This window comes from Phacochoerus africanus, chromosome 2, assembly GCF_016906955.1.
Source record: "Phacochoerus africanus isolate WHEZ1 chromosome 2, ROS_Pafr_v1, whole genome shotgun sequence".
NCBI lineage: Eukaryota > Metazoa > Chordata > Mammalia > Artiodactyla > Suidae > Phacochoerus > Phacochoerus africanus.
Window position 1 is genome coordinate 144,085,788 of NC_062545.1, and position 72,089 is coordinate 144,157,876.

General features: G+C 38.6%; 2 protein-coding genes across 2 annotated transcripts; both read right to left on the reverse strand.

Annotated features, from left to right (window-relative positions):
* Positions 1-1,488: 1,488 nt before the first annotated feature.
* On the reverse strand, positions 1,489-8,420 carry SNRPN (small nuclear ribonucleoprotein polypeptide N). Its single transcript, XM_047766862.1, has 7 exons — positions 8,282-8,420; positions 6,704-6,855; positions 3,704-3,815; positions 2,874-3,026; positions 2,329-2,467; positions 1,793-1,918; positions 1,489-1,672 (listed from the first exon to the last, which is right to left on the reverse strand). Exons 1-7 carry the CDS (start codon positions 8,282-8,284, stop codon positions 1,635-1,637), a joined length of 723 nt encoding a protein of 240 aa, XP_047622818.1. The 5' UTR covers positions 8,285-8,420; the 3' UTR covers positions 1,489-1,634.
* Positions 8,421-14,983: 6,563 nt separating this feature from the next.
* SNURF (SNRPN upstream open reading frame) lies at positions 14,984-35,007 on the reverse strand. The gene is made up of 3 exons (XM_047766863.1): positions 34,866-35,007; positions 19,718-19,813; positions 14,984-15,122 (listed from the first exon to the last, which is right to left on the reverse strand). Exons 1-3 carry the CDS (start codon positions 34,877-34,879, stop codon positions 15,017-15,019), a joined length of 216 nt encoding a protein of 71 aa, XP_047622819.1. The 5' UTR covers positions 34,880-35,007; the 3' UTR covers positions 14,984-15,016.
* Positions 35,008-72,089: the final 37,082 nt, after the last annotated feature.

Below are 72,089 nucleotides of genomic sequence, written 5' to 3' on the forward strand. Positions count from 1 at the left end.
GAAGACTATTAATGGAAAGGCTATGGTTTAAAAGCTTAAAAGGCAATATAGACAAAACCTCTGCTGATAAAAATCAAAGAAGAAAGAGTTCTCGTTGTGGCTCTGTGGGTTAAGAACACGACTAATATCCATGAGGATGCAGGTTGATCCCTGGAGTTGCTCAGTGGGTTAGGGATCTGGCATTGCCACGAGCTATGGCACAGGCTGCAGTTGCAGCTCAGATCTGGTGATGCTGTGGTTGTGTTGTAGGCCAGCAGCTGCAGCTCCAACTTGACCCCTAGTTGAGGAACTTCCATATGCCGCAGGTGTGACCCTAAAAAGATAAAAAGAACAATTGAAGGAGAAGACATGAAATTATGAAGGAGTTATTACCAATCTCTGTGGGATTTTACAACCAACTCCTACGATCAATAAGTCCTCACTGACTGTCTAGTTGAAACCTTAGCATAAAGCCTGGAAACCTTCAACCTCTTCCCTTTAAAAGTTATTTCATTATTACATAACTCAAACTGGACCTAGATATTTGGGGATGGCTTAAGTATTTAACCAAAAGAGACTGTTACTCCCCTGAACACTTCCCAGGGGATAAGTGATGCAGTTGGATATAATCATAATTTGTTTTTAAGAGTGTCAGCTACATTTTTTGCCTTTTTTTAGGGTGGCAAACACAGCATAAAGAAGTTGCCAAGGTAGGGGTCAAATCAGAGCTGTAGCCGCCAGCCTACGCCACAGCCACAGCAACTCAGAATCCAAGCCCTGTCAACCAACTATAAGGAGGCCAGGGATCAAACCCGAATCCTCAGGGATACCAGTTGGGTTCATTCCTGCTGGGCCACAATGGAAACTCCCAAATGTTAACTATATTTAAAGTATAAATTACCTTAAAGTAATACAACTTGTCTCAAATATGCAGCCCCTGCACCTCCCAGGACCCAGAGTCTGCCATTCATTTAAAATTTTCTAAGTAAATACTTACTCACTGGCAGTAAATGATTATTCCAGGGTCACAGCATCTAATCTGGTCACAGACACAAGGCGCTGTAAAAAGCTGATCAAGTGAGGTAAATTTACCAAGAAAAGATGTACCTTCCTATGCCAAATGCTTTGATTTAATTAACAAAGTCTGATTTAGTACCACAGTTTCTTTCTAAAGTTGGCCTTCCAAGACCTTGCATCACATCCCTATTTTCCTTCAAGTAGGTATGGCAAAATACAGTAGAAGGGGCTATGTGTGAGTCCTAGACCAACCATTTAACCCCCAGTCACGTTTCCTTATGTGTAAAGACTATTACCTGATACCAGTAAGTGCACAAAGTCAAAGTTAGGAAGCTGAAATAAGTATCACAACTATTTTATCTTAAGAACTAAGAAGAAAATTATTTAAATGTGTTGCCTAATAGGATTTACTTCATCCATAATAACTCCAAGACCAGAATAATCCCAGTCTTCAACTCTTATCTCAAAAAAAAAGTCAATAGGCAAAAAATGTCAACAGTACCTCACAGTTTAATTGCTCTATGCATTTATTCGCTAATATTAATGCAGCAAATAGGGGACAAAAGCTCACAAACACTCCACACATTTCACAAGACACATTGCAGGGAAAAAAGTGACTAAGAAGGATCAACAGTATCCTAGGGTCTTGGTGGACGCATTCCTGGGGGAGGTGGACCTAAAAAAGGACAAGCAAAATTCCATTTAAGAAAATAAGAAGAAAAAAAAACACAGAAAAAGAACATATAAATATTCAGGGATATGGCTAGTACAACTGAGAACATGTGTACCCACTTACCTCTAATTCCTGGTGGAGGGGGTCTCATTCCTGGAGGGGGCATGCCTATTGGCGTCCCTCGAGTAGGAGGAAGTCCGATCGGTGGGCCCATTGGTGGTCTCATACCAGGTGGAGGAGCCATAATTCCTAGAAAGAAAAATGGCAGAAATAAAAGCCACATAAATCATCTCAGCCAAAATAGTAGCATTAAATACAAAATAATATTTAAAGAAATAGGCCAAGATACTAAGTAGACAGTTTAACAATTTGTCCTTGACCATTGCCATGTTGGCCATTCCCAAAAAAGTCCACAGCCTTTCATTAAAAATCAGTATCCAAAAGTGGAAAACCCATCCAAAGTTCCTAGTTAGGCTGAATCTTAATTCAGTATCATCTTAAGAATATTTTCAGTCATCACTTCTCGTGATGATATGATTTCTTAACAGACCCACAACTATATCTAAGAATCAAATTCTTTTTGATTCTTGTGATGATATGATTTCTTAACAGACCCACAACTATATCTAAGAATCAAATTCTTTTTGACAACCCCTTACCTGGAGGTGGGGTTGCTCGACCAACAGGTGTGGGTGGAGTCCCCCGGCCTGGTGGATACTGAGTTGGGGCTCCAGCAATGCTGGCAGTAGCAGCAACTGCAGCAGCAGCTACAGTGCCTCTTCCCTGTGGGGTCATTACCTAAGAAGGAATGGTCCAAAAGAAAGTAAATGTAAGGCACATCCTCACATCACTCAAATATAGAAAATAAAAGGTGGGTCACGGCCTATCAAACACAAAATGATTACAGCAAATCTGTACTTCTGTGATTGTCATTTAAAACAATTTTGGCACACCATCACAATCTCCTTTAAGCTGAGAATGCCCCTATCAACCTAATAAGGCTCTTTGAATTTTCTCAGCTCCAGTTTATCCATCCATTTCTCTTTACTCACCAACAGTGGTGAGCAATGTATATTTGTCCCTCACTTGCCTTTACAGCTATGCTGCTTACATAGTATGGGATGTACACTGAGATTTTTAAATGTCCTCAGCCTCAGGATCTACGCACTTTTTCCTAATAATATAAAATCTTCTGGTTCCTCACCTGTTGGGATGGCCCCCCAACCCCTCGGACAGGACCTGCTAATCCAGCAGGTGCCTGGGGAATTGGAACACCAGCTGGTACACCTCTGCCAGCTGCCCTGCCAACCCCAGGGCCTCCTGCAGCTCCAGCAAGTGGTACACGAGCAATTCCAGTCTGAAACAAAAGAAAACTACAGCTTGAAATCAAACGATTTACCAAAGTTATCAATAAACTTATCCCTAAAAGATTACCCCTTCCTACTGTTTTCCCATACCACCTATATCATATTAGTTCTGTCTTCAAAACAAGAAATGGGTTTTCCCTTTGTGGCTCAGCATGTTAAGAACCTACTCACTGGGTTAAGGATCCAGCATTGCTGTCAGCTGCAGTGTACATAGCAGAAGAGGCTCAATATGGCATTGCTATAACTGTGGTGTATGCCAGAAGCTATAAGCTCTGATTTGAACTCTAGCCTGGGAACCTCCATATGCCAGGGGTACAGCCCTTAAAAGACAAAATAAAAAAACAACAAATGGTCAAGTGCACCAGAGAGGCATCCTATAGCTTAAGTGTTCATCTGTCAAATTGTGAGTTCCTGTATTTTCATGACCCTACCAAGAGAAAATAAATCAGCAACTCCTACCCTTATCTAGGCAGTTGTGGTCAGCACATAGATTAACCCATCAGGAAACTCTTAATCTCTAAGTACAGACAAGCAAGAATTGACATTAAACACCAGGCACATTTTACTTGACAAAAGCATGCCTCTGGTGTGCCTTGATTTAGCAAATATTTCAAATGATGTCATGTCTTTCCATATTAATGTTTTATTATGCCCTACATCTTCTTACATCTTTGGGGGGTGGTCCCTCCACCGTCATGGAAACCAAATTTTCCCCACGCAGCAACACCAGACCCAAAACCCGCTTTTCTTCACGCTCTGGCTGCTTTGCGTTCTTTGGCCTATAAATCAGAACAAAATTTTAGTATGTTAAGTCATGGATCACTCACTCACTAAAATATTTACAGATCATTAATATCAATTAAGGCAATAATTGATGCTAAGATGCTCATGTTAATGATTTGTGACAAAAACAAAACTAGACTCAACTAATACAAAGGTAAATGATAAAGCCCTTTTCCTATCATACCTCAATCCTGCAGAATATTCCCTCAATTTTATATTATGGGAAAATATTTCTTCTTTGTGAAACATAGCTAACATGGCCAAAACCTTTTATTTTTGCTTTTTTGCTTTTTAGGGCTGTACCCATGGCATATGGAAGTTCCCAGGCTAGGGGGAGAATCAGAGCCACAGCTGCCAGCCAAGCCACAGCCACAGTGACGTGGGATCTGAACCTACACCACAGCTCACAGCAACACCATATCCCCAACCCACTGAGCAAGGCCAGGGATCAAACCCACATCCCCATGTATACTTGTGGGATTCATTTCCACTGCACTATAACGGGAACTCTGAAACCTTTTTTTTTTTTTTAATAGTACTGATTACAAACCTGAGAATCCCTTTTTTTCTTCCAGTTTTTAGATACAATGACATATAGCACTGTATAAGTTTAAGGTGTACAACATAATGATCTTACTTACATTCTTCATACAATTGTTACAAGAAAGTTTAAATGGACATTCAACATGTCTATTTTATACAAATGTTTCCCTTGTAATGAAAACTCTTAGCATTTACACTTAGCAAATGTCTCATATAATATATAGTAGTGTCATCCATAGCCGTCATGTCGTACACTACATCTCTAGTGTCTTTTTATAACAGAAAGTTTGCACCTTTTGACCACTTTTACTTACCCTGCCCCACATCTTGCCTCTGGTAGGCAAAAATCTGATCTCTCTTACTCTAAGTTTGCTTTTGAAGTATAACTGATCTACAACACTATGTTATAGTCTGGCAGCCAACATGGTGATTTGATATTTCTATACGTTATAAAATGATCACCCCGCACTAAGACTGTGAAGACAAACTAATATTTCAAGTTTTCATGGTAAGATGAGATTTAAATCATTTTAACTAAATAAATTAATGCTGATAACAGATAACTGAAATAAGGAATGGGAACAATAGGCGATAAAAGCTTAAGGTTTTGCATAAGACACTTGCATATTCCTGGCCTTACCACATATAACACAAACATGAGAAACTCTCAAAAAAACTTTATTCTAACCCCCATGATTCTTGTTTCTTAACTGTAAGCAGCAAAAATAAAACATGTGGGAGGTTTATACCACATAATATGGGTAAAAGCACTTGACACGATGACATTAAACAAATAACACTATGTACTATCACAGAGAACAATGCATAACTTAAGCATTATTTAGGTGAAATTATCTCCATAACTTAGTTAAGAGGGAAACAGACATTAAGAATATGCCTAATGTGCTCATCAAATGTCTTTAGGATTTAACATCATAAGTTTTTTTTTTTTTAATTCTTTTCAGTAAAAAGGTAGATTATTTACACAAAAAATTAGCATTGAAGCATTTACCATCTTAGAATTTTTGGGGAGTTCCCGTAGTGGCGCAGTGGTTAACGAATCCGACTAGGAACCATGAGGTTGCGGGTTCGGTCCCCGCCCTTGCTCAGTGGGTTAATGATCCAGCGTTGCCATGAGCTGTGGTGTAGGTTGCAGACGCGGCTTGGATCCCGCGTTGCTGTGGCTCTGGCATAGGTCGGTGGCTACAGCTCTGATTAGACCCCTAGCCTGGGAACCTCCATATGCCGTGGGAGCGGCCCAAGAAATAGCAAAAAGACAAAAAAAAAAAAAAAAAGAATTTTTGGAATGACCCAACTTGGTGTGTAGGAAGAAGATGAGGAATAAATGAAAAGGGAAGGACAAGGAATAGGTTATGAGTTCTATTCAGATTTAAGAACAGACTTAAGACTATAGCAGGCAGGTAAAACTCATCATCACTTTTCTTTTCGTATCGGAAATCCCTAAGATATGAGGTCAAATTAAACCTCTGGAGAGTATATCATTAACTATAGAAACAGAAGAAATCAAGCCAAGGGTCAAAGATGATGCCTTGTAAATTCTGTCCCAAGGGCCCGAAACAAATTTATCTTTCATATCCAAAGATATTGCTAGTATAGACCCAAATACTCTGAAAAGTAGAAGTAGAATGTTGCTAGGATCTACCAAGTAGTATTCTTTTGTTGCAGGCAGCCACCAGTGCAATTAAAGGAAGACCCCCCAATCACGGGTACAAAGAGGGAAGCATCTTATCCTGAGGCACAGGCACCCAGAGGTTATTCTTGAAGAAATGGCATGGACATATCATAAAGACAGAGAAGCGAAAAGAGGATGGGTTAGGAATTGACACCAAATCCTTACTTATCATGATTTGGACAAAACAAGGGGAATGCAAAGAGACTGGCTAAACAAATGTGAGACCTAGCCTAGGGTATTCTATTCATACCCCAACTCATCAACCATGAAGAATAATTATTATTCCTAAGATTCCTTCCATATGAAGAATAATTATTATTCCTAAGATTCCTTCCATATGAAGGTTCCATAAAGAACCTAACCTAATAATATTTCTCAATTTTTTGGGTAAATTTAATAAATTGGACATTTTGATCATACTACACAGTTTTATTCTCAGGTTAGCCCATAACTGTATTTCTAAATAGTAGTGAGGATACAGTGGCTTTAAGACTGGGAGATTCACCTAATGCAGAGATGAGCCCAGGACATTAGATAGACAACAGTCCTGCTACATTTTCCCTACCTGCTTCAGTTACCTGTGTAAGCCCTTACTATTGTACTGCCTCTCCCTCAATGTGCCATTACCCAAACCCAAAGTGGTCTTACTTGATCTTCCTGAATTCATCACAATCACAGAGGATCAAGTTCATATGCTTGTCAAAAGCCTTAAAGGTACCAATGAAGATCCGGCCATCTTGCAGGATACATCTCATTCTATAGTCAATGTGCTGCAGCATCTTGCTGCTCTTTCCCACGGTCTGGAAGGAGTAAGAAATCAGTCATCAGCTTGTCTGCAGCTACTTTCTCTTGAATTCCTATTTCCTCCCCACGCCTAAGCAATCCAAACTTGACTTCCCTAACAAAAATATCATGCCTCCCACACCTTTAAGATACTAGACCAAATTTGTACCCAGGGCCACTTATACTCCCCATGAATCCTCTACTTCTAAGAATCCCTATGTAGTTTCCCATTGCCCTAAATATATTTCCTCCCTAATAGGGATCCCTAAATTCAGTTCTCCCTTTTAGTATTCCAACGTCCTTTCCCAATTCTAATCCCAAATCCTACCCTCCTACAGAACATGGAACCCTGTGGAAAAAATTCCCCCTGGACACATAGCTAAATAGTGGAAAATTCCTACCTCTATCAAAAGCTTTGCAACCCTGATTAGCCAAATTCAAACTTGATATGTCATTTTCAGTTTCCCACAGGCCTCTGACCTAGTGCCACCACACCCACACTCATCACTGGGAACTTGCATTCATGTTTCACAAACATTTCTTTCACTTTTATCGAACTGAGACTCTTTTTTAATGTTCATCCTAGCCCACTGCACTGAAATTTTAATATGTAGAAATACTATCTCTACATACTGTGGCCCTCTAAAAGATCACAAACCAGTGTAAAATCTTTTCATTTCTCAAGAACTACTTTTGCTCTCTTGGGATTTCCTTCCCATTAAAAATGTTCTTGATTAGCTAAAATTAAACAGAGCCACAAAGCTGAGTAGCATATTCTCTCTCTCCAGACTGCTTTCCTTTGTACTAATGAAGACTCTAAACCCCCACCTCCCCCCACCCGCGTTTTATTTGCTTTTTAGGGCAACACCTGGAACATATGGAAGTTCCCAGGTTAGAGGTCAAATCAGAGCTGCCTCTGCTGGCCTATGCCACAGCCAGAGCAACTTGGGACCTGAGCCCCATCTTCAACCTATGCTGCAGCTTATGGCAACGCAGGATCCTTAATGAATGAGGCTCGGGTTCAAACCTGCATCCTCATGGACATTAGTTGGATTTATTTCCACTGAGCTACAACAGGAACTCCCGAAACCCCTCCATTTTTTATTATTATTAAAGTATAGCCCAAATCCCTCCTTCTTTTTAAAGCAGATTTTTGTCAATTTTAAACCAACCTCAGAGTCCCTTATTTGCAGAATGGTCCCTTACAATTACAACTAAAAGCTCTTCTATATTTCCTTACAAGATCCCTTAAAATATTTTCTAAACCATTTTATCCCTCTAACAACAGACACAGCTCTTCCCCAGTTCTTATTCCATGCAATGCAGTATCATCCTTATAGGTTAATTCCTTATTAGGACCCACAAACACCCACACTCTGGCAATCCTTTCTATTAGGCCCTTAATGTGGCTTCTCAGCCCCTCTGCCTTAATAAATATCTTACCATGATTGCTTTTCCACCAAATCCAATGTCCACAGGAAAATTTCAGGATCCTTAAGACCTAAGGGAAGGCTACAGATAAAGGTAGGATGCAGGTTCTCCTACAAACAATGCAAGCTGGGGCAGAAGCTTCAAATAGTAGATGGAGCCTGTAGAGGAAAGCATGATCTAGCTGCACTGCAATCTACCATGGTTTAAAACAAGCAGACAATACTTCATGAAAATCACTGTAAGAGACATTCAAAAACACCTCCTCATGCTATCACACCCATAAGTAAACACCAAATTTCACTACTCCCTCACATTAAGTTATTTTTTACATACCTAGGTTTAACAATTTGTTGAATTTATTTTTATACAGATACAAAAATTAAGCTTCATTTTCCAATCATAAAATGTAATATTTTTTTCTAGACTTATTTAAAGTGGCATTTTATTCTCTGATCCCAAATTAATACCAAATCATTTCAACTTCAACATTTTGGTACACTTAAAAGTTTCTCCATATGAATTACTCCTAAATTAGTCCAAAATTTTGCTCCTTAGCTGAACTACTTAGTTGTTTTGAATTTCAGTGTTCCCTTCCCCTAAGCCTAAGTCCATTCAAAATAATGCTAGGAAATCTTTCTTCACTAGGAATCAAATATATTACCATGTATGTCCTTTGCTATGATGCCCTTAGCTAAAAGGAAACATACAACTACTGAATGCTTATATGGATATATAGTCAACTTTCTTAGTAATCAAAGGAGCATGCATTAAACAATATAATCATTTTCCCCAATATGCTTTTTAAAATGCTTCTATCATTATGAGAACCCAAACTGGCCACAATTGGTAAAGAGTCTAAAAGTGCTAATTAGGAAACACACAAATTATGTTCCTTTTGGAGTTCCCATTGTGGCTCAGCAGTCACGAATTAGTATCCCTGAAGACCAGGTTTGATCCCTGGCCCTACAGAGTGTGTTAAGGATTCGGCATTGCTGTGAGCTGCAGTGTAGGCTGCAGACCTGGCTCAGATTTGGCATTTTTGTGACCACGGTGTAGGCCAGCAGCTGCAGCTTCAATTCCACCCCTAACCTCAGAACTTCCATATGTCATGGGTGGGGCCCTAAAAAAGAAAGAAAAATTATGTTCCTTTTGAATGGGAATTTGGATTTACTCATGAAAGTAACTCGGTATCATAAACAAAATCTGGTATAATTGTCCCTTTGACAATGCAAATGTTTCCAATAATATTCTTCTCCACTGTTTTCAATAGAGAAAATTTGTCAACAGGTTAGGTTTAAAATCATCTAATTTAGGATGTGAAAACATAAACATTTAAATGGTCATTATGAACAATAGCAATATCAAATAAGGTGAAAGAATATTCTGAGGATACCATTTTCCATGTGGAAGTATAACGTTAGATCTGACCGGAAGAGAACATAAGGGTATAAAAGAAATAATTCAGTAAGAATGGTAAAATGTAGAGGGGATGTTTCCCTATAATTAGCAAAAAATTGATGGCAGTTAAATACATTTTTATGAGAACCTGGAGGAGTATTAGATTGTCTAAAAAATAAAACTCTTAATCATTGCTCAGACTATCTCCCAAGCTTTGTTCTCCACAAGCCAACTGCCTCACATCCTTTGTTCAGCTTTTACTGGAAGACAATCAATCCTCCCCCTGTAAATGTAATTTCTGACCTAAACGCAAATGAGAAGTTTAAAATCTATAATTTAGATCTTCTGAATTCTGACAGGATTCTATTATAAAGCATAGTATAAATTCAGGAATACCTGTTATATGTTTGAATCAGTATCAATTTCCATTTTCACCAATATATTTCAGATTTAGGATGCTGAGCAATCCATGGAGACAGAAAGTAAATTAAGTGGTTGTCTGAACTAGGGGGTGGAAAAAGGTAATTATAGACATGAGGGTATCTTACTTGGGTAATGGAAAAATTCTAAGTACTGGGGGCAAAGGCTACAGAATTCTATAAATTTACTAAAAATCATCTTTTTTTTTTGCTTGCTTTTTAGAACTGTACCTACAGCATATGGAAGTTCCTAGGCTCGGGGTCAAATCAAAGCTACAGCTGCTGGCCTACACCACAACCAAGCAATTCAGGACCCAAGCCACATCTGTGACCTATACCACAGTTCACAGCAATGCTGGACACTTGACCCACTGAGCAAGGCCAGGGATTGAACCCACATTATCACGGATACTAGTCAGATTTGTTTCCCACTGCACCAAGGAAACTCCCCAAATCACCTGTTTTTAAATAGTTAAACTCTATGGTATATAAACCATACACCAATAAAGCAGTATTTAAAACGTAAACTGTTAAGAATCTTCAAATAATGTTCAGGGTCTATAGATTCTGCTGTGCTACAATGGGAACTCCCAAGATTACTTTTTATATTGCCATTGGTGCCCCCTAAAAATAAAACCAAACTAAATATTCAACAAGACACCATTACTAGAGCATACCCCCTTACCAATAATGGAGACTGGCCAGGAGTGAATGAGCCACAAGGTTAGTAGGGAGGAAAAAAAAGGGGGGAAGTTCCTGTATGGCACATCAGGAAGGATCTAGCATTGCTGCAGCTGTGGCACAGGTCATAACTGTAGTACAGCTTCGATCCCTGGACCAGGTAACCTTCAACATGCAGCATGCCACCACTAACCAAAAAAAGCAGAGCTAAATGCAGATTTTCAAATTTCCATTTAAGGAAAATACATCATCACAAAAAGCTTTTTGATAAAACATTAACATAGTGATAACCAGTATCAAAGGTACTGGTGGGAATTTGTAATCGGTCACCTCTTCATAAAAGTTTTAATTTCAGAGACAAAACTTTTTCGTTCAAGTACAAAACAGATTTTAGAGTACAGCTTTCTCAATCTGGTCTTTTTTTCAAATGTTTTATCCCATTTGGCATTTCAGTGAACACATACCTCATCAGCCTAGTTCACAGAATTTAGCTATTAAAAAAAAAAACGGAGTTCCTATCATGGCACAGCAGAAACGAATCCGACTAGGAACCATGCAGGTGTGATCCCTGGCCTCACTCTGTGGGTTAAGGATCTGTCACTGCCGTTGAGCTGAGGTGTGTAGGTCGCAGACAGGGCTTGGATCCTGAGTTGCTTTAGCTGTGATGTAGGCCAGCAGCTACAGCTCCAATTCAACCCCTAGCCTGGGAACCTTCATATGCCATGAGTGAGGCTCTAAAAAAGAAAAAAAAAAAAGAAAAAGTAAAAAGAAAAAAAAAAGAAAAAGTAAAAAGAAAAAAAATTCAAATGAGCTTTCCGGTTCAGTAGATCAGAACAAAAAAGGAGGGCCAGTAAGGCCTATGTTTGTCCATACAACTTGTTTGAGTTTCCAAAGACTTCCCACATTCACTATCCTTACCAAGTATAAAAATGCATCTGAGGATTTAAATGATGGACTAAACAACTGGAGACCTATTGAACTGGGGATACAAACATGTAATAGGTATAAATAGGAGAAATACATTTCACTCAGAACTCAGAATAGGGGTTGACTGACTGAAGAGATTAAGAAAGGCTTCCCTTAATGAGATGGACTTGAAATTTCATCTCTAAATTTATCACAACACAATCATGAACCCCTGTAAGGGAAGAGAAATACATACATCACTTGGTGAAATGATCAACTGTATCTCCACAGCAAAGGGAAACAAAATGCTTTATGAGGAAAAGACAATAAAATAAGCAATATCACACTGTACTAAGAAACTAGCAGCCACGGTAAATCTCATCAAAGTACACATAAGCAAATAAATGGCCCAAAGACCCTATCTCAAACATCCTGGGATCCTTGACAGGAGGAAAAGCTCTCGAACTTTTGGAAAATCTGTACTTTCAAATTATTAAACTACATGAACATCTAAAGCTTCTTTAAATCAAAAGATACAATGGTCAGGCTTGGCTAAGGTGCATATAAGAAATGAGAAGTCACAGAATAACGTAATCTGTTGTGCTTGTTAATCTCATAAAATGATAGCTCCATAACAGGAAAAAATATGCCAAAGTCCAACAGGTGAAAATATAAATAAGTGTAAAGTATTAATCCACAATGAAATAACAGTTAAAACCTGAGGAAAACAATTTTTCCCTTTTGGAACTGTTTATCAAAGGAAAAAAGAAAAAAAGATACCAAAGGTGGTACTAAGGAACTACATCACTCTAGTAATTATTCTTTGTGGCAATCAACACTGTTTATGATGCTGTTAGAAAAGCAATGAAGTAAAACATTTATGAGTCATACTAATATTTATATCATGCAACTTAAAATTGGATACTTATCCTCATAAATGTAAAACACTAACCATATCTTAAAAATACAGAGTATTCATAACAGCATAGCAAACTAGGGGAAAAAAAGCACAAGTACAAAAGAAAAGTAAATAATGAATGTACCGTCATTTATTCACTATCAATGATACCTATGAGCACTATGTAATAAAATGATGGAACATTAATGATACACATTTAAGTGGAATAAAAAATAAATTAAAAGCATGATTACAACTGACTACTTTCTTAAAAGAAAAGCAAAAAAAAAAAAAAAGAGTAAAACAGAACCTCATGCTATGGCTGACACACGAGTATTTAAAGTTGTTGGTTTACCTTCCCAATTTTCTTGGCTATCATTCACATGCTTTAGATTTTTATCATGAAAAAAAGAATATTATCAATTGTTAAAATGTCTTTAAAAGCTGGCCATCTACATACTTTAACATAAGTCTTAGACCTGACCTTCGTCCCAGAAACTCATCTGTTTCTCCTTATGATATTTCCTTCATACATTCTTCTTCTACAACTCTTTTCCCTTAACCACTCTTTATAGTATTAACACTCTTCCACTGGCTCCACTTTGGAGTTTTTCAAAGTGGTCCTCTAAGAGATGAAGGATCAGCCAACTTTTTCTTTTAAGGGGGGAGGTAATAAATATTGGAGGCTTTGTCTGTAGTTCAATTTGTTGCAACTACTCCCACGTGCCACTGTATTGCCAAAAACAGTCACAGGCCAGACATAAGAAAATGGATATGGATGTGTGCCAATGACGTTATATTTACAAAAACAGGCAGTAAATACGTCAGATACTTCACCCTCTCCTGCCCCAAAACAGTCCTAGCAACTAGTACTGTTCAGATGAAACTAGCACTTGAAAATAGAATAAAACACAGTATGAAAAAAATTAGATGGCCCTCCCTACAGATCATAATGTATAATACTATACCTAGGAACTTTTAAGAATATGTGAACTGCCTTGAAGAGTCAAAAAATTCTTGGTTTAAAAAAAAAAAAAAAATCAAGGATTCCCATCATGGCACAGCAGAAATGAATCTGACTAGGAACCATGAGGTTATAGGTTTAATCCCTGGCCTCACTCAGTGGGTTAGGGATCTGGCATTGCTGTGAGCTGTGGTGTAGGTCACAGACACGGCTTGGATCCTGCGCTGCTGTGGCTATGGCTGGCACCTCCAGCTCTGATTGGACCCCTAGACTGGGAACCTCCATATGCCAGGGTGCAGCCATGAAAAGCAAAATAACTAAATAAATAAAATAAAATATATTATGCACACTGACTCATTTAAAACCGCCCTTGCTGTGGGAAAGATCTAGGGGTCATCGATCAGATTCCACTGTATGAAATCAATTCCATTGTCTTGCAATCAAGTGCAGGAAACTACTGGCAAATCAAAATAGAAATATAATCTAAAGAAAACTCATCTATAAGCCCCTTTCTCCTCGTACTTTCTGAAAAGTGTATTATATAACCTTTGAGTAGAGGTCATTCAAATCTTAAAGTAAAAAAGGTCAGAAAAAAGTATTAAACCAAAATTAACTTCATAACTTTTTCCTAAACATTTAAGCAACCAAAATACAGACTATAAATAAATCTGTATCACTTGAAAAATCATGGATAATAGCTATATTACATTTTCTGCTGATTCATATACATTAAAAAATTGAGGAAAAAGACCAAAAAACAATAATTAGTAAATAAGCATGGGAAAATATTTAGCTTCTCATTTGCTTGCTAATAGATGTGATATGTATTTACACTTCAACAGACACACATAATATGTAATTAAAATAACCAATGCAGGTGAAAGTAACTGGTGTTATATCTTGTTATGGCGACAGACATAATTTGTGATACAATTTAGAAAATGTACCTTAATTTTATATTCCTTGATTCAAGTTATTTAACTTCTGCATATCCAAGAAAATCATCCTAGCTAATGTTTCATGGAAAGCAATTCACTGATGCTTTGTTCAAACTACCAGCTGAACAAATTAAGTCTCTCACAAAAGGGAATCATAAAACATACTAGCAGGATGTTCTGCAGCCATTTATAATGAAATATTTTTCATAAGTTAAATTGAAAATCACTAAAAGTTAAACATGAATAAAACTACCTAAAAAGTAAGGACTATAATGTCAGGAAAGTAATATGTGACCAAAGCATCAGGCTAAGAGCATTAATGCCCTGCTGCTATTTTTTAAACTTTCTACAGTGTTTGTTTGTATGACGCCTTTAAGGAAAAAAAAAATCCTTTGAACATATCCCATATAATTAAATGACCTTCAAACACCCCACTCTTTAATTAGTTCTTTATTCTTGATCATTACCTCATCAGATCTAACCTGTTTTTTTGATTTTTTTTTCCTCTTGGAATCAGCTCCTTGAGTGTTTTGCAATACTGCTTTAACCACCCCTTGGTGTCTCAGCTAAGAATGCCTGTCTCAATTCTGCTTGGAAATCCACCACAGGGAGTTGCTGCTGCTGAGATCGCCTCAGATACAGCTGACACCTATGACAAAAGCACAATACATATAAATAAAAAGGCATTTGCCTATACAGATAACAATATGAAAGAAAACATACAGACCTTTAAAGGGGATCCTAATTTTGGGTCAGAGCATGTTATCATCATCTTATGAAGAAAACTATAATCAGGGGGCTCTCTCCACACAGAGATATACAAGGAACTGAAGGATACTTATGCCATTTTGGGGGTACTACCAAGGAACTTAAAAGAAAAATGCTCTGTGTTAAGTATCATCAGTATAATATCCATTACTATGTTATAATCAGGAAACAATTATTTAACCCCTAGGGAAAGAGATGGGCATTTGTTAAGGCATTTCCAGTGAGACATTAAGGCTGTCATCCATGCTGATCCTTTCCAAGTCACTCCCTGAAACAAAGAATTTCCAGTCTATTAAGGCTTTCAAATTATGTCTATTGACCATTTATTAGTTAGTATAAAGTTCTATAGAAAAGCACTCATCATACTCCTACCTATCAGTCATCTGTCTGTGTATCTGATCCTGAGGATAAGGAAGAAATGGAGGAAGTTACACAGGTTGCTGGCTAACAAGACAAGCAGGGAGAAGAAAAAAAATCAATCACCAGCAATTCTGCCCTTGTTGATTAAGTTCTAAAGTAAGATAATGTTCAAGAGCACTCAGATATGAAAATGGGACTGGGATAAAAGATTTTCCACTATTTTCTGTAGTTTTTAAATACCTTTTTATTGATCTTTTTTTTTTTGGTCTTTTTGCCTTTTCTAGGGCCATTCCCTTGGCATATGGAGGTTCCCAGGCTAGGGGTCTAATCGGAGCTGTAGATGCTGGCCTATACCAGAGCTACAGCAACGCCAAATCTGAGCTGTGTCTGTGACCTACACCACAGCTGATGGCAACACCAGATCCTTAACCCACTGAGCAACGCCAGGGATCGAACCTGCAACCTCATGGTTCCTAGTGGGATTAGTTAACCACTGTGCCACAACGGGAACTCCTAAATAACTTTTTAAATACTATCTAATAAAGAATTATGCCAGACTTTTTGTCCATGGTTCCTAGGAGGAACCACAGAGATTTAACAAGTGATAGGAGTGTCTTTGTCAGTCACATTGGGTCCCTTAGATCATTAATCAGAGTTAATGCAAATAAGATGGCTTATTACAGGGGCTGGGCTTAAGAAAATATCAATATTGCTTATCTGTTCCTATAATCCACTTACTCTTGAAGTACAGAAAGATGGCTGGAGAAATTACACTATTTCCCTAACTCAAAACTCCTCTCATATTCTTCCCCTAGTACAGTACCCTGTGATATTTATATGTTATATATAAAACAGAGATCAGGAAAATGAAATTATTTCTTTTCCAAAAGCAACAAAATGTTTCCATAGATATGGACAAATTAATCACCCCTAAAACAGGCTTTTACAAGATTAGGATGTAATCGCCTGTTATACAGGTCCACATTGATGCTGCATAGGATAAACTATCCAATAAAATACAAAAAATGATACAGCATTTACCCACTAACAGAGATCCTCCCATAAGAAATCCCCTCTACCCATACCCTCTACCACAAACTTCAAACTACTTCAAGAAATTTCTAGAGATTTGGGGGGTGGATTATGGCACTTTCAAAAACTCTGAGGTTACAAAAGACTTACAGGGAAAAAAAGACTTTACCATGTAAACATTAATAAGCAAATACCTATTACAAAACACAGAATATATAATATCCATAAACTACTCCGTTTTGGAGTCCCTTTGTGGCACAGCAGGTTAAGGACTCAACATTGTCACTGCAGTGGCCCAGGCTGCTGCTGTGGTGAGTTCAACTCCTTGCCTAAGAACTTCCATATGCAATAGGTGCAGCCAGAAAAGGAAAAAATAAGATAAAAACCTAAAAGTAAAAAACAAAATAAAATAAAAATACTCTCTCTGCAAAAAAGCAAAAATGTAAAAGGCAATAATGAACTCTGAAAAATAAGTAAGATAAATATAGGGGAGTTCCCGTCGTGGCGCAGTGGTTAACGAATCCGACTAGGAACCATGAGGTTGCGGGTTCGATCCCTGGCCTTGCTCAGTGGGTTAACGATCCGGCGTTGCCGTGAGCTGTGGTGTAGGTTGCAGACGCAGCTCGGATCCCGCATTGCTGTGGCTCTGGCATAGGCCGGTGGCTACAGCTCTGATTAGACCCCTAGCCTGGGAACCTCCATATGCCGCAGGAGCGGCCCAAGAAATAGCAAAAAAAAAAAGACAAAAAAAAAGATAAATATAGGAAAATAGAGAAATCTTTAGCCTCATCCAAAGTTTAAAATGTACTAATATACTGAAAGTTATCCACATATGAAAATGAGCAAATTGGAGTTTCTTTTGTGGTGCTGTGGGTTGGGGATCAAGTATCACTTCAGAGGCAGAGGCTGTTGCTACAGCCTAGGTTTGATCCCTGGTCCAGAAACTTTCACATCCCATGGGTAGGGCCAAAAAAACAAAAAGGCAAACAAAAAAAATAAAGACACAAAATACTACACTCATTTTTTTTTTACAACAAATTCTTTCAAAAGCTTTAGATTTGAAATAGTGTAAAAAAATGCAAACAAATATTACCTATAGTTGAACACGGGTGTGAAATGAGTAGCTATATTGGAAAAATGTTTGGAGGTTTGTTACAATTTGAAAAAACTTGCAGATAAACTGCAGAGCCTAGAAATACTAAAAAAAATAAATATGTCATGAATGCATTGAAATATATAGACACATGTAATATAATGTGTTAATCAACTGTTTACATTATCAGTAAGGCTGTTAGTCTACAATAGGGTATTAGTAGTTAAAGTTGGGGACACTCAAAAATATACATGGGGATTTTTACCTTTGTGTGTGTGTGGGGGGTCAGACCCCCAATCTCCTTCATTGTTCAAGGGGCAAATGTAATATTGAGATAAACTGCTCTTATAGTCACCGTAACAACTAAGAAATACAAGCAACCTTAATATCCATCTGGAACCTAATGATTAATATATTATTACAAAGACCATACTCTGCAAATTTGTAAAATAAGATAGATTTATACTCACTGACATGGAAAGAACCCCAAGGCATACTGTAACAGAATAAATCTAATAATGTATGCAAACAAATCACAAATATGCTTCCTCCCATCCCATGTGTGTGCACACATGAATGCACAAGAAAAGGTCTGAAATGACAGAGATCACAGTACCTGAAGATTATCTCTGGGAAAGTTAGTGGAATGGACTAGTAGGTTCTTGAAGCATATACTCCCTTTTATGTGAAAACTATGTGTGTTATGGAATTTCCCATTGTGGCTCAGTGGTAACTATTCCAAGTAGTATGAGGATGCAGGTTCAATACCTGGTCTCACTCAATGGGTCAAGGATTTAGAATTGCCATGATCTTTGGTGTAGGTGGCAGATGCAGCTTGGATCCCGCATTGCTATGGCTGTGATGTAGGCCAGCAGCTGTAGCTCCAATTCGACTCCTAGCCAGGGAATTTCCAAATCCACAGGTGCAGCCCTAAAAAGCAAAAAGTGTTTTAAAAACAGGTTGTATTCAAACAATATTAAGACCTATAATTTTGAAGAGTAACTTAACAGCTTTAGGTAAAAAAAGAATGCTACTCACTGACACTATCAATATTCATCTTAAGGATAAAATTCTTAAGATTGAAGTATACTTGGTGTGTATCAGGTCTTTAGAGATGTTCATAGATTTTTATTGAAAAGTCCCTTCTGGAAACCAAAATTTTAAACACTAGTTCATGTGTGTGGGGGTGTGTTCATATTCCCAAATAAAGGAAGGGAAAATGTATATATTTTAAATTTTTAACTGGATATATGTTAAAATAAAAACTAAATATTACAAAGCAAGCATGAACATATAAATTAACATCTTGGAGTTCCCGTCGTGGCTCAGTGGTTAACGAATCCGACTAGGAACCATGAGGTTGCAGGTTCGATCCCTGGCCTTGCTCAGTGGGTTAAGGATCTGGCGTTGCCATGAGCTGTGGTGTAGGTTGCAGACGCGGCTTGGATCCCGAGTTGCTGTGGCTCTGGCGTAGGCTAGTGGCTACAGCTCCGATTCGACTCCTAGCCTGGGAACCTCCATATGCCTTGGGAGCAGCCCAAGAAATAGCAGAAAAGACAAAAAAAAAATTAACATCTCTTCAATGTATGGAATATTTTTCAAGTACAGAAAAAGTGATCTACTAATAACATAAATAACAAAGCAGGAGTAATTTTAGTATGAGTTCCCACTGTGACTCAGTGGTAATGACCTGGTTATTTCCATATGCCGGGGGTGCAGCCCTAAAAACACCAAAAAAAAAAAAAAGAGAGAGAAAAAGCATGGAATAATTTTAATGTAAGTATGTTGAAAGTTGAATTTTTTTTGAAGATAACACCCACCTACACATGTCTGGAAAAATAGGAAATTTGTATATATTATATATACACATATATATAATATGTTCATGCTTCTTTGATTACATTCATTTCTATCCCGATTTTAAGAAATTATGTTGTGTATCTGAAAATGGATTCTGCCCTAAATTGGTTCTCAACCCTGATTGTACTCACTCCTGGTTGCTCAGTGAAGCTGTCCTTCTACGTTTGACTTGGACTTCCACTTCTGGTACGTGCTGTTCTGTGGTCCGTCTCAGGTGTAAGCGGTCCCTGAATCAGAAAGAGGATTTGTTTCATAAACTTCATTAATTTAGGAAATAACCATTTATTTAAAGGTCATTTTTAGAACTATATTTTATATGATGGAATTTTTCTAAGTGCCCATAATCTAACTTAAAGAAGGTACAGCAATGTATGTCAATTATATCAATAAAACTGAAAAAAAAGGTGAAATAGAAATATTAGAAGGTCTTTATCCTCAAAGAGTTGGAAACTATCCTAAAACTGCTTTTTTCCTTTCATATCATCTGTATATCAGAAAATTTGAAGGGGGGGAAATATCAAAAAATTAAGCAAAAATACATATTCACAGGAATACATATTGTATTCACATATGCAGATATTAAACTATACACTTACAAAGATGTATTTATATAGAGATATACTTCCTATACCTACAGACCCCTGAAAAACAGCAATACTTATTCTAAGAATGGTTTGCAAAATATTTTATGATAGATCATTTCGTATAATGGAATAAAATTTGAATTAAAAAAATGTCTATTTAACCAATCTCTGTGCAAACGCTTCTTGGGATTTCCAAAAGAAGAAACAAAAAGAATGCTTAAGAGAAAAAAAAAAAAAAGAAAGCATCACCACTGCCATATTATAATCTGCAGAACAGCTCACAAAATGGCTGCTCAAGGGGCCTGAATATTAAATCCCCTACTTGGCTTGTCCGGCTTAGAAACAACAGGAACCACTCCTAAAATTAAATTTTTAAATGTCAAATCAGAAAGGAAAGAAGGAAAGTCATTTTACAAAAGTCATACAATGTAATATTTCAAAGGTAGAATTCAAAGGACACAGACACAACCTGAAAGATAATTCCCTGAACACTTGCTATTTTAGAATTCATGTTTCTTTTGATTATGCATAGTAAATCAAAAGAGCTTAATAACCTCAAATTGTTTTACTGCTTCATAAACTTTTATGTTGTAATCAAACAGGAGCAAAGACCTTTTTTTTTTTTTATCTTGTCTTTTTAGGGCCACGCCCAAGGTATATGGAGGTTCCCCCAGACTAGGGGTCAAATCAGAGTTACAGCTGGTGGCCTACACAACAGCTCATGGCAATGCCAGATCCTTAACCCAGCGAGTGAAGCCCAGGAACGAAACTGTGACCCCATGGACACTAGTCACGATGGGAATTCCAAAGACCATTTTTTTAAAAATCATACATTAGAGTTTTAAATGGGCTAATCTCCTTGACCTCAGATTAGGCAATGGTTTCTTAGATAGGACACCTAAAGTCCCTAAGGGAGGGATTCATAAACAGTATTTCTTCAAAAATTAAATAGCTTTTGCTTCGAAAGAAACTATTAAGAAAGTGAAAAACAACTAGCTAATGGGAGAAAACATATGCAAATCATAGAGCTGATAAGTCTTGTATTCAGAATATGTAAAGAACTCTTATAACTCAATAATAGAATGTCAAAACTTTTAAATGGATAAAGGATTTGAGAAGACTGCTTTGGTTAGCACATGAAAAGATGCCAATTAGCATCACTAAAAATGCAAATCAAAACCACAAACATGAGGCTCCATACATCACACCAGCAGTAGGATATGGAGAAACTGCTAGTAAAAATGCAAAGTGCTACAACCTCTGCACGTCTTAAGAATATTAAGTATGCTGTGAACTCCTAGCTGAAATGAAATAAAACCACATAGAAGTTCCAGTCGTGGCTCAGAGGCTAGCGAAGCGGACTAGCATCCATGAGGACGCAGGCTCGCTCAGTTAAGGATCCAGAGTTAAGGTGAGCTATGGTGTAGGCCGGCTACAGTTCTGAGTGGGCCTGTAGCCTGGGAACCTCCAGGTGGCCCTGGAGTGCTGCAGGTGTGGCCCTAGAAAGACCAAAGAACTCCCCCCCCCAAAAAAAAGAAATAAAACCACACAAACTTGACCATAAATGTTCCTACCAGCAAACCAGAAACAATGAAACCACCACTCATTTATTGATTAACCTAATAGTATAATTAAGAATGCCTCATTATCCTCCCACAAGAAATAATTTTCAGTTCTTTGTAGCTACTCAGTCCTGAGTTCATTTGAGGAAAAAAAAAAAACAAAACTGCATACAAAGATATTTTATTCAATTTTCTAAGTCTTAAAAGTTACTTGCAATTTTGAAAATACTGAAGTTTGTTCCAAACACACACTAAGTGCATTTCACAACTCAGAAGCCAACATTTCATAGTTATGTATTTAAGGGAAAAAAATGTCATTATATGTACACAATGTTACTTTTGTGCTCAAAAATCACTTTCATTAAAAAATAATACTCATCTGGAAATATACTTAAAGGCAAAATATGAGATCACACCATATTTATCCTTACTGCCTAATATTCTATCAAATATTTAAGACACCTTATTCCTCCCCCCCCAAAAAAAAAACTTAATAAAAACTCAGTTAAAAAAGCTCAAGAGGAGTTCCCTCGTGGCTTGGCAGAAATGAACTTGACTAGCATCCATGAGACCACAGTTTCAATCCCTAGCCTCACTCAGTCGGTTAAGAATCTGGCATTGCCATGAGCTATGGTATAGGTTGCAGATGCAGCTTGGATCTGGCATTGCTGTGGCTTTGGTGTAAGCCAGCAGCTACAGCTCCAATTTGACCCTTAGTCTGGGAACTTCCATATGCCATAGGTGTGGCCCTAAAAAGCAAAACTGTAAAAAGCATAAAGAATTAAAAATAAAAATAAACACAATTTGAGTCCCAGCCTGTGATCTTCCCACAAACATAAGAAAGTCAGTGTTCCAAAAACAAACCCTGTGGAATCAGAATTCTGAACCATCCAGCATTCAGGAACAGCAAATAAAAAGAAATAACCTTCCCTGCCCAACCTTTATTAGTGAAGGATGCCGCCCCAAACCTCAACAATTATCACTCAAACTTCCTGTCTATGGGGCCACAAAACTGGAGGGGAGAGACAGCACCAGCAATAAAGTCCTAATGTACACTAAAGAAGGATCATGTCATGATGAGGCAGCACTCATATCCTGCTGGCTTTGTTGCCAAAATTCATCCTCTCTGTTGGTGCACAATTGAAATGCAGAGACAGACTTTTGGGTAAATAAGAAAAGAACAGCTTTATTGCTTTGCTAGGCAAAGAGGGTCCTAGCAGGCTAATGCCCTAAAGACTGTGCCCCTCACTGGAAAGGACTGCAAAGAGTTTTAAAGTAAAAAGGAGAAAAGCGGATTTTCAGATAGGAATCAGGATTGGGACAAACATGCATTCTTCTTTCTTCGGGGGAATCTTAGTCATCATAGCTGGACTCAGGAGATCTCTGTATGATCATTATTGTGGCCTTCTGGGTTATTGCCTAGAATAAAAGTACTTGTGAAAAGGGCATATTGAAAAGGGATCAACAATCTAGGAAAGTTCCTGAAAAACATCATGTGCTAATGATAATGTTTAACCCACAGGCAGTCATGCTCAGGATTAGGCAGTCATGCCTAATCTTTTTTTTTTTTTTTTTGCTTTTCAGGGCTGCACCCGTGGTATATGGAAGTTCCCAGGCTAGGGGTCAAATCAGAGTTATAGCTGCCAGTCTACACCACAGCTACAGTAACACCAGATCTGCTCCACATCTGCAACCTACACCACAGCTCACAGACATGTCAGATCCCTAACCCACTAAGCAAGCCCAGGTATGGAACCTGCAGCCTCAGGGATACTAGTGGGATTGTTTCTACTGTGCCACAAGGGGAACTCCCTCAGGGTGCCTAATCTTTAGTTTATGGGTAATAAACTAGGGTGCAATTAAGCCAGATAGAAGGACAAGGAAGGATTCTAAGCTGTTCATTTTTTTTTGTTGTTGGTGGTGGTGTTTTTTTTTTTTTTTTTTTTTGTCTTTTTAGGGCTGTACCTGTGATATATGGAGGTTCCCAGGCTAGGGATTGAATCCAAGCTGTAGCCGCTGGCCTACACCAGACACAGCAAGGCAATTTTTGAGCCATATCTGCTACCTACACCACAGCTCAAGGCAACGCCAGATCCTTAACCCACTGAGTGAGGCCAGGGATCGAACCAGTGTCCTCATGGATGCTAGTCAGATTCATTTCCACTGAGCCCCGATGGGAACTCCCTATGCTGTTCAGTTTTAAAGCATTCAAAGGAATAAAACTTTTAAGTATATAAGATGCCTATATTTTTATGTGTCCCCTGGGAGGGAACCAGGATCCTGCACCAAGTCCTGATTATTGTTTCTTGACTGTTCCTCCCTACTCTTTGCATCCCCTTCCTTCACTGATCACCAACTCTCTGAACCTTCCCCTTGGAACTCAAGGAAAGTCATGGTGGCTGAATGAGGCCCATTTCCAAAGAGCAAGAAATGGGGGACACCAAAAAGGCTTTTTGTGCCCAGGAGCCCTAGAGGGTCCTGCTCGGTTACATTCACCCCTTTTCTTGAGAACAGGTGTTGAGCAATAAAGGAAATAATTATTTTGCACAGAGATGTTAATCACAAACTTGGCAAAAGTATTCAGTCTTAGTGGGACTTAAGTTTTAGCTTTTCCCAAGTCTTCCAGGGAATGCGACAAGCGCTCTGGCTACTTCCTACTAAAATGGGGCTTAGTCCTGCCTCAATTTGGGGAAAGGACATCAAATTAGAAAAATTCCTGAGTTCCAAGTCCTGGATCTGAGTTTCATATAATTATGATCTCAATTCCTTGACCATTCAGGTGCCAAAAGGCCCAGTAAGAAGTAGGAGTGACGACAACTGGAGCTTTAACAGACAAAATAGACCTCACTGCCTGAGAATTCAGAAGCATTAGCCCAAAACCCAGTCTAGAACTGTCACTTTGGGGAACCTTGTAGCCAGGTAGCCAGTTGTCTACTTCTAAGTAGATTTTTATCTTTCAATGTGGCACTGACATATATATAACATGAACTATTGGCCACTGGCTATTTCCTTTTTCCCTGCTAATGTCTCATCTAAAGCAATTTCATTGACTACAAATTTAATAGTTAGAAGAAGATTCCTTGAAGCCATAAGGTTGCAGCGACCAGCTGCCAGCAAACATTGCTTTAAGAATGGCTGGTGGCATTCCAAGACTGACACAGCTCAGAGAGTTCTCAGTAATACAAGGCATTGTCTCAAACACTATCCTAATGCCCTCAGCATTACTCTGGATGTCTGAACCACAGCTACTCCATTTTTAATAGTATTTTCCTTGATGGCCAAGGCAGATATCACTGTTAATGATTTTAGTGCTTTTCTAGATACAAGGAGATACAAGAATTGGGCTCTCAAAATATTCCCCTGAAAATATCTAAAAGTCTAAAGACCTGTTCTGCCAGTTCCCCCAGAGCACAGAGTGCCTCACTGCTGATTTCCACCCTGAGCACTTTGAGGGGGTGTTTAAAGTCAGAAGCTACAGTGGTTCATGGCTCGATCCATGTAGAGGCAGATGGCAAGTGCCAATCTCCAGTTCACAAGGCTTCCTCATGGTCATGAATTCCACCATAGTTTTGGGAGCTGTTTCATGACCATTTTGTCCCACAATGCTAAGAATGCTCATTCCCAGGTCTGGCAAAGATTTTGCTATTAGGCCACCCAATGTGCTATTACTGGAATAGGCCTTATTACAGTAGTAAAATCTCTGGACCACCTATCTTACTAGTCTGTTATGGTCCAGAAAAATATTCCCTCTTGTTGCATCTTCCCATACCTAGAGTTACATTATTATAATCATAGATCTAGTAAAAAAAAAAAAAGGATATATTTAACTGCTTCAAGTAACCTAGTCAATTACTTTTCTTGGAGGCTCAGTCACACATTTGGTAATATAGCAACAATAATCTCATAAGACAGGCAAAATACAAGCAATATAGCTAATAGAGTTATAAGTAAATATTTAAGCCAATAGCTTCCTACTCCAAACAAGTTTTAGAATATGTTGTCAAGATTAGGGAAAATGTCCCTTCAGGCAACATAGAACCTCAGAATTCAGTAAATTAATAGCCTGGTTCCTACCATTTAAAATATGTTGAGTGAAGTTCCTTAAGATTTTGGTGTGGCTGATTACAGGCTCCAATTCCACTGACAATACAAAAATAGCTGCTAAGTTGTCATACTAGCAGAATACAGATTTCTTGACCCATTGCACTTATAGATTTGGTCAGGGTCATTTTTTAAGTTGTTATGTATAGGACCTTGAGTCCAAGGGGGTCCTAGAGTACTTTTTCCTATCCAGCCTGGTGGTAGTGAAGGCCATAAATTAGTACTACAAATTCACTGAGTTCCATTAGGTACAACCAAGTGAATCTCTGGTCCTCTGACCCAGTCTGTTCCATACCAGTCACTATCTCTAAGGTTAATAATATGTAGGTATTGTTCATAAGGCACCTGGCCTATTTTCTTAATGTTACTAGGCTAGGCTGATTATTCTTAGTATGATTTAATTGTTCCCAACATACAGGAGCCTTTAAACTTAAATGGCCATAGCCTGGTGTTAACCACATAAATCCATCCCACAACTGTGGGAGGTTCCCTTCTAATCAACAGGAGGTTACAGTTGTTGATTGAGACTTAGCTCAGTGTTCTGAGTTTGAGTGACCCTAAAAGAAAATCTGTATTTATGGTCAGGGTCAGAACAATTAATTTGCCAGGTGAGAAAATCCCACCCGGTAATAAATTTCCTAAGGGTTATTCAATCAGAGCCTTGGAGAGGAGAAATCCACCAAGGTAACCCAGAAATACTAGACACAAGTAATTGGCCACCAACCCAACAACTGGGTTGTTTTTTTAAAATTAACATAGGATCATGCTCCTGATGGAAAAAAATTTTGATTCATATGCAAACATTTAAGAAAACATTATAAATCATCATACAGGTCAGGTCCAGCATCTTGAGCCAGCTGTCTACTTTTGATGTCGTCATCTTCTCATCCTGGTAGTTTTTCCTCCATGTGAGCATGATTTTGTCAGCAGTCCTCTCTATAGACCAGTCCAGTGCAGAGGCCTAGTTCAGAATTATGGTCTGAAAATCAGGAACTTGTATTTTTCAAAAAGTCCTTTCTATAGACCTCCTTGAAGAGGAAGCATTTTTGCAAAGGCATCAGAGTAAAAACATTAACTGCCTTAATGACAAAAGAATTATAAAGGCACATTCAAGATCTGATTACAATCCAATTGACAAAGAAACTTGGTTACTACTGACACATCATACTGTATAATCTGAGGAGGCTAATTACTCATTTGATAATGCTCTCCATGTATTTTCCTAGTTAATTTAACTCTCCCCCTCTCTGACTTCTGGGATGCCTCAGGGGCTCTCTTAACTATCCCAAAGTTATCTGAAGTCAAGAAAATCTTTAGTTAGTATTTGATAGGAAATTCATTAAAAACATTTCAACAGACAGAATTATAGGTCACTGTGGATAATACAAAGTTATAAGAGATCTCAAAAACAAATACATATCACTTAAAGGCAAAGAATATCACATAATCTGTTGTCAGAAGTGGCATTCCAAGAAGACGTTGTTCTCTTAGCAGACAGAGAAAAAAGCCAAATTCAAGTTTTGCACCAGCTTACTTTTAAAATAACTTTAGTCAATTAGGAGTTCCTGTCGTGGTACAGCAGAAACAAATCCGACTAGGAACCATGAGGTTGCAGGTTCAATCCCTGGCCTTGATCAGTGGGTTAAGGATCCAGTGTTGCCGTGAGCTGTGGTGTGGATTGCAGACATGGCTCAGATCTGGCATTGCTGTGGCTCTGGTATAGTCCGGCAGCAACAGCTCCAATTAGACCCCTATCCTGGGAACCTGCATATGCCGAGGGTACAGCCCTAAAAAGACCAAAGACAATAAAATAAAATAAATTTAGTCAATTAAATTTATTCTAAACTTAGTCCCTATTATGCACAAATTCTTTTCTCAATGTCCACTTCCCACACATCTTGCATCACTTTCTGTATCCATACTAGTCTGTCCCTTATTTTTCCATCCAGAGCAAAAAGCTACAAGACAGACTATCTTTCTTTTTTCTTAATGAAATGCAATTCCATTCCTCATTCCTTCTTTAGTGAAGGCACACATACCCTACTTTTCTAAAGTAACATGGACTGTCTTTTCTAATTTCTAAAGACATGTTTCTCTATAGAGAACATCTCAGGGTGGCACTGAACATACGACTAGTCCTAAATACCCTCACAGTTTCTCTTTTTGGTAACTGATGTCTCAGTGTCTCATTTGACTTCTATTAAACCTAGATATAGTAAGGTATTATACTTAATGTTGATAACTCTAAAAACATGTCTATATTAATTGGATCAACAAACTTTAATTCTAACACAAGATTTTAATTCAATACTGAATATTTACTAGTTCACACAAAACTAAAATTAATTCTGGTTAATTCCCTTTCGTATTATGAGAATTTATATATGCGTTTAATTTACTTTAAGCCAATTAAATAGATCTCATTTACATTTAATTTTTAATAAAACCATACCAAAGTTAGGACATATGATGCACATAAAAACATACAGATTTCATGGCTTAATTTTCTAAAGCTTGGTCATGAGTCAGATATTACAAATACAACTCAGTAGTTTATAAATAAGTTTTGAGGAGTTCCCATCATGGTGCAGAGGTTAACGATTCTGACTAGGAACGGTGAGGTTGCAGGTTCAATCCCTGGCCTTGCTCAGTGGGTTAAGGATCGAGTCTTACCATGAGCTGTGGTGTAGGTCACAGACATGGCTTGGATCCCGAGTTGCTGCAGCTCTGGCGTAGCTAGTGGCTACAGCTCGGATTAGACCCCTAGCCTGGGAACCTCCATATGCCACAGGTGCATCCATAAAAAGACAAAAAAAAAAAAGACAACACAGAACATAAAGTACAATTCACACAGGCATGGTCGTCTTTAATCAGACATTTTCTTAAATTCAATGTCGTAGTTTCTCAGAGAACATACAGGGACACAGAAGCTTCAGATACAAGTACTAATCAACAGAGTAATCAGAAATATCTTGGGCCTTCAAAGGTTTCAAAGGGAGGAAAAGAGGCTAGCTTGAGAGAAGAGAAGGGGAAAAGGTTGACAAAGTCTCTTGTTGCTCAGGGCACTCTGGCCAGCCGTCTGTGTCAGGAGGAGACCAGGGACCAAAGGGTCCTGGCTGTGACCACTGGGTCTGGTCCATCAGTGGGTGAGCTAGTCCTCGAGTACCCCAAGTGTTTGGGATGTCAGACACAGCAAAGAAGGGATATCCCACCAGAGTTATGAATTGTGAAAAGATTTTTTTCCCTAAGTTAGCTTTCTCTAATAACTGCATATACAATAGAAGAGCCCATTTTGAGTATTCTTAGAGGAATTTTCTTCCTTTAATACTCAATTAATGTGAGTGTCGTGGCGCATCGGAAGTGGATCCAACTAGGAACCAAGAGGTTGCGGGTTCGATCCCTGGCCTTGCTCAGTGGGTTAAGGATCCGGCGTTGCCATGAGCTGTGGTGTAGGTTGCAGACACGGCTTGGATCTGGCATTGCTATGGCTCTGGCATAGGCTGGCAGCCATAGCTCTGATTAGGACCCTAGCCTGGGAACCTCCATATCCCTCAGGTGCAGCCCTAAAAAGACAAAGACCAAAAAAAAAAAAAAAAACAAGAAAAACAAAACACTCAACTAAGTAGCTACCTGCACACATATAAATCTGGCTGAGGTGCTAGAAGCTGGATTTCTGGTGCTCTTCATTTTTCTGTTTGAGACTATTTCCCATTTTAAAATTGAATTTCTCAGGGATAAAGTTCACTAATGACATTGTGCGGTGGGCCATTGTGCTGCTTGAGAGCTTAATTCCTCTAGGTTTTATCCTAGAGTTGCTTCAGCTCTCTCTTACGTGTCTCTGATCTCCCATTGGCATATAGAACCCCACAGATGCTCAGATCCCTGAATGGCCAGTTCTTATTTGAGTCCCCAGTTGAGCAGGTTTTAATTAATAGGTGGATTTCCCTATGGGACTATTGCCTGGTGTGAGGACTTATCCTCCACCACCCCAATTAAATTTCTGTCACCTGAGAAAACTAACTGGCCAGGAGTCTTGCCCCTTTTCTTTGAAGCAAATGCTCTCATGTAATACTTTCACCTTTATCCCAACAAATTCCATTAAGGCAGTTGAAATGAGGAAAAGCATTAGATCATCCTCTTAACTAAACACTCAACCCAGATGCCTCAGTTCCTTCCAACTAAACAAGCCATAGTAACTCAGTCATTAGTTTATAGCTCTAAGACGACTAGCTGCTTGTGATCTTCCCCAGGGGACTGCATGATGGAATTTCAGAGATGTTCCCCATATTGGCTTTGTTTTTCCTTAGCTTGCAAAACTGAGGCCTAGGCTAGAACTCTGTCAAAATCCTTTTTTCTAGGGTACCATCAGAAGGAAATAAATACTTGCGCACAAATCTGAAAGCAAAACTGGAATCCTCACCAGCCAAGTGGAAGTCACAAAATTACAAATGGAATCTCCTAAAAGGAAAATCCCCAAATAGGGGCCAAATGGACAAGGTCCAAGGGGCCTTGGAGTGCAAGCAGGGGGATTTACCAAGATGCTGGCAGAGGCATCTCGACGTCCCCAATACTACTGGGTCAAAGGTTTCTTAAAATGGGAAGTTTGGGTCTCCAAGAGCAGAGGGAAAGGAAGGAGTTCCCCTAAGGCCAATGGAGTTTAGGCAGCAAAGGGGTGGTCCTTTCCTTCCAAACATTTTTCTGCCCCAGAGTTCCAACTCCCCAGACAGCCAGTCAGGTCTGCTCAGGGCTGGCCCCAAAAGTGTCCTTCAACCCCTCCACTCATCCAAAGGGAGACAGGAATAGAAAGAAAACTCAGAGCATCCGATCAAGCCGAGAGGCTTTTGGGGCTGCCCACAGGCAGAACCCAGATGAGCCCCCAAAATTTGTTGCTGAAATTTGGCTTCTGTCTGCTGGTACAGAATTGAAATGCAGAGTATAGGGGTAAAGGAGGAAAAAATAGCTTTATTGCTTTTCCAGGCAAAGGAGGGTCACAGTAGGCTAATGCCCGAAAGAGTGCCCCCGCCCCCAGGGAAAAACAGCAACGAGTTTTATGGTAAAAGGAGAAAAACAGGTTTTCAGATAGGAATCGAGATTGGGACAAAGATACATTCTTCTTTCTTGAGGGGAATCTTAGTCATCAAAACTGGAGTCAGGAGACCTCAGTGTGATGATGGGGGTCTTCTTGATTATTGCCTAGAATAACAGTACTTGTAAAAAGGGCACAGTGATCAGAGTTCAGAACAAACTAACAAAGTTCCTTAAAAACATCATGTGCTAGTAATCTTTAACCCACAGACAATTATACTCAGGGTGCCTAATCTTTAGCTTGGGGTGATTGTTTTTAGGATGCAATTAAGCCAGGGAGAAGGACAAGGAGGGACTCTAAGCTGTTCAGTTTTAAAGCAATCATTTCTAAAAGACGCATAAGGAATATAATATTTCTCTTAGATGTATAAGGTGCCTATATTGTTATGTGTATCCCTTGGGAGGGAACCAGAATCCTGCCCCAAGACTGGACTACTGTTTCCTGACTGTTCCTCCTTTTTCTTTGCATCCCCTCCCCTTCCCTACAAGCAACTGTCTGAACCTGCCCCTTGTAACTCAGGGAAGGTCAGAGAGGCTGCGTAAGACCCATTTCCTAAGAACAAGAAATGGAGGACACAGAAAAGGTTTGCTGCCCAGGAGCCCCATAGGGCCCTGCTCAGTTACAGCTTCAAAGATTCTTCCTAAAAGCTAAATAGAAGAGTGCAGGGTTAGAGATTAACTTATAGGCTTTAGCATCTTAAATACAAAATTTGTCAAAAACAAATCTTCGTATATTAAAAGGAAGAGGGAAACGTAGAAATAAAGATGTAATGTATATGGAGAAAATATCTCAAAGATAAAACACTGGTCAGATTAGGGAAACCAATGTAACATAAAACAAACCAAAACCTGTCAGTAACCGTGCCTTAACAACACAGCAGCTTGTCAACTAATTGTCCTTTCTCTAAAGAGGGGTTCACGTGCCCTCCCCATTCTCAAAAAGCTGTGGTACTAAGCCAATTATTCACTGGGAAGGACAGGGACCTTCAAACCTCTTTCCACACGTCCACCATATTGGGCCCTGCGCCTGAGGCAAAGACTACAAAATGGCAGACCAGGATGATGCACACTCATCTTGTAAAGTGCCAAGTGATCAGAGGTTCACATTTGAAGCAGTATTTTCCTACAAGCAGGAAAAAAAGATGCAAATCATTAAGGATTGCAAAGTACCAGACTCCTATTTTTCAAACTACTTGAAAACAAAACAATTCTAGAACAATGCCTCCCAAGCTTCTGAATTAACATTTTCCTTAATTACATTCTAACTCAGCACACAACCAGGCGTTCAGCTTATGATGGGTGGGGAAAAAACAAAGGCAAGTACATCAAAAACATGCAAAGAATGTCCTTTAAAATGCCCCCCCCAAAATCAAATTAGTGAAATACAGAATATAGGAATAGTTATTGCATTAACTATCCTTTCTCACCATATATTCATAGCAGCTCCAAGTTCAAAAATGATGGATCAAAAGTATTAACTTAAAAACCTGATTAGGGTTCTGGTGGATCAATGGAAACGGATCTGACTAGTCCCCATGAAGACGCAGGTTTGACCCCTGGCCTTGTTAAGTGGGTTAAGGATCTGGCATGGCTGTGAGCTATGGCATAGGTTGCAGACACCTCTGGGATCGGCGTTGCAATGGCTGTGGCTTAGGCTACAGCTCCAATTCGACACCTAGCCTGGGAACTTCCATATGTTGCAGGTGTGGCCCTAAAAAGACAAAAAAAAAAAATCTAATTAAAGTCAAGCATCCATTAATCACATGTACAGCCCTGTGGTATTCTACTTTCTCTCCTCTTTTCTCCTTAAGCAAACACAATCAATTTATAGCTCTTAGTTTCTGGAGCCCTAGAGAAGCCCCAATCCATCCTTAAGCAAATTATCTACAAAGGTGTCATCATCAATAGAATATCCAAAGATCAAAGCATATGATATTGAGAAACAAAAAATTAATTAAAAAAACATGATAGACACAACTGTATAATTATGGTAGACGGAACTGTTGAGTTATATAATCTGAAAAGCTGACATCAAAAGTTTGTAGGGAGGGGAGCTGTCTAAAAGGTTATTTGATAATGTATCATCGACTTGATATGGTGAACGATTAAGATTTCTCACAATTCAACCTAGGAACAATCTATAAAAATGGAAAAAGATGCAGGTTTGACGCAACCTCCTGTGATGGAGGTTGTCCTATATGGATCCTGGAATGCCCTCATCTTTCTTGGTTTCCAGGCCCCCGCCTCTCCATTCTGCATCCCAGAAAACCAGGGTTGCAGTGCAAGTGCTCTGACACTGAAGCCAGGCACATAATGTACAACTCACCCCCTATACGAATCTCTGGCCTCACCGCCTTACCCTCTCCACTGTCACGAAGCAGGCGGGGAGTGGGGTCAACACAAGGCAGAGGGTCGGCAAAACTGTCCTTCCTCCTTCCTCTACAACCCCACTGCAGTACAGCAGAGAAGGAATTGGGCACACAAGTGATGGGTGAGGCAGCGCAAAACTCCTCCCCTGCTGCATGCCCACCGCACAGCGTAGGTGGTGTCATGTTTGCTGAGCCTGCGCACCCAAAACCCACACCTTTCCTACTGCAGCATCAGGGCTGCGGCAGCCACCCACCCAGGACTGTCTCCTCCCCCCACCACTGCGCACTGGGGAGGGTACAGCTGACACTTCTGCCAGGCAGAAGTGCCACAGCCGCCCCTAACCACTGAGTCAGGGATGTGGGGGAGGGGGGAGGAATGGGGGCAGGGGAAAGAGGTGAGGGGAGAAGGGAGGTGGGAAAAAGGGGGAAAGGGGGGGGGGCAAAGGGCGGCCCCCACCCCCACCCTGCTGCGCCTGCGCCTGCGCAGATCTTCACATCTGCAGTAGCAGCCATCTTGACCCTGCAGCACAATGGCCCGTGACATGGAACAGACCCCCGGGGTGTTCCCAAGCTGGGCTTTGAAAATCCGATTCCAAACACACATAAAATCAATGCAAACAGGAGATGCCCCTGGGTGTTACATCCCAGAACCTGGCAGTTCTCTCACAAGATCCAGTAAGAGGGCTCTAAATCACATCCCTCATCGTAACACCAAAGCCAGACAGGAGGGATCAGGAGTTGAACACTAAGGGCCGAACATTTCCGCAGCCACCTCCTCAGATTACCGGTAGAGTAAGACCTTTGCCTCAATGTGCAAACTCGACTTAATATTCTCTCTTTTCTTCAAAAGAACGGCCACTTCCACCCGCCCAACGCCCCCGCCACCCCCCTCCACCTCTGCCTCCTTTTTAGGTGCTGGTGGTACCACTGTCTGGGCAGACAATCCTCAAGACCGCCACCCCTTCCCGACTCCACTGCCACCATGTCGCCCTTCTCATCACCGTCATCGCAGTCATCCCGCCGCCCCCACACCACTGCAACACAAGCCACCCTGCCATAATCTCTGCCATCATCTCCAGGCACCCACCACAGCCTCCACATCACCCTGCTACCCGCTCCATTTCACTGCCACCTTGGCGATCCCCACACCCGTTCCTGCCGCTGCCACATGCACCCGCGTCATGGATGCCCCACCTGCCACCCCCTAACCACCACTGTGGATACCAATTACTCCCAGCTGTGTACCCTCCCCCGCGTTTTGCACCACAGCCACTGAATGTATGCCCTCTGGACCCCCAAGGACAAAGGGTCACCCTAGAAAGGATCTCATAAGACAGGACGGGATGGTGCAAATGGGCCAAACAAGACGTCACAAGACACGGTCGGGATCCCACCTGAGGACGGTCAGCCAAGAGCCTAGCCTCCAAAATGTGTCCTATCCCATCGTCCAGACAAAGAATCAGAGGGCCCAGATCCCCAGTAAATACCGTAATAGTCCAAGTTCCGCAATCTTGGGATATCGTACAAACAAAAATTTTCCCCACGTTGTCTCTGACAAAAGACACCCGCATGGCTGACCTGGCCCGCTCCATTGCGCCGCTGGCCACTCCTCAAAAAGTAACCTCAGGCATCTCCAGCGGTCACTCCACTCTGCGCTGCTCTTGCCGCGGCGGCACCACAGATCTGCAAGCGCAGGCGCGGCAACCGCACCAAACCTCCCCCTACCTCCTTTCTGTTTGGCCGCGCATGCGCGCGTATTTGCCGCAGTGGCGAGGTGCTGCGGCAGTGCAGGCGCCACGGGCACTACCCAACTGGAAAAACTGGGGGTGAGGGGGGAGGTGGGGGGATGGTACTTACCGTAAGATCCTGAGGAGTCAAAGCACAGGGTCCTTCACAGTGGGGGCTCTAGGGACCACCACCAGCCTACTGTTAATGGCTCTTAGAATTGCACTAAGTATTGGAGTAGTACTTCTACCCAAGGGGGTGGTACTTTTCAAGGGAGTGGGAATTGGGTATTTATTTTTTGTGAACTTTGTAAAGTCCATACGTTATTCAAAGGAAAATTCCCCCCACCCCATGTCCTTTCCTGTTGCAACATAACATAAGTATCATGTTCAGTAGTCATGTCTCTCAACTCCTTTTGTCTGTGAGAAATTAGATTTTTGTTTAGTTTCAACTTTTACCATGTTTGGATTTTTACTGTAATCATTACTTTCAGAATGAAAAAATAAATTAGGATAAAACAAAGTTTGAAAAAAGGAAAAAAACCGCAAAAAAATATAATTAATTCAAAGCACTAATGTACTTGACTCTCAGTTTTAGCACCCATATTCCACCCTTTTCTAGCCTGCTCTTTTTGTTAGCTCTGACTATACTCCTCCTAATTTCCTGGCTACTCTGCATATTAAGAAGCTGGATTTGGGAGTAGGGAAGGGAAGCAGTGGGAGTTCAAGATTAGCAGGTGCAAAATCTTATATAGGATGGCTAAACAAGGTCCTACTGTATAGCACAGGGAAATATATTCAATATCCAGTGATAAACCACAGTGGAAATGACTAGGTAAAAATAAATGTGTTACTGAGTCACATTTCTGTACAGAAGAAATTAACACAAGGTTGTAAATTTTTTTTGTCTTTTTTTTTTTTTATCTTTTAGGGCTTCTCCACAGCATATGGAGGTTCCTAGGCTAGGGGTCCATTCGGAGCCATAGCCACCAGCCTACACCAGAGCCACAGCAATGCAGGATCCGAGCCGAGTCTGCCACCTACACCACAGCTCACAGCAACGCCAGATCCTTAACCCACTGAGCAAGGCCAGGGATTGAACCTGCAATCTCATGGTTCCTAGTCAGATTCGTTAACCACTGCGCCATGATGTGAACTCCGAGATTGTAAATTTAACTGAAATTTCAATGTGTTTTATCATAGAAAATTCACAAAAAAAAAGAAAAAAAAAAGGTAGTATCTGGCTTTGGATGCCAGGAAAGGCATGATATGCTCCCTGACCCTTACAGAGGATTCAGAGAGTGATCATTTTGCCCACTTGTCTACTTACAGAAGGTATTTTAAATCAATTTATAAGCCTGATTGAGTGTATCCTGCAATTAGGAAGTGAATTTACAGAAAAGGAGACTTTCCAGTAAACTATGCTTTCAGGATTTTGATGCTAGATCCTATTATCTCCCAACCATTCCTTTTTTTTTTTAATTTTTCCCCAAAAAACAAAGTCTACAGTTATTTCCAAGTCAGACATTCAAGGATATGAGCTTAAAGGACATCAAACCTAGACTAAACTATTCTCTATATTAAAATAAAGCTAGAGGATCTGTGATCACTGATCAGAACTTCTCTGTCACACCATACATAAAAAATTAACTCAGGGGAGATTGAAGACCTAAATATAAGAGTTTAAAATGTAAATCTCTTGGGAAAAAATATAGATCTTAAGTTTGTGTTACTTTGACTTAAGCAATGTTTTTTTAGATATGACACTGAATGTAAAAGAAACCAAAAAAGAAAAGATAAATTTGACTTCATCACAAGTACATACATTTTTTTTCCAAATATCACTATTAAGAAAATGAAAATATAACAAGAGTGCCCATCGTGGAACAGTGGAAATGAATCCGACTAGGAACCATGAGGTTGCAGGTTCAATCCCTAGCCTTGCTCAATGGGTTAAGGATCCTGCATTGCATGAGCTGTGATGTAGGTCACAGATGCTGCTCAGATCTGGTATAGCTATGGCTGTGGTGTATGCCAGCAGATGTAGTTTTGACTCGACCCCTAGCCTGGGAACCTCCATATGCCTCGGGTGCAGCCCTAAAAAAGGAAAAAAAATAAAATTAAAAAATTAAAAATTAAAAATAACTCAACCAATGAAATAGTAAAAGTATATTTGCAAGTCATATGCAAGCTGATAAAGAAAGTCTCACAACTCAACACCAAAAAGATGAAAAAAGTTTAATGGGTAAAGGATTTGAACAGATAGTTCACCAAAAACTGGCAAACAAATGGCCAATCAGCACATGAAAAGATGCTCAGCATCTTTAGTCATTATGGAGTCGCAAATGAATAGCTCAATGAAATGCCACTTCACACTCACTGGGAGGGCCAAAATCAAAAAGACAATAAGTATTATGAAGAATGTGGAGATTTTGGAACCCTCTTACTTTGCTGATAGGAATGTAAAACAGTGTAGTTATTTAGGAAAAGAATTTGGGGGTACTTAAATCACCATAAATTTACCTTATGACTCTGCACATTTCCTCGCCTAAATATATAATCCAAAATAAATGAAAACATGCATCTGTGCAAAAAAAGTGGCACATGAATTTTCACAGCAACCTTGTTATTACAATCAAAAAAAAAAAAAAATGGAAACAACCCAAATGTCTATCACCTGATGAATGCATAAACAAAACATGTGGCATAGCATATCTGTACAATGGAATAGCATTTGATCATACCAAGGAATGAAGTCTTATTCAACTACATAATGGATAAACCCTGAAAATATTATGCTAAATGAAAGCCACATTTTGAATAAGTCCACTTACATGAATTTTTCAAAATAGGCAAGTCCATAGTCAGAAAGCTGATTAGGAATTGTCAGGGAATTGGAGAAAGGCAAATGGAAAGCAACTTCTAATGGTTATGGTGTTTCTTTATAGAATGACGAAATGTTCTGAAATTAGATAGTGGGGATAGTTGTAAAACATCATAAATATACTAAAAAGCACTGGATTATGCAATTTTTAAAAGGTAGTTTTTTCTGGTATGTGCATTGTAAATCATTTTTTAGAAATCCCAATTCAGGGACACTCTACAAAGTACCTAAGTAGTAATCCCCAAAATTGTCAAGGGCATTAAAATTCAAAATCTGAGAAACTTTCTGAATCTTGTCACAACCAAGAAGAGCCTTGAGACAAGAGTACTAAGGGTAACTTATTATCCTGAAAAAGATACTGGACATTATGGAGAAACTGAGGACGTCAGAATAAAGTATAAACTACTGTCAATAATAATATACCAATATTGTAACAAATATACCATACCTTGATTTTAAGACCTGATACTAGGGGAATATGTGTATGAGGTATTAAGGGAACTCCTTCTACTACCTTCAGAATAATTATTTAAATACAAAAGTGTTCTGAACTAAAAATTAAGGGAACACAATTGATCATAAAAAAATAGGCAAAAATGTCCTAACATGGTCATCTATAAAGAAGAAGGCTGATAGACAAGGGTAGAAGGAAGACACTCCACTGAAAAAATCTCTGTAATTCCATTAAATTTTTTTCTGTAATTTTAATTTATGAACTGTACAAAATAAAAACCAAAGGGTGAAGAAAAAGTTGTTCAAGGAAACTTGTCTGGCAAAAGAAACAGTGAAAAGAAAAAAAGAGGAGTTTCTGTTGTGACGCAGTGGAAACAAATTCCACTAGGAACCATGAGGTTTCAGGTTTAATCCCAGGCCTCGCTCAGTGGGTTAAGGATCTGGCATTGCCGTGAACTGTGGTGTAGTTTGCAGATGCAGCTCGGATCTGGCGTTGCCGTGGCTCTGGTATAGTTGGCAGCTGAAACTCTGATTAGATCCCTAGCCTGGGAACCTCCATATGCCAAGGGTGCAGCCCTAAAAAGCCAAAAAAAGAAAAGAGAAAGGAAAGAAAAAAGGATTTGTTTGTAATTATACTTAGATAATGAATTAATATCTGTTCATCACATTAAGAATTTATAGAAATCAATAAGGAAAGGGAACCTCGAAAGAATGTACTGCAAGGATGCCCAGTCATTATGAAGTATTTTCCAGGTACTTTAACACCAGTCTAAGTAACAACCGTATAATTATTTCCACTCTCCAATCCTTTTATAGATTAGGAAACTGAGGCCCAGAGCAGTGAAGAACCATACTCAAAGTCCCAGGTGGCTCACAGGCAGTTGAACCCAGGTTCAAGTCCAGCACTCTCTTCCCTGTGCCCTAGTTCTTAACCACTAACATATGCCATTATGACTGTCCAGTATGGGTAATGACTCTCTCTGTTACAGCTATAATACCACAAAGCATGTGTACAAATCCATATATATGAACCTCAAGCATAAAGCTGGGTAAAGAGACAAAACAATGTAAAAGTCCCCAAATTGCCCCTATAAGCTCTTTACTTAAGGCACTGGGTGGCAGTCTTTCACTACATGCACAATTGTTTTAAGAGAAGACTGAACAGGAGAGCAAAATCGTTGCTGCAGATTCCCTCCCCCACCCTGAGAAAAGGCAGGAGGGAGATTCTTCTGTTAGCCTTCTTGGAAAATCCCAGGACCAACTCTAGAAGAGGCTGAGCAGGGGAAGAATGTACCTACTCCTTGAGAGGGTTGAAAAGGATGCAAGCAACAACAACAAAAAAAGACATCCTTCTACCCACAATTTTTGCACACATTATCACTATGTCTCCAGGCTTTAGGGCAAGAATACTCTTAGACTGTCATATAACTATAACAAATCCCACCTACAGCCTGTGCATTTTTTAAATGGTGGGAGGGAATGAAAAGAAAGACTATCTTGTGAGACATGAGAATTACATGAAATTCAAATTTCAGTTTCTGGAAATAAAGTGTACTTAGAACACAGCTGAAGAGAAAAACCTGATCTTTCCCAGAGAAGGAAAAAAATCTGTGTCCGTAACTCCTGTTTGTTTTTCCTTTAGCCTCACATAGCACACTTGCAAACAATACTTCACTTCTGACACTTCTGTTACTAAATGTGTGTGGGGTTTTCCCTACAACAAGCAATTATCCATGACACCAGCTGGGTGTCCTACGATTTTAACTCAATTCTAATGCCATCTACCTGAATATAGTGTTAGATCCCACAGGTCCAGGGCTCAGTCCTCAAGACAGATCCCACCCACATCAGATGCCAAATACAAATAGTATGTTCCCAGGTTACCATACTTGAGAGAAAGAAGAATGTTGCCTGCCAAATCAATAAACAAAGGGGGTTGCCCATCAAGACCTCGGCCACTGCAGTGCCTAGACTGGGCACCCTGAGGGGATTCAGGATGGGGGAAAAACAGGATGCTAGCCCTAAATAGTTAAGGTGCATAACAAAGGAATGATTTCAATGAGCCCAGACTTTTCCACCTTTCCATACACAGAAAAGAACTAAATTCGCTGAGAGTTTTTTCTTTAATTAAAAGTAATCTTTCGATGTTCACATTACCTGCTTGTTTAAACTCCTGTATATCCTGACTCCTCACATCTGTGGAACAGAGAGGCTGTATGCAGGGCTCAGAAAATCTTCCAAATAAAACATAACTATCTTCTTTTAGGTTGTGCATTCAGGTGAAAAAATGAAGGTTCCTATGATCTCCTACTTTTGAGTTCAATTAATTTGCTAGAGCGACTCACAGAACTCAGGGAAATAATTTACTTCTATCAGTGTACTAAAGGATATGATGCAGGATGCAGATGGATAACCTGATGAAGAGATACTTAGGGTGAGGTCTGGGAGGGTCCAAAGCACAGGAGGTTTTGTCCCGTTAACTGGGGGGTATTCCCCTCCCCAGTACCTGGATATATTCACCAACCTAGAAGCTCTCCAAATACTATACTTTCAGAATTTTTATTGTGGCTTCCTCTCATGGGCAAAATCAACTATTAACTCCATTTCTAGCCCCTCTCTCCTCTCTAGAGAAGTGAGGGGCAGGTCTGAAAAATTCCAAGCTTCTGATAGCGACGGAGTAGGATAGTTACACAGGTAGTTGTAGAAGTCCCAGTAAGGGACCATGGATAGAGAGGGAAACGTAGGGAACTTTGAGAAATCACTACAAGTTAATAATTGCTCAAGAAAGCTGTCAGAACCTGGCAGGATTGCTTGACTAATGGAGGCATGAGATATGCCTCAGGTCATTGGGTGGGGGATGAAGTGACGCCTGCATTCAGGTTCACACCAAGGGCAGGAGTTTAAGGACTACACTTCTGCTGAGGAAAATAAGCAACGTGACAGTCCTAGTTTGACCTTATAGGGTCAAATACTCTCTTACAGGATACGAAGAAAGAGTTACTACTCAAAGAAAGAGAAGAGGCAGTCTTTTTCCCACCTCCATACCCCTTGGGTTATAAAACTGAAGCCCAACCTAATCCTCAGGGTAGAGCCTCCGTGCCTGCCTGCTTGCTTCTCTCACATGTGTCCTATCTTAATAAAACTATTTCTTGCCTATCATTTTATCTCTCGTTTGGTTCCTTCTGTGCCAAGGCACAAAGAACCTGAACCTAAGTCCAGACACTGGGCGAGTGAAAAACCATGGGTACAAGTCCCAAATGCTGTCAGTTTCACTTCTAAGCATGGCTTGATCTTTCTGACCAATCCCACCCAGGACCCCACCCAGAATTGCCTCCTTAGAACAAAAGACACCCCTATTTCTCTTACCATTTAGGAACTTACAAGGGGTTTAGAAACCCTTTTCAAGGATGAGGTCAAAGACCAAATAAATATTAGATCAAGAAATACTCCTAGTGTTCTAATTGCTTAGGGAATTAAAAATGTTTTTCAGAGCCCTATACCAAGAACTGGGGGTAGAAACTATATTTACGTATATATATTTTATATATGTATACATATTATATATGTATGTGTATATATATTATATATGTGTTTTATATATATATATATACACGCACATATACATATTTATTTTCTATCATCTCACAATAGCCTTGCACATTGCTTATATACTATCTATGACTACAATGGCACAGTTGATTAGTTACATATGATGGGGTTAAGGGAATACTACCCCATCATATACCACCTTGACATATTGAATATTTTTAGCTGGAAGAGTTTGAGAAAAACATAAGCAGCAGCAAATTCACTTTGATCTTCTCCCAACCCTCCTCTTTTGAAATAAGTCACAAAAGACTCATATGAGACGTGCCCTTGTAACCAAGAAGGAACCTGTGAGGCTCTGGGGCACAAAAACCTTTGTGTCCCCCATTTCTTATTAGGGAATAAGCTTTAGCCTCTATGACTTTCCTGAATTCTGTAGGATAGGTTCAAACAATAAGGAAGAAAGGGGATGCAGAGAAAAGGGAAGGACAGTCAAGAAACGAGAGTGCAACCTTGGGGCAGGGTCCTGTTTCCTCTTCAAGAAATATACATAACAATATCTTTGATTACTTCTACAGAACTAAACCCCCCAACAAAAGAAAGCAGGAAAGGATCTTTACCATAACAAATCTTGGGGCCACTAAACATCAACTTTGAAGAAGAATAAAAGCCTGCATCTACCCTGATCCTCTACTCTGGAACTAGAAAACTCCTTCCTATTCTCTTCCAAAAGAAGGGCACATTTTTTTGTTTGTTTGTTTTGTTTTTGTTTTTGGCTTTTTTAGAGCTACACCTACTGCAGCACTACATATGGAGGTTCCCAGGCTAAGGGTCCAAGCAGAGCTGTAGCTGCCAGCCTACACCACAGCCATAGCAGCAACAGGTCTGAGCCATGTCTGTGACCTCCACCACAGCTCAGGGCAATGCTGGATCCTTAACCCACTGAGAGAGACCAGGGATCAAACCCGCATCCTCATGGATCATTGTCAGGTTCATTAACTGCTAAGCTGCTAAGCTATGACTGGAACTCCAAGAAGGGCACAATCTTTAGGGCATCAGCCTGCTGTGGTCTCCTTTGCCTCCTATTTTTTTTTTTCTCCTTCACCCAATACTCTGTCTCTGTATTTCTATCTAGCACCAGTGGACAGAGGCCAAGGCTGGGGAAGGACTCACCTTACGTCCAAAGACAAATGCCAAGTTTTCAAAAACAGATGCCAAGAAGAATCAGAACAGAAGGTTTTGATAAATTTTCCCCAGTTTGCTATACTAATCTCATCTTCTCTGACCTATTTCTACACAAGTTCCCATTCCTCATCAAACCTAACCACAACAACTAAAAAAAAACCCTTTTCTACAGGCCTTAATTTTCTTGGAAATGAAGGCTCCTTTGTCACATAAAACTCACATTAAATAAACTGACATGCCTTTGTCAGCTTATTTTCCAAACCCAGTCAGGGGGAGGGTTAAAGAAAGCTTTTTCCTTCCCTACACAGAAGAAACCATTTGGTCCAGAAAGACAAAAATATTTACTATTTGGCTGTGATGGTAATTTTATGTATCAAATTGACTAGGCCATAGTACTTAGATATTTGGTCAAACACCACCAGCATGTTTCTGTGAAGATATTCTTTAGATGGGATTAACATCTAAATCAGTAAAGCAGATTAGCGTCATTCAATCAGTTGAAGGTCTTAAGCAAAAACAGACTGAGGTCCTATAAGAAAAAGATGGAATTTTGCTGGACTGCCTTCAGACTCAAGCTGTATTATCAACCCCTTCCCTGGATCTCCAACTTGCCAGCTTTCCATGCAAATTTTGGATTTCCCAGCCTCTATAATCACAAGAGTTGATTTCTTAAAATAAATCTTTGACTCTCTAATAAATTGCCTCTTTATAAAAACTTTGCTTATCTCTACTGTAATTGCTTGACTTACATCACAAAATTGTCAGGGCTTCCTAGCTAGAATAGTGTGATTAATACACTTCTTTTCACTGTGTATATGTTTATAAATGAAGGCATCATGCTATACCATCTTAATCTTATAAAGTGATGCATGACAATTATTTCCCAATAAAAGTGAAAAAAATCTTTCTCACCGTATTTACCCCTACGTACTGTACTAGGAATGCTGATTGTATAATGTAAAGCTTAAAAAAAATATTTTTAAAGGAGAATGCAAACCATATAGACCAATGGAATAGAGAGCTCAGAAATAAACTTTTGCATACAGGTCAAATTATTTCAGCAAGGGTGCAACGACCACTCATTGGGGAAAAGGGCAGTCTTTTTAACACAGTGCTGGGAAAATTGGAAATCCACATGCAAGAAGAACAAAATGAAGCTTGTCACTTACCTTACATAATACACAAAAATTAACTCACAATGGAACAAAGACCTAAACATCAAAGATAAAACTAAATATCCCTTAGAAAATATTGGGAAATGCTTCATAATATTAGGTTTAGTGATTTTTTTATCTTGTCTTTTCAGGGCTGCACCCTAGGCATATGCAACTTCCCAGGCTAGGGGTCTAATTGGAGCTGGAGCCGCTGGCCTATACCACAGCCACAGCTGATCCCAGCCGTGTCTGTGACCTACACCACAGCTCATGGCAACGCTGGATCCTTAACCCACTGAGCAAGGCCAGGGATTGAACCTGCAACATCATGGTTCCTAGTCATTCGTTTCCACTGTGCCATGGCAAGAACTCGCTAAAGCTAAAGCAAAATGTCCGGTTCATTGAATAAGTATGGACTGCTGTATTTGTGTATACTGCAGTACAATTTTTAAAATACTGTTAATAATAATTTCATATCTTCAGAATTTGAATAGGTACCAGTGTTCTCTTATTTTTTTCTTATGGGAAAAGAAGATCCTTTCAAAATCACTTGAAGCTTGGGCAAAAATTCCATAACTATGTTCTTAGTATCCCTCTATAGAGTCTTCATGAATCGGATGATACAATGGAAGCTTCAATTCACCCTATTAGAGAAGACATTCTAGCTCTCATGATCTCATCAATCAGGATAATGTTGGTGGAAATCACAGTACAGGAGTGGAGAAGCTGTTTCTTTACACAGTAACTACTCCATATACCTACTTCTGCTACCATTGACTCACCTGTGTTCAAGTTCACACCCACAAGTTGACCTGACTCTGAATGTTCTGCTTGAAATTTAACCACTGTTTCCTGCAGGTCAGAACCAGAGTTCTGAGCATTATTCTTGGAAATAATGAGCAATACATCAGCAAATGCTTGAACTCCAATTTGGAGCCCTACCCTTTCCACTGGGTTTGTATTCAATCAGGGCTTCTGCCATTGCCATTTCTACCACACCAGCACCAGCATCAATCATCACTAGCATTTTTAACAGCCCTCAAATGGAAAGTCCTTTCTTATAATAGAATGTCAACAACAAAATACTAAAGGAATGATGCAGATATAAAACATTGTTTTGGACTATGGTATTAAAAAATAATGTTGTGGCAAACAAAAAGTATCACTTTTATAGTCTTGAGGACATTTCAGGCAGACCTGTGTAGAGTGCATTCTATAAAATAACTGGCTTCAAAAATTACAACCACATGAAAGGCAAAGAAAGCTAACAAACAATTCCAGATTAAAGATGATCTTAAAAATGCATGGCAGGATCTATAGTCCTGAACTATATATTTAATGGAAAAAAAAATGCTATAAAGAATACTGTATAGGAGTTCCAGTCACGGCACAGTGGAAACAAATCCAACTAGAAACCATGAGGTTTCAGATTTGATCCCTGTCCTCAACTCAGTGGGTTAAGGATCCAGTGTTGCTGTGACCTGTGGTGTAGGTCACAGACTCAGCTCTGATCCTGTGTTGCTGTGGCTCCAATTAGACCTCTAGCCTGGGAATCTCCATATGCCATGGGTGCAGCCCTAAAAAGTGAGAGGAAAAAAAAAAAAGATATAGTTGAAAAAATAGGAATATAGACTTTAGATTAGATTAAATGTTAAATTTCCTGAATTAATAAGTATAGTGTGGGGAGTTCCCGTCGTGGCGCAGTGGTTAACGAATCCGACTGGGAACCTTGAGGTTTCGGGTTCGATCCCTGGCCTCGCTCAGTGGGTTAAGGATCTGGTGTTTCTGTGAGCTGTCGTGTAGCTCACCGACATGGCTCGGATCCCACATTGCTGTGGCTCTGGCATAGGTCAGTGGCTACAGTTCCAATTCGACCCCTGGCCTAGGAACCTCCATATGCTGTGGGAGCGGCCCTAGAAAAGGAAAAAAGACAAAAAACCAAAAACAAAAAAATAAGTATACTGTGGTTATCTAAATGAATATCCCTCTTCTTAGCTAGTACATGCGGCATGGTATTTGCAACTTTCTCTCAAATTGGTCAGAATAAATAAAGATGCTTATACATAGTGGAAAAGGGGGACATGACAAACCAAATGTGGCTAATATTTAAAATTAGTGAATCTGGGGGTTCCTGTCATGGCGCAGTGCTTAACGAATCCTACTAGGAACCATGAGATTGTGGGTTCAATCCCTGCCTTTGCTCAGTGGGTTAATGATCCGTCATTAACTGCTCCGATTGGACCCCTAGCCTGGGAACCTCCATATGCTGCGGGAGCGGCCCAAGAAATGGCAAAAAGACAAAAAAAAAAATAGTGAATCTGAGTAGAGGGTAAATTAGATGGTATTTTTTTCATTTTTTTTTTTTGCCACAGATGCACCATATGGAAGTTCCCAGGCCCCAGGCTAGAGGTCTAGTCAGAGCTGCAACTGCTGGCCAATGCCACAGCCAAAGCAACATAGGATCCAAGCTGAGTCTGCCACCTACCAACACAGCTCACAGCAACACTGGATGCTTAACCCACTTAGCAAGGGCAGGGATCAAACTCAAGTGCTCATGGGTACTAGCTGAGTTCATTACTGCTGAGCCACAACAGGAAATCCTAGAGCTCTTTGCAATTTTCTTTTTTTTTTTTTTTTGGTCTTTTTAGGGCCACACCCGTGGCATATGGAAGTTCCCAGGCTAGGGGGTCAAATCAGAGCTGTGGTCACTGGCCTGCACCACAGCCACACCAGATTCTAGCCATATCTGTGACCTACACCACTGCTCACAGCAAGGCCGGATCCTTAATCCACTGAGTGAGGCTAGGGATCGTACCTGCCACCTCATGGTTCCTAGTCAGATTCGTTTCCTCTGTGCCATGATGGGAACTCCCTCTTTTCAATATTCTTATAATTTCTATAATTTTAAGTTTTTTTTTCCAAAATAAAAATTAAATGAAAACAGTATGGTTACAGTATATCCATTTATTTAGTACATGTGTTGCCAAAACAAGTACTACACCCATCTGTTTAAAAAATATTACAGAATATGTATTGTTATACATGTATAAAAGTATTTTTATTGTGTAAAAAGATTTTTTACTGAGAAAAAGATGGGTTCTGAAACAAGTATAGATATTTACATTTATGCTTTTGGTACTAATAGAACATGTCTACCTAATTCTCTGAATAGCTATTTTATATTCCAATGTAGGGATATTCCAATAATTCATCCTGTTCCCAATGTTTACTATATTTATGAATATTTAAGTGGTTCCTTATTATGTTTACTTTTATTTTGTTTTGTTTTTGTCTGTGCCTGCGGCATGTGGAAATTCCCAGGTCAGGGACTGAACCCATGCCACAGAAGCGACCCAAACCACAGAGGTGACAACTGCCAGATCCTTAATCTGCAGAGCTACATGGGAAACCATTATTTTTTATCTGCCTAGCTAATTGTGTTCACCTAGTTTAAAAAAAAAAAAAACATAATGCATGAAATGATATACAATGAAAAGTCTGCCTTCAACCCATGATGACAATATATTTACCTGGTAACTCAGTTTACAACCATTATCCTGGAATAATTATGAATACCCCCTCTTTCTCTTAGAAATATCTTAGTTTAGATGATACACTCCATCTCAATCCCAATCCCTGTTTTTTTAATCAGACTGCCACCCCCAAAATTACACAGGCATTTATGTTATCTGCATACAGTCCTAGAGGAATTTTATGCATATATGTTTACATAAATTTTATTTTGTAAATATTTTTAAACAAATGGGTAGATCCATGTTATTATTTAACTTTTATTAGAAACACTCTTAAACATACAGAATTTTCAAGGATATTAAAAAAGAATTTTCATTTGCTTATTATCCACATCCACTAATTTAACATATTTTGCCACATTTGATTTATTATGTTACAGAGGCACCAACCATCACTTTCATGTAGATTGCAGTTTCTAGCAGCCTTCCTCTCCCAACCCTCCTTCTAAATGATTCGCAAATATTAGTACACAAAAGGAAGATTCCAAGAGGACAATATTGAAAACTTCATAGAGTACATTTTCAGAAATGGTAGCAAAGGAAAGGGGGTGTGGAGACAGTGGAGTGTGGAGCAAAACAGGAGATAGCAATCCTAATTTCAAGAATCAGAATTAAAAAATCTATAGAGATGATACTTTTTCTGTGATTTACATAAAACACTAGAAACCTCCTCCTAGAAGCCCTTAAATAACTAATACGTGTACCAGACACGTGGCAGCATAGGCAAAAAGAAGAAAAAAAAAAGGCAGAAATTTTAGCTTTTCCTGCTTCGATCCTGAATAACCTCAGTATAAACTTGCATACACAATTCTATTTAAGCCAACCAAGAGAATAATCATATGGATTTTGCCCTTATTGCATTCAGTCTAAAAAAGAGATAGAAGTAACTAATGGAATTTCTATTTTAGTCAGCAAATCATCTCAGTAAAATCAGAAGCCTCAACTTCTCAATCTGCACCAGAATCCCCTGCTTTAACAATTATCATTTGTCAGTTTTCACATTACTATGTGTAAATGTCTGTTCAAATTTTACATTTCAGTGTTAGGTCTAAGGATACACATACTTGGATGTTCACGGTAGCAGTGTTGGTAAAAATTGTAGACTACATATAATCTAAACTAATGCCAGGTATACAGAAGGGGCACATCCACTGTGGGATATAGATATGATAGTACCATTCATACATATATATTTATCATTACTATATATCCAAAAATATCCATGTATATGTGTATGTATACACATCTATATATTTAGTTGTATTAGATATAGATGGAGTAGTGATATAGAAGAATGATGATAGAATACTATCTGGAGATGAAAATGAACAATGTAGCTATGTATAAATGGATAAATACTGGAAACATTAAATGAAAAAAAAAGTACACAAATAAAAGCAGGCAAAATTTTAACTGTATTCCTATAGCTTAAATATAAAAATCACAAGGAATAAAGGTGTAAAGAGCAGCATGGAGGATTCATCTCTTTGCAAGAAAAGACAAGATTGGAAGGGGATACTCAGTAGTTTTGGAAGAGACATGGATCTGCAGTTTCTTCATTTGGGTGTAAGCCTGAATAAGGCACTTAGCCTTTTTGTATGGTGTTTTTTTATCATCTGTAAAATGGAACATTCCATGGAAAGTGAGAAAAACAGTGGCCAAAACAGAATGAGTACTCAATAGGTGCTGGCTGATACAGTAACCAAGCAGGGCCCTGTAGGGCTCCTGGGCACAAAAGCCTGTCTGTATCCCCCATTTCTTTTTCTTAGGAAATGTGTCTCATTCAGCCTCAGTGACCCACAGCCTCAGTGACCTTACTAGGAAGAGGTTCAGACAGTTGCTGATCAGGAAAGGGGATGTAAAGAAGGAAGGGAGGAAAAGTCAAGAAAAAATAGTACAGAGAATTCCCCTTGTCGCACAGTGGAAAGGAATTCAACTAGTATTTATTAGGATGTGGGTTTTATCCCTGGTCTTTCTCAGTGGGCCAGGGATCCAGTGTTGCCATGAGCTGTGGTGTAGGTTGTGAGCTGTAGTTCCGATTTTACCCCTAGCCGGGGAACTTCCATATGCTGTAGGTGTGGCCCTAAAAAGCAAAAACAAAAATGTCAACCAATAACAACAACAACAAAAAACAACAAACAAACAGTAGTACAGCATTTGGAGCAGTATCCTGGTTTCCTTTCAAGGAATACACATAATAATATAGGCATCTTATACACCTAAGAGAAAACATTATATTCCTTATGATTCTTTTAGAAATAAATACTTTAAAATAAAACTGAACAGTTTAGAGTCCTTCCTTGTCCTTCTCCCTGACTTAACAGCACCCTAAACACACATCACCTGTAAGCTGAAAATTAGGCACCTTGAGCACTATTTCCTGTGGGCTAAATATTATTAGCACAAAATGTTTTTCAGGAACTTTCTTGGTTTGCTCTAATCTCTGATCAACATGCCCTTCTTGCAAGTACTGTTAGTTTAGGCAATAACCCAGAAAACCACCATCGTGATCATGCCTAGATCTCTTGACTCCAGTTTGTCAACTAAAATCCCCCTCCCCAAGAAAGAAGAATGCATGTTTATCCCAATCCTGATTCCTACCTGAAAACTTGTCTTTCTCCATTTTAATATAAAACTCAAAATTTTTTCCATTGAGGGGGGCACAGTCTTTAAGGCATTACCCCGCTATGAGCCCTCTTTGCCTGGCAAAGCAATAAATCTATCTTTTTCTCCTCTACCCAAAACTCTCTGAGTTTCAATTCAGACACCTGCAGACAGAGGGCAAATTTCAGCAACAAATTTTGGAGGCTCATCTAGGATCTGTCTGTGAGCAGATGGCCCCAAAGCCCTCTCAGTTTGATTGGATGCTCTGAGGCTGCTCTCCAAGCCAGTCTCCCTTTGGGTGAGTGGAGGGGTTGGAGAACACAGTTGCTTTTACCTGAATAATCAGTTGGGCACTCCTTAGACTAGTAGAAAGAAGAGTCTTCTTGACTGCAAATAGAGATGACTCCCAGCTTACTCTGCCGCAATGTTTTCTGGGAGAGTCCTCCAGGGCCTGAGTTTTTCAAGCTTAGAAAAGCATGCACCTGCTTCCTAACTGATTACTGAGTAAGCCTCAGGGCAAACTCTGTTCACCTGCTTGATGTCAGTTTTCTCAAGCCTGGCTGCTTCAGAATCCTTCACAAATTGGGGAAAGATCCATTCATGAATTAAGGTGATCCTGTCAGAAGAGCCTTGAACAGTTGGGATAGCATAGCCTATTTAGATCTATGCCACTCCCAAAGCTGTGAGTGTCCCTACTGGGCAAATCATGAGATGTCTCTGCCTTGTCAGTTAGAATCTGTCCTGAGGCAGAAGGGAAGATAGTATACTAATTAGGTACACCTTTAGGGCATGCCCTTTAAATCCCTGCTTACTTGGAAGGGTCCTACACCTGGGTTACTCTCCAAAACAAATCTTCAACAGCTGCTGACTCAGGAAAAAACTACAACACATTTGCCATCCCAATGATCTCTGAACTGAGCTCTGCTTCTGGGATTTGAGATTTGGGAGGTGGTCTAGTCCAGTGAGAGAGCATGTTACCATTTGGATTGTGATTCACTAGGCCTGGGGAGGGAATTGTGATTTGTCTTCCTAATAAGATCCCAGATGATGCCAATGCTGTTGGTTTATAGAATTCACTGAATGACAAAAGCATAGCATACTGCTCAAGAGATTACTTGTCAGTGAGACAAATATAGATAGCAAACCTCAAATCTTTTTGTTTGTTTTTGCTTTTTTAGGGACATAAGTGCACCATATGGAAGTTCCCAGGCTAGGGGTAGAATCAAGCTATAGCTGGGGCCACAGCCACAGCAATGGGAGATCTGAACCATGTCTGTGGCCTACACCACAGCTTTCAACAATGCTGGATCCTTAACTCACTGAGGGAGGCCAAGGATTGAATCAGCATCCTCATGGATGCTAGTCAGATTCATTTCCACTGTGCTACAATGGGAACTCTGATAGAAACCTAATTTTAATTAAACTGCTGTTGGAACTTGAACAACTCCTTTCCCTCCAGCCAGTGTTGGATTTAAGACTAACACCCCTCCACCATTTGCCTTGAGGGAATCCGAGTGTGTAAAGCATATTGGATTTTTTCTCTTCCAGTAGAAACACCATAATTTATTCTTTTGTATAAAAAAGTCATACTGGAGTTTCTTTCATGACTCAGCTGTAACAGGCCTGACTAGTATTCATGAAGATGTGGGTTTGATCCCTGGCCTCCCTCCAGGGGTCAAAGGATCCAGAGTTGCCATGAGCTTTAGTGTAGGTTGCAGACATGGCTCAGATTATGTATTGCTGTGGCTGTGCCATAGGCCAGCAGCTGCAGCTCTGATTTAACCCCTAGCCTGGGAACATCCATATTACACAGGTGTAGCCCTTAAAAAAAAAGTCATACTTATGTAACAAAATATTTTCTAAGAAAAATATGACAACTAAAACAATTAAAAAGCCTTGACACTGATTTTTTCATCAGTGTGAAAATACGCTTAGAATATATTTACAGGATATTACCTTACTTAACCACACACACACACACACACACACACACACACAAATCCCAAGATATTTTGTTCTTCTAGGAGTAGACATTGATGTTTGCAAAAGCAGACAACCTAGACAAAAAAAAAAAGTGTATGTTCCTATGTATATGTGTTGTCATGAATAGTGCGAGATATGTCAAATATGAAAATTTCTTCAAAATACAGGGGAAAACAAAAATAAATCAGCTCACAAACTGACTCAAATATTAAACTGGGCCTCATCTCTGCACTCTCAGTTTTGGTGTACTTTAGTGATTTTCTCTACCCTAAGTTAGTGAACCCCAGTCCCATCGATTGGACTGTTACTTCTCTCAAAGTGTGGTCCTGAGGTCAACCCTGGTACTTGTTAGAAATACAATTACCAGGCCCCCAACCAGACCTAGTGAATTAGAAAAGCCTGGGGCTTGGGTTGCACTCTTTTTTAAGGAGCCCTCAAGTGATGCTGATGCACATTCAAGTTGGGTAATCATTACCTTGCCAGAGAAATACAGAGGAGTCAAGCAGAACCACTGGAAAAAAGAAAATATACAAAAACAAGGAAAGGCCTAAAATGAAATTAAATTTTAATTGAACTGATGATTGCTTTAGCAATCTGAAAAGTGTTTCTGATATTAAGAAAAGTTTTCTAAACATCCATGTCAGAAGAGGTGGGGGACTACACGGGGTGTGCATGCGAGTGGAAAGTAATGAGAGAGGCAAGAGATATGGAATAGTTCTGCTTACATAAGAGAAAGTAACTTCTGAGACTAGTAACAGGGGCAGGAAAATCTCCCCAGGAAAGTCTCATTTTTAAGTTCAGCTTCATTTATGCTAAAGTTGAGAATTACAAAAGGAAAAGCTATACATTGAGTCATTCAAAATACAAGCATATAAATCCAAAATACTGCAAAGATGTGCTCGTGTTCCATGGAAAGGGAGATATGGATAGGAGAGAGGAAAATTTACAATAATTTTTAATTTCCTATTTTATCTCTCTCAGGAAGGTGAAACAACTATATACTGATATACTGTGCAAAATCTATATGATCTTTTAAGATAAATCATGTGGCACTGTGGCAATTTTCTTTAAAAAGCCCTTGTCTCAGCCTTGTGTAAGAATACTGTTGTAGAAAGTGATAAAGTCAAAAGAAAATTCTGATGTTTTTAAGAAATAAAAGTAGTCTCATTCAAGTAAAAGCCAAAAGAATTAATTCCACCAGCAAACCTACTTAAAAGCATTTCAAACATTTTGGCAGATATATTAAAAATAGCACAAAATATTTTAAAAGGAAGCACATAAGCAAATTTGCTCACAGACGATTCCTTAGCCATAGAATCACTGCAAAAATACTTTCATATTGTTCTATACAAAATCCAAAACTCTCTTCAAACTTCATTTGTAAAGCTGAAACTAAATAAAGTAAAAAAGGAAATGAGATCTTTTAAATTTTGTATTATATAGGGTACATTTCTAAATGTGTAGGAGTGAGCTCATGTTTTAAAAAACTAAATTCTGGGAGTTCCTGCTGTGGCTCGGCAGGTGCTAACCCAACTAGTGTCCATGATATTGTGGGTTAAGGATCTGGCATTGCCGTGAGTTACAGTGTAGGTCACAGACATGGCTTAGATCCTAAGTTGCTATGGCTGTGTCAGGCAGCTGCAGCTCCAATTCCACCCATAGCCCAGGAACTTCCATATGCCATAGGTGCAGCCCTAAAAAGCAAAAGCAAAACAGAACAAAACAAAACAAAACAAAAAACCCTAAGAAACAACAAAACCCCCCAAACTAAATTCTGAATATAATAATGAAAGGACAAAGAACCCCAATTAGGAGACATATTGATTTCTCTGGGAAGCAGAGATGGACACAGGAAAGAGCAGGGACACTGACTGTGCAGAGTCCAACCCCTGCTGCCCCTCACCCAGCTGTACCAGGTCATGGTGTATTTCCTCTAGGCTGTGGTGATGGGAGGACTCACTGATAAAGGCCAGTACAGATAAGGGTTTGGTTAAAGCAGAACTTTGAGTGAAACTTTCTTATATAATTTTGTTTTCAAAACAGGTTACACTGGCCAAAAATTTTATTTTTTTCAGAGTCACTCATTACTTAAATTTATTCTTTCAGAATAGTCCAAAAATGCAAGTTTTAAAGAATAAAGACATTACCATAAACCATAAGAAGTGTTTGATTCAGAAGGAATTAATACCCCCCACTCCAAAAAAAGGCACTATATATTTCAAAAGAAATTTTCTTCTCTTTGTATTACACACTTGGTATATGCTACGTGCTGAACAAATACATGCTGCTACCAACTAAATGTTATACTGTTGTGATTATATGATCATATTATATACATAAATGTATATAATGAAGCATACATAGAAACATTCAATGAAGGCATTTCATAAGTGTAGTGAATAAAAAGAAAGCAAAGTTAATAAAAAGAAAGCAAAGAAGATGCTGTAGGGTGTAACTGAACAGCTTAGAAACAGACTTTCCTTTCCTAATTTTTGAATTGGTTATTTTTCAATTTGTAACACTAGTACATTTTAAAAAATAAAGTCAACATGACAAAAAATATATACAAATAATCACACATCTCTGATTACTATAAAAAGAAATAAATACTATGAAAATATTTGAAGATCATTCTTAACTATGACACTAGTAGTTTCATTACATTAGAATTGTACCCTGCCTCCCCCTTAACTTTTCCAACATTTCCAATATTTTCTAACATTAAATTTTTTTGAAGTCAACTTCCAAATAATGAACAAAACAGAAGGAATTCATAATTTTTGGAGTAGTTTGGAGTATTGACTTACTTATGTTGCAGAATGCAACAGATTAAAGTTTCTACCATAGTTTTGTAAAATACAATGAAGCTGGAAGGAGAAGACCAGCACTGGGAAAATGGTTCATTGGACAATAATGTTGCAGCAAAGTGAGCCCCAGTGCAAGCTAGCAAAGGGAAGGAAATGGAGTGGAGATGTATACAATAGAGGTGGAGATAAACAAATTTCAGTGGCTACTTTGAAAAGAATCTGGACTTATTTGAAACATTTGCAAAACAAAAACTTATAGTTAGATTTTTTTCATTTTTTAAAGTTTTTTGAAGTTAGTCGATGTACAATGTTGTCATAATTTCTGCTGCACAGCAAAATGATTCAGGTAACATACACATTATTTTTCAAATTCTTTTCCCATTTTGGTTTCCACAGAATATTGGGTATATTTCCTTGTGCTATACAGCTGGTCCCAGTTAACCATCCATTCCATATACAATAGTGTGAATATGCCAAGAACATTTTTTTTGGTGTGTCTTTTTTTGGGGACCATGTCATATGGTGGTTCCCAGGCTAGGGGTTGAATTGGAACTGTTGCTGCTGGCCTACCCTACAGCCACAGTAATGCCAGATCTGAGCTGTGTCTGTAACCTACACCACAGCCCATGGCAATGCTGGATCCTTAATCCATTGAGCGAGGCCAGGGATTGAACCCACAACCTCATGGTTACTAGTCGGGTTCGTTAACCACTGAGCCACGATGGGAACTCCACCAAGAACAATTCACAGTTATTTTTCACATACATCTGAAAACTCAGGTGAAATTTTGTCCCATCCAATCAAATGTTCTCTATTTAGCTGGATGGAATTTTTTAAAAAGGAAATACCAAAAAATGTAAGACAAAACCTGAAATTTAAGTTTATTAAAATAGTATTCCCATGGAAAATTCAGACCAATGAAATTAGATGAAATAAAAATATTATAAATAAGTTTATAAGTGATGTTTTTCCAGGTAGTAATTATAAAGGAAAAAGTCTATGGAAATAAAAACAGTAGTATATTTCTCTAAGTAAAGCCTAACTGTTGTATATGCTAAATTCTCAAATCACAATGCAAGAATGTCCCCCCCAGGACAAAATCAGGTGGAGTTAGTCGAGCAGTGTAGGTGATCTTGAGCTAAGTGCAAGACACTACTGATGGAAATTTCCCAAAATGAACGATCCCACAGAAGCTTGAAAGACCAAGGCCAGGAGGTGGAGTTAAGTCACACTTGGTTCTGCTTCCCCAACTCTGTGGTCACTCAAAGGGTTCAGTCCTTGCTGTCAATTTCTGCCGCAACTTCTCAGATGCCCAGCAACAATGGTGCTTTTCCTACTGGTGGCAGTGCCTGGCCTGGCGTACTGATAGGTCCAGAGCTCCTGCCATTAAGGCTTGGGGTAGTGTCCACATGGTGTCTGATTTCCATCTATCAGATATCCTGCAGATAATTCAGAAATAAGAATTTAAATTACCACACATTTCAAGGTCAAAGTATCCTAAAATTGAGTCTTCTGAAAACGTGTTATAAATGAAAACTCAATGTGTATCAACCTGCTGAAAGAAAATCACAGAATTCAAGGCTGTTTTCTCTTTTACATTTTCAAATGCTGTGTAAATTGACTTGAACAAATTTTAATTAAAATCAACCAAATTTCAGCATAATAAGCCTAACCTGTTGGTTGAGGGAAAAATACCAAAGGCTTATCTCCAAGAGAAAAGATAGAAATGTTAAATCAAATGCTATAATTTAAGGACAAAGAAAATATCATATTTTCAGACCTAAGAATAACTTTTCAAACATAGTAGGAAATTTGATAATTTTTGACTTTATAGCAAAGATTTCAAAGAGCTATAAAGCAAAAGTAAATAAGGAAAAGCCTAGAAAAATGAAATGCTCATAAAAGTAGGGCATTAGAAAGATAAAAATTCAAATTTAGTAACTAGACCTTTTCAAATGAAAAAATTATCAGAAGAAAAACAATCATGAGACTATAGAAGCCATTTAGAGGAATTCCAAAAAGATGAAAGTATAGTGATTTTTTTTTCTCAGTCAGGTTGGAAAACTTTTTAAAAACAATTTACCAAGGATTTAAGCTATGAACCATCTTTTATAGCATCTGCAACTCTCAAGGAGACTTTATCCCTCCCATCATTACTCAGCTTTATTCCCAGCAGCTACTGATAAGGGTCTGTGAGTTTTTTGTTTTTTGTTTTTAAATGAGGCTGACTTTGGACTCTCCTTTTCTTGATGCCAGATGGTGTTGCAACCCTGAATTCTATAAACCAAGGGAAGTTTTGGAAATTAAGGAGGCACAAAAGTAACTTGTAGTATATGGAATATTCACAGGTTGATTCTGGATCCTGTACGGGAAACTCGAAAGTGGGTGAAGAGCATGGTGCAAGCTATAAACCATAATTCCTTGTGACCTCTCACTTGGCCCATATAATATTTTTTTCTCTGACAAATCTACCTTTTTTTGTCTGCACAGACTTTCTCTAACCAGAGTTTTGCTTGAACAAATTTTCAAATACCAAGAAACCAAAATTCTTCACTTTAGTCATTCCAGTGGCATTCCTATTAGGAAGGTATCAATTAGCTAATGAATGCATAAGAAAAGAACATAAAAGCAAGTAATTGAGGTATCATTTAATACCCTCAAAATCCAGTCCCAGCTTGTATATTCAGCTTGAGTCAGGTAGATGAAATATTCTCTGCATATAGTACCTAAAATATTTTATCATTTGTTCATAACCTGTTACCTACCTTGAACAGAAATCCACTTTTGTCTTCCTATTCTAATTTTCTTAAGTTTCTAGTAATTATCCTTTATGTCTCTAGTCATAATTTGCTTGCTTGAGGAAACCTTCCCTGACTACTTAAATCTTGACTATATGCCCACATACCCTCCGAAATCTTCCAGTGCTGTGCACAATCCACATCACAACATTTCTACAGCAGGGGTGGAAAATAAAGTCTTTTTTTCTTTCTACCCTTCTAGGTTCTCACCTGAGGCTTTATAACAAGACTGATTAACAGGAGAAAATATACTAATTTAAGTTTTACTTGATACAGGTGTCTTCATAAGGAATAAGGATACATAAAATGGTTAGACATGAATGTTTTTATAGGAGTTTTGATGAAGAGTGGAAAATCATGGGAAAATGTAATAAGAACAAAAGGTATGTGCTGGGTGTAGTAAACTGTTGGAAGCTTAGCATGGCCTATTCTTTCAGATTCCTCTTGGTGTCTCTGTGTCTTCAGAGATAAGGCTACTCTTTTCCTCTGAGTACAGGGAGGGCACTTCTCACTAGAGCCTTATCACCTTCAGGGAACAGTGTCAGAGAGTGCTTCCAGGATCTTTCTTTTCTCAATTTACTTCAATTTAAAATAATCAATTTGCCTGGGTACCATATTTTGGGATATTTTGTCCTGAACCCTGTCAGCTACACAAAGTTTAGTTGTCTATTCACTTATCTGAATTCCTACTCCTTTGGTGATGGAGGGAAAGCTATATTTTTTGTTCACCTGTTCATCCACTACATGTAACAAAGTACATGTCACGTGGCTGCTATTTGAATTTTGTTTGTACACATGAAGAGATTTCCTTGTAGCCATCTTTCCTTTCCCAAATTTCACACAATTTATCATTCACATAGCATCATCCTAAAGTTCAAAAATATTATTAGACCTTTTTCTACATTATGATTCCTCATTTTCTCCTAATTGCATAGAGGTAAAATGCTATCAGTTCTACCCTACCTATTTGGTCTCATCTCCTCCAAATTTCTTTCTTTCTTTTTTTTTTTTTTTTTTTTTTTTTTTTGCTGCCAGCCCCATGGCATATGGATTTCCTGGGCTAGGGATCAGATCTGAGCTGTAGTTGTGACCTAAGCAGAAGCTGTGGTAATACTGGATCCTTAACCCACACTGTACCAGGCCAGGAATCAAACCTGTGTCCCAGTATTCCTAAGACACCACCAATCCCATTGTGCCACAGTGGGAACTCCATCATTTCCAAATTTCATCTATGCCTCTGTAAACAGGGCATTTTGATTCCTTCGTAAGTTGTCTATGTGTCATGCTCCTTCTGGCCTCCTTACACTCATAAATTTTCTCTCTGTGTCTGTGTTTTTCCATTTCCATATTCTATACACTTGACATCTGTATTCACCATTTAATAATTAGCCTGTAGGGGAAAATGTCCTGACAAAAAGGTAGAAAGGAGACACCCCAGCCATGATGACTAAGCAAAATCTGGCCAACTGCCCCTAACCTGGTCAACTACCCCTAACCACCCCTCCCCAACACATCTGCTTCTGTAAACTTGCTCCCACATCTATTACTTTGCCAGTTCTCACTCTGGTCCACCAAGCATGGACCCAGAAGAACTAGCCCATAAAATCCTTGTGAAACCCCTCTTTGGGGGCTCAGACTCTGGAGAGAGATCTCCTCTGAGCCTGCCAGTGTAATAAACCTGAGTTCTCCAACTCTCCAAGTGCTCGCTTGGTTTCTCACCAGGTAAAAGAGCTGCTGGAGCTGGTACACTGTGGCCACAGAGCTGCTGGACCTGGTACATTGCGGCCATAGGGCTGCCACCAGAGCTGTTACACTCCGGCCTTGGGCTGCTGACAGCTGCCACAGCAAACTCACTCATTATCTTACTTCAGAAATTGATATTCACACCTCTTTTTTAAAAGAGACAGTTAATCCTCATTATTTGTGGATTCAGGATTTGCAAATCCACCTACTCACTAAAGTTTATTTATAACCACCAAATAATATGGAGGCAATTTTGTAGTCATCTACAGACAAGTGAAGAGAAGTAAAAAATTCGAGTCACTCTTTGAGAACATGTTCCCACATAGAGTCCAACAGGGCAACAATTTGCCTTTTTGTTTCTCCTCTCATGCTATAAACAAGTGTAACTTTCATGGGCTGTTTAACACCATTCTGAGCCCATGAATTACATCTTGAAGCTTGAAGTGTTACTGAGTGGGACCTCCTGGGTCCTTCATGGGGTAAACTCCCTCATGTCCTCCACCTGCCTTGGGAGAAAAACTTTATAGCATCCTGGACCTGCTGCTGAAGCCCAGCCTATGTCCACTGGTGCCAAATAGAAATGCAGAGACAGAATTTTGGTGTAAGTAGAAAAATAACTTTATTGCTCTGCTAGGCAAAGGAAGGTCACAGCAGGCTAATGCCTTAAAGACAGTGTCCTCCATTGGGAAGAATTGCAGGGAGTTTTATAGTTAAAAAGGAGAAAAACAGCCTTTCAGATAGGAATCAGGATTGGGACAAGCATACATTCTTCTTTGGGGGAGTCTTAGTCATCATAGCTGAGATCAAAGGAGGGGATCTTCACATGATCATGGTGGTGGTCTTCTGGGTTATTGCCTAGAATATCAGTACTTGCAAAAAGGGTATATTGATCAGAGATTAGAACAAACTAGATAATTTCCTTAAAAACAACATGTGCTAATAATCTTTAACCCACAGGCAATTGTGCTTAGGGTGCCTAATCTTTAGCTTATGGGTGATTGATGTTTAGGGTGTAATTAAGCCAAAGAGAAGCACAAGGAAGGACTCTAAGTTGTTTATTTTTAAAGTATTCACTTCTAAAAGAAGCATACAAAATATAAATTTTCTCTTAGGTGTATAAGATGCCTATGTCATTATGTGTATTCCTTGAGAGGGAACCAGGATACTGCCCCAAGGCTCTAGTATTGTTGCTTGACTGTTACACCCTTGTTTTTGCATCCCCTTCCTTCCCTAGTCAGCAACTGTATGAACCTGCCCCTTAGAACTCAGGGAAGGCCATGGAGGCTGAATGAGGCCCATTTCCCAGAAGCAAGAAATGGGAACACAGAAAGGCCTTTGTTCTCAGGAGACTACAGGGCTCTGCTTGGTTATGGGCCTTCCCTGAGCTCCAAAGAATAAATATAATCAGAGAAGTGAGAAAATGCTGAACAAAGGAAAACAGTCAAGCAAGAAAAATAATAATAGCTTAGCCATTAAAAAAAAAAACCCTCAAAACAGATCTTTATTTCCACCTCAAGGGCTATAGATAATATGCAGAACCATATTCATTGAGCTGTATCACAGATACTGAAACCGCCACCAGGTGGAAGAAGTTAATTGTATGATGATGATGATTCCAAATTATCTCACCACCAGGCAATCAGAGTAATGCCCATAAACTGATCTCACACCTCACAACCCTTTTGCTCACCAAGTCCCTGAAAACCTTTGGGGAGTTTGGGTCTTTGGAGCATTAGCTGCCAAGCTCCTTGTTTGGGGCCTGCAATATACATTGTACTTTCCTTCACCATAATTCAGTTTCAGTACATTGGCTTTTCTGAGAATGAGGGAATGGACCCAAATTTGGTTTAGTAACAGTAGGAATCTGTTGTACTTTTGGCTTTTTATCTTATGCAGATCAAACAATATTTCAGTAGGCTTCCCATCTATTTACTTCTAGGGCTCCTCTGATTAATTAGCTACCATCAAACAGCCCTGTGAGCCAAACATTCTGATTACTGGTATATCCCCACTGGCCTTTATGGTTAATCATATACCATGTCTTTTGCAGTTAAGTGCTCACATGAGTAAGCTATTAGAGCCATCTCCGGGTACATGAGGTAATACAATAAATCTTGAATCCTTGGTAATTGCACTGATATCATGAATTCACCCCGATCAAGTGTTACATTTTTCTGTCCTTGGACTAATAGTCCTAAAATCCACTTCTAAACATGTTCTCCAGGTTTCTGTCAATAAATCTTGCAAGTCTTTTAGCATTTAGGTATTCTCTTTGGGGTTCTGGTATGTACTTTCTCCTGGAGTCATGCTGCTATTTGACGTTAATTATGGGTCTAGTAACAAAAAAGAAATGATTTGTGTTGGGACTTGAATGGGCATCCCTTTAGTGACATCTAACACAGGTGAGGTTATCACATAATTTTCAAGCAGAAGGTGATTATCTTCAGCCAGTAGAGTGCAAATATTTCCACTGGTAAAAAATGCTCTGAGTGACTTTATGTTTCCATACTGTCAGTTTCAACTCAGTCCAAACAGATATCTCCATTTCAAGGTTAAGAATCTGATTTTTTATTAACATTCATGTGAAAAATGTATAGTCAAAACTGAAAGATTTTTCAAAAGAGGAAAAACAGATGACCAACAGGCACATGAAAAGATGCTGAACATGCCTAAGCATCAAAGAAATACAAATCAAAACCACAATGAGATATTATCTCACACCTGCCATATGGCTATCATCATAAAGAACACAAATAACAAATGTTGACAAGGAAGTGGAGAAAAGGGAACCCTCCTACATGGTGGGTAGGAATGTAAGTTGGTGTAATCATTATGGAAAATAATATGGAGGTTTTTATACTGTTTTCTTGGTGGTGCAGTGGATTAAGGATCCAGTTGTTGTCACTGTAGCAGCTTTGGTTGCTTCTGTGGCACTGATTCAATCACTTGCCTGGCAAATTCCATATGCCACAAGCACAGACAAAAATTGTTCTTTTTGAAGGGGAAATAAGGGAATAGGGAGGGGCATGAGTGGGGCCTCAGTAGAGTCAGGGATGTGAAAAATTACAAAAAGTAGGAGGTTGGGGTTGGTCCATGTGGAACTCATCTGAGTTTGTTAACTAGCACTCATCTTCCCACAGCAGTTAGGAGGCAGGGGCCCTATCTTCAGATGCTGGCTGGGACAAAGATTAAATTCTCTTGGTAACCTTTGATTTTCCCAGGTAGACACTTTAAGGGTCTCTTTAGAATGATGCCTTGAGCTGTTAGAAATTATATTAGTATTCGTTCATGTCTTTTTAGGCCAAGGTTCAGACTTAGTAAGAGAGGAGGGTTCAGAGGAGCCTGGGTAGAGTTTTGTCAGGAGAGAATCTTTGTTAGTAATATCTGCTCATTCAGGAAAGAAGAGACATTCTTCATTCTTCTGAATGTAAGCCTTTTGCTTTTATAATAGTCTTTTGTTTATTAAGGACCAGTTGAATCACATGTTTAAACTTGGTAGTAGAAGATATTTTCTGGATAGTTTGCATGGTCAGACATTCAATGAAAGTGTACATACGAACACAAAAAGGGGAAAAAAGATATTAAAATTTGGAGAAGATTATAAACCCAAGTATTTGAGTCCAGAAAGCAAACACTTGAGAAGGTTTTTAGACATTGACCTCTAAGTATCTTTAGATGGTAGAGCAAGGACAAAGTGGCAATTTGGTTAATTTTGAAGTTTATAGTTTGAATGTTTGTGGTAATGGCATAAACATTGTCATAATCATGATAGTTTGTTTTCTGGAACAGAGTATGGAAAATGCAGGAGTTCCAGTTTACTTTTGAGTTGCACATGCAGGTAACAGCAGTTTCAGGCATGGAAGTTACCAACACATGGTTTGTTGTGATGATAAGTTATTTGAAGCTTATATATTAAGATGTTCAGCTTCTGCTTGCAGGACTTCTTCATGTCCTGGGGGAAAGAAGAGCTATGAGAAGGCTCGAGTCACAAAAAGGATCTTGGCATTAAAGCTTTAGTTTTCAGTAATGGCAAGCCAGGGGGGAGGTTAAAAAAAAGAAAAAAAGAAAAAAATAACTGAAAATGAAAACATTCATTTGGAGAGTTGTAGTCAGATGTTGAAGGAAACTAGAAGGATTCAGGATTTGGTAAAGGCTAACAAAATGTGTGAATACCAGCTCTATTTACAGGTAGATAATAAAACCTGAAATAAAATAAACAGGATTAGGATCTAATAATCCACAAGCATATGTTATACTTTTAAAATTTAAATGTAAATGAAGAAGGAAATGCCATGATTTGTAATAGCATGGATAAACCTGTAAGATATTATTCTTGAAAGCCAGACACTGAAAGAAATGCTGTATAATCTTACTTATATGTTAAATCTAAAAAAAGTTAATTCAGGAACAGAGAGTAAATTGGTAATTGTCAGGGGCTGGGGAGTGGAAGAATTGGGGAGATATTGGTCAAAAGGAAAAAAACTTTCATTTATAAGATAATTAAGTTCTGGGAATCTAAGTTATACCATGGTCACTGTAGTAAACAATGCTGCATCATATTCCTGAAATTTGCTAAGAAAATAAATCTCAAGTATTCTCACTACAAAAATGGTAACCATGAAAAAAAAAACACATAAGATTTATCTCGTCAACTATTTTGAGCAAATATAATCAAAGTAAGATTATTATTTATTATAAAGTAATTTTTTTTGTCTTTTTTCAGGGCCACACCCACAGCATATGGAGGTTCCCAGGCTAGGGGTCTAATTGGAGCTGTAGCTGCCAGCCTATGCCAGAGCCACAGCAATGCAGGATCCGAGCCATGTCTGCAACCTACACCACAGCTCACAGCAATGCCAGATCCTTAACCCACTGAGTGAGGCCAAGGATGGAGCCCACAACCTCATGGTTCCTAGTCGGATTCGTTAACCACTGAGTCATGACTGGAACTCTGATTATAAAATAATTTTAGCTTTATTAATTTTGGCTTGATTATTTACATAAGTTTAGTGAGAATGGTAATTGACTGTACAGTCCTTTTAAAATTGTTTTGAGGAACTTAAAAAATATATAGTTGATTTACAATGTTCTGTAAATTTCTGATGTACAGCAAAGTGACTTAGTCATATATATATACATAGCATTTTTTCTTATCTTCTTTCAGTTCTAAACCAAGAGATTAGATATAGTTCCCTGTGCTGTACAGTAGGACCCCATTGCTTACTCTTTCTAAATGTAATAGTTTACATCTACCAAATCCAGACTCCCTAGCCATCACACTCACTCCCCCACTTCCCTGGCAAACATAAGTCTGTCTTCCATGTCCATGATCTGTTTCTGTTTTCTAGATAAATCATTTTTGCTATATTTTAGACTCCACATATAAGTGATATCATGTGGTATCTGTTATGAAGAATCTCAGATTGAACTTTTAAAGGTCTCTCAAAGCTAAGAAACCAAGCTAGTAATTCTCAATCAGGCTTCACCTGTGATACCTATATATTTGACTGAATTTGTCCTTGAGCTCTCAAAAATATCAAAAGTTTCCTGGGTCTTCCAAGAAGCGACCTCCCTAACTCATTTGTAAAGATAGGGAATCTATCCTCCAAGTACTAAGCCTGTATCTTAAGAGGTTTTTGTGGGCATTGGCTCCATAAGGTAAAACTTAATTCCTTAAAACCCTCTGGTCATGAGTTCCTTTTATGACTCAGTGGAACTGAATCTGACTAGCATCCATGAGGATGCAGTTTCAATTCCTGACCTTGCTCAATGGATTAAGGATCTGGCATTGCCATAATATGTGGTGTAGGTTGCAGACACGGCTCAGATCTGGCATTGGTGTGGCCCCTAACCTGGGAACATCCATATGCTACAGGTGCAGCCCTAAAAAGACAAAAACAAACAAAAAAACAAAAAACTCTGTGGTCAAATCTGATTTTATGCATAATTTAAAAACATGATATTTTTATCTATGGCTTGGAAATAAAACCATTTTTTACAACTATGTCCTGTTATGAAGAGGATAGATTCTTATTGAACTTATGAAAATAACTATATTGTTATGAATATAAGAATACTTAATAATATTTTCTGATTTTTGGAGGAATCAGGCAGGGAGAACAATAAATGTTTCAATTTGGTTTTCAAAAGATAATTTCTTAGATTGTTATGAGTCTGATAGCTTAAGAGAAAAGAGATTTTATTATGCTTAGAACATAGAACTTTAAAGAGTCAGTGATATTTCAAACAGAAGTCAACAAATATGTAATTTTTCATAAGTTTACTCAGTCTCAGGTAATTAATTATGTTTCACTTGATCTTAGGTTAACACTTTTATGAACGTATCAGCTTTTTTTACATTAGATTTTTTGGAAATTCTGAATTAGCACATTGATATGATATTAAATTTATTTAAATAGTGATATCAGAAGCCTGTATACCAAAATATCTGACATAGTCCCCCCCCACTTTGGTTTCCAAGACAATTTCTTTTTGTTGAAGACTCTAACCTGTAGCTAGTCTATTCTACCAGATGTTAGGAAAGCATAAAAGTAAAAGAATACTCTCTATGAAGGACAAAGTAGTTGAAGTGGCCATAAAGATCTGATTAGAGTCCATTTTCAAAATAACATAACTGACAGAGAAATTTGTATTGTTTTTGTGATATATAATCTTTTAAATACATGAAATGATGGTTGATAACATTAGATAAGGACATAGCATAAATAATGAAGGCATTGATAAATTTATAGGAATTTTATACAATTTCAGAAATAATAATTTACTCATACAAATGTAGCCTAGGAAATGTTGTCTCTCTTTTTTGACAGTATTTCCCATGCAATTTAAATGTATCAAATAAATCTAATTTAATATCTTTTATTACAAGGTGAGAGAAAAATCCTTTGAGTTCTTCCATGGGCCTTGTGGAAAACTGCAGTCAGTTCAAGGTAAAGAAAATTTATTTAGAGTTTGATTTTGGCAAGTCATCTAAAAGTGTCAAAATGTTTGAATATTTAGTTAAATAGAATCATAGGTGTGATGTTTAGTTATAATTGTACGTTTGACTGGGCTAAAGAATGCCTATATAAGCCTATGAAACATTATTTCTAAGTGTATCTGGAGGGTGTTTCTGTAAAAGGTTAATGTTTTATTAAGTATTCTGTATAAAGATTACCTCCCTTCACCAGTGTAGGCAATCATTATCTAATCCCTTGAGGGCACAATTAAAACAAAAAGGCTAGTTCTTGAGCTAGAACTTCTGTCTTTTCCTTCCTTCAGATCAGAGCTCCTGATTATCAGACCTTTGGACTAGAAACTGAATTCAACAACTGGCTTTCTTTGCTCTTGATGTTGCAGATGGCAGACTGTGGGACAACTTAACCTCCATAACCTCTTAGGCCAAACCAATAATAAATAACTTATGTAAATATCTCTGTATATACTATATAGCTTCTATTTTTCTGGGCTAATATATTTTGGTGTGGAGCGTGGCTCTAGAGGAACAGAATTAAGGAAGAGTTTTCTAAATTTGTTCTGGAATTCTGGAAGTGGCTCTCCAGTTATGATTAGATTTAAAGACACTAGTAATTGTTTATACAAATAATTGCATTGATAATTCTAACCAGCCACATATAGAAACAAGGAGCTACATAATTCTGCATATGACGATTTTGAACATTTTGGAAAGCTAAGGAATATGATGACTGATTTCTCCTAATGACTTTGGACAAAGTGACCAAATAAAAGGATAAGCTCAGGGATTCAAATTCTAAGTTCAAGCATTGCATGACTTAAGATTTTGGTGGTGTGCCCTGTCAGATTTATTCCAAGCAGGGATGAAATTGCTGAAAATCAAACTAATTGGCTGAATTTCAAGACAAATTAAACTCCCATGCTCTTTTGGTGTCTTTTGTTAAAGTGAAGTTGATCTTGGAGAGATAGCAGTGAGTGATGACTTCAAGTGAATTCCCTGCTCAGGAATTGAGCCTGGACAGCCTGAGTGAAAAGAGGAATCCCAACCACTAGAACAGCTAGAAGCTAAAAATAGAATTGCCATGATTCTTACTCCTTTTGAAAGCAAGAATATTTGAAGGAGGCAAAAACTAAAAACAGGTACAAAGTTTATTGTTATAAACACAGCACAACATGTGGGAGAATCAGTCTATTTATCTAAGGCAGAAGCAAGAATTAAAACACACCCAAAGGAGGAGTGTAGGTTTGGGTGTCCTCTTGCATGAGGAGTGTGCCAAGGAGGTGATTTAAATCACTTATATTGGGCAGTTCTTTTGGACCTTTATTTTCCTTTGGCCAATTTTCTTGTTTTATTGCTCACACCTGATCAGACCCAGTGCTCTCCCTGATACATTTGTGCACCTTTTGGCCAAGATGGATTCCAGAGCAAGGCCTTATGGGAAGGTTAGCTAAACCTATTATGGCCTTGCATGCCCTCCTTTTCTGACCCAGGAGGGTCTTTCTGCCCATGTGTAGTTGGGGTTTCCTTGACCCTTAGGATAGGAACTATATGACCTCTTGATCTTTGGCCTATATAGGGCCTAGCTCCTCTCTGCCCTTGCCATTACCATTATTTAAAATATCTACAGAAGAAATATTCCAGTTGTTTACTTATTCCTCTTGTTATTTCTATCTTGTTAAAAAAATAAAAAAAATTTATTACTGTTATTTCCCCAATATAATTTTTCCCCTACTGTACAGCATAGTGACCCAGTTACCTATACATGTATACATTTTTTTTCTCCCATTATCATGCTCTGTCATAAGTGACTAGACATAGTTCTCAGTGCTTAACAGCAGGATCTCATTGCTAATCCACACCAAAAGCAATAGTTTGCATCAGTTAACCCAAACTCTAAATCCATCCCACTGCCTCCCATTCCCCTAGACAACCACAAGTCTATTCTCCAAATCCATGATTTTCTTTTCTGTTGAAAAGTTCATTTGTGCTGTATATTAGATTCCAAATATCAGTGATATCATATGGTTTTTGTCTTTCTCTTTCTGACTTACTTCACTCAGGATGAGAGTCTCTAGTTCCATCCATGTTGCTGCAAATGGCATTATTTTGTTCTTTTTTATGGCTGACTAGTATTCCATTGTGTATATATACACCACTTCTTCCTAATCCAATCATCTGTCGATGGACATTTAGGTTTTTTCCATGTCTTGGCTATTGAGAATAGTGCTGCAATGAACATGCGGGTGCATGTGTCTTTTTCAAGGAAAGTTTTGTCTGGAAATATGCCCAAGAGTGGGATGGCTGGGTCATATGGTAGTTCTATGTATAGTTTTCTAAGGTACCTCCATACTGGTCTACATAGTGGTTGTACCATCTTAAACTCCCACTAAGAGTTCAGGAGGATTCCCTTTTCTCCACATCCCCACCAGCAATTTTTATTTGTGGACTTATCAATGATGGCTAATCTGACTGGTATGAGGTGGTATCTCATGGAAGTTTTGATTTGCATTTCTCTAATGATCAGAGATGTGGAGTATTTTTTCATGTGGTTTTTGGCCATCTGTATATCTTTCTTGGAGAAATGTCTATTCAGGTATTTTGCCCATTTTTCCATTGGGTGGTTGACTTTTTTGCTGTTGAGTTGTATAAGTTACTTGTATATTGTAGAGATTAAGTCCTTGTTGGTTGCATCATTTAAAACTATTTTCTCCCATTCTGTAAGTTGTCTTTTTGTTTTCTTTTTGGTTTCCTTTGCTGTGCAAAAGCTTTTCAGTTTGATTAGGTCCCATTGGTTTATTTTTGCTCTTATTTCTGTTGCTTTAGGTGACTGACCTAAGAAAACATTTGTATGTTTGATGTCAGAGAATATTTTGCCTATATTCTCTTCCAGGAGTTTCATGGCATCTAGTCTTTCAGCCATTTCGAGTTTATTTTTATGCATGGTGTGAGGGTGTGTTCTAGTTTCATTGATTTACATGCAGCTCTCCAGGTTTCCCAGCACCACTTGCTGAAAAGACTCTTTTTCCCATTTTATATTTTTCCCTATTTTGTTGAAGTTCAATTGACCATAAATGTCAGGGTTTATTTCAGGGTTCTCTCTTCTGTTCTATTGGTCTGTCTGTCTGTTTTGGTACCAGTACCACACTGTCTTTACTACTGTAGCTTTGTAATGTTGCCTGAAGTCTGGGAGAGTTATGTCTCCTGCTTGGGTTTTGTTCTTCAGCATTGCTTTGGCAGTTCTGGGTCTTTTGTGGTTCCAAATAAATTTTTGGATAGTTTGTTGTAGTTCTGTGAAAAATGTCATGGATAATTTGATAGGGATTACATTGAATCTGTAGATGACTTTGGGTAGTATGGCCATTTTCACAATATTAATTTTTCCAGCCCAGGAGCATGGAATATCTTTCTATTTCTTTTAATCCTCTTTAATTTCCTTGATTATTGTTTTATAGTTCTCAGCATATAAATTGAGAACTATATTCTGGGATTCAGGTTTATTCAGCTTTATTCCTAGGAATTTAATTTTTTCTGTGAGATTGTAAAAGGTATTATATTTTTATATTCCTTTTCTAATATTTCATTTTTAGTATACAGAAAAGCAACTGATTTCTGAATGTTAACCTTGTATCCTGCTACTTTGCTGAATTTGTAGATTCAGTTTGAATAGTTTTTGTGTGGAGTCCTTAGGCTTTTCAATATCTAGTATCAGGTTGTCTGCATAGAGTGACAATCTTACCTTTTCCCTTCCAATTTTGATGCCTTTTATTTCTTTCATTTGTCAGATTGCTGTGTTGTATTCAACTTTTATTTATGTTGAATAAAAGTGGTGATGGTGGTCATCCTCTTTTTCCAGATTTTATCATGAATTCTTTCAGCTTTTCTTCATCGAGTATTATACTGGCTGTGGGTTTATCATAAATGGTTTTGATTACGTTAAAATATGTTCCCTCTATACCCACTTTGGTAAGGGTTTTTATCATGAAAGGATATTGGACTTTGCCAAATGTTCTTTCTGCATCTACTGAAATGATCATGTGGTTTTTGACTTTTCCTTCATTAATGTGGTGTATGATGTTGATTGATTTGCATGTGTCGAACTGTCCTTGTGAACCTGGGATGAATCCCACCTGGTCGTGGTGTATGATCTTTTTTCTATGTGGTTGGATTGGGTTGGCTAAAATTTTGTTGAGAATTTTTGCATCTACACTCATCAAAGATACTGGCCTATACTTTTCTTTTTTGGTAGTATCTTTGGTTTTGGCATTAGGGTGAAAGTGGGTTCATAGAAAGTCTTTGGGAATGTTCCTTCTTCTTCAACCTTTTGGAATAGTTTAAGAAGGATGAGTATAAGTTCTTTGTAAGTTTTGTGTAACTCACCTGTGAAGCCATCTGTTCCTGGACTTTTGTTTGTAGGGAGTGTGTTTATTACATATACAATTTCATGTCTAGGGATCAGTCTGTTCAGTTTATCTATTTCTTCTTGATTCAGTTTTGGTGGGCTGTATGTCTCTAGAAAGTAGTCCATTTCTTCTAGGTTGTCAAATTTGTTGGCATATAATTTTTTACAGTATTATCTTATGGTTTTTTTTTAATACTTCTGCAGTATCTGTTGAGGTTCCTGTTTTTTTCATTCCTTATTCGGTTTCTTTGAGCTTTTTCTCTCCTCTTCATGATAAGTCTGGCTAGAGGTTTGTCAATTTTGTTTACCCTTTCAAAGTACCAGCTCTTAATTTTATTAATTTTTTCTATTGTTTTTTGAATCTCTATTTTAATGATTTCCTCTCTGATCTTTATGAGTTCCTTCCTTCTGCTGACTTTAGGTTTTCTTTGTTCTTCTTTTTCTAATTCTTTGAGGTGGTGGGTTAAGTTGTCTATTTGAGATTTTTCTTCTTTTTTGAGGAAGGCCTGTATGGCTTTGAACTTCACTCTAAACACTGCTTTTGTGGCATCTATAGATTTTGAATGGTTGTGTGTTCATTATCATTTACCTCAAGTTATTTTTTAAATTTCCCTTTGATTTCCTAGTTGACCTATTGGTTTCTTGGTAGTATGCTATTTAGTCTCCATGTAGTCAGTTTTTGGTCATTTGTTTTCCTGTGGTTGATTTCTAATTTCATGCCATTATGGTCAGAGATGATACTTGAAATTATTTCTATACTCTTAAATTTGTTGAGGTTCATTTTGTGCCACAGTATGTGTCAAGCCTTGAGAATGTGCACATCAAAAGAATGCATGTTTCCATATATTCTTATATTTTTGGATATAATGTCCTGAAAATGTCAATTAAGTCTAACTTTTCTATTGTGTCATTTAGGATCCCTGTTACCTTATTGATTTTCTGGCTAGAGGATCTGTCCATTGATGTGAGTGGGGCATGAAAGTCTTCTATTATAATTTTATTCTCATCAATTT

Excerpts from the sequence above, each read along its gene's own strand:
- SNRPN (XM_047766862.1), bottom strand. Across the intron at positions 3,816-6,703 it reads GATGAATTCAGGAAGATCAA|GCCAAAGAACGCAAAGCAGC; the intron begins GTAAGACCACTT and ends TCTGATTTATAG. Across the intron at positions 1,673-1,792 it reads CCCTCCACCAGGAATTAGAG|GTCCACCTCCCCCAGGAATG; the intron begins GTAAGTGGGTAC and ends GTCCTTTTTTAG.
- SNURF (XM_047766863.1), bottom strand. Across the intron at positions 15,123-19,717 it reads GCTTCACTGAGCAACCAGGA|GTGTCAGCTGTATCTGAGGC; the intron begins GTGAGTACAATC and ends CTTTTGTCATAG.